Raw genomic sequence first — 69591 nt, 5'->3', positions numbered from 1 at the left:
TCTGCAAGCAATAAATGCTGGAGAGGGTGTGGAGAAAAGGGAACCCTCTTACACTGTTGGTGGGAATGCAAACTAGTACAGCCACTATGGAGAACAGTGTGGAGATTCCTTAAAAAACTGGGAATAGAACTGCCTTATGATCCAGCAATCCCACTGCTGGACATACACACTGAGGAAACCAGAATTGAAAGATGTACCCCAATGTTCATTGCAGCACTGTTTATAATAGCCAGGACATGGAAGCAACCTAGATGTCCATCATCAGATGAATGGATAAGAAAGCTGTGGTACATATACACAGTGGAGTATTACTCAGCCATTAAAAAGAATGCATTTGAGTCAGTTCTAATGAGGTGGATGAAACTGGAGCCTATTATACAGAGTGAAGTAAGCCAGAAAGAAAAACACCAATACAGTATACTAACGCATATATATGGAATTTAGAAAGATGGTAACAATAACCCTGTATACAAGACAGCAAAAGAGACACTGATGTATAGAACAGTCTTTTTGACTCTGTGGGAGAGGGAGAGGGTGGGAAGATTTGGGAGAATGGCATTGAAACATGTATACTATCATGTATGAAATGAGTCGCCAGTCCAGGTGCGATGCACGATACTGGATGCTTGGGGCTGGTGCACTGGGACAACCCAGAGGGATGGTACGGGGAGGGAGGAGGGTTCAGGATGGGGAACACATGTATACCTGTGGCGGATTCATTTTGATATATGGCAAAACCAATACAATATTGTAAAGTTTAAAAATTAAATTAAATTAAATTTTTTAAAAAAAGCACTGCAATGAGAAGCCGCAACCAGAGAGCAGTCCCTGGCTCACCGCAACTAGAGAAAAGCCCACGCAGCAGTGAAGACCCAGCACGGCCAAAATAAATAAATAAAAATGCCCCTCCCTTAAAAAAAAACCCTTCAATACACAAATGGCAATCATAACAGCATCCCCATGGCAGCCAGGAGCATGGCGAGGGGAGGGGAGGTTTTTACTCTCTCCTGCTCCCCTTGCCCACGCTCTGTGACCTGTGCGAGCATGAGGTCTTAGCGGAAGGCAGATCAAAGCCAGAAGCATGGGAATTCCCTGGCGGTCCAATGGTTAGGACTCGGCACTTCCACTGCCATGGCCCAGGTTCAATCCCTGGTCGGGGAACTAAGATCCCTCAAGCGCTGGGGCATAGCCAAAAAAAAAAGGGGGCGGGGGGTCAGCCAGAAGTAGGAGGGGTGGTTCCTGAAACTGATGTTGAGACAGACCAAGCACAGCAGGTCCCTCCAAAATGCCAGGTCCCTACGTGGCAGCCTCCAGGGAAAGCCAGATCCAGTTAGGAGGTAGCGGAAGGTGGCTGTGATGGACAGGAGATTCAACCACCATTCCTCAGCATCCCGATGGCCACATCTTTGGGGAACAGCGCTTTCCGAGGGCCTTCTGAGATTAGTTCCCTCTGTCAACCACAGACATGTGAGCTATCTGCCCGAGGAAAGCCGCTTAGGTCTTGGAACAGAGCTCTTATAAGAAGACAGGTCACACACAGGACTTCCCTGGTGGTCCAGCAATTAAAACTCCACACTCCCAGTGCAGGGGGCACAGGTTCGATCCCTGGTCAGGAAACTAGATCCTGTATGCTGCAACTAAGACCCGGAGCGACCAAATAAATAATTTAAACTTCTTTTTTTAAAAGAGTCAAGCTTACCAAAAAAAAAAAAAAAAAAAAGACTCACAAGATGGTCACACACACATGTTCCTGCTACATGACCAGCCGTGGTAACTAAAATGCAGGGCTCCAGAGCAGACATCAGGTGCACATGCTAAGTTTTAATGTTTACATGAAACATTCTGATATCTGATAATCTGCTCCATTGTACCCCTAATGCCCTAAGCCTACACAGTAACATCATTAATCAGGAGGATCCCTTAGACTGCAAGATCAAACCAGTCAATCCTAAAGGAAATCAATCCTGAATATTCATTGCAACGACTAACGCTGAAGCTGAAGCTCCAATACTTTGGCCACCTGATGCGAAGAGCTGGCTCACTGGAAAAGACCCTGATGCTCGGAGGGACTGGTGGCAGGAGGAGAAGGGGACGACAGAGGATGAGATGGTTGGATGGCATCTCCGACTCAATGGACATGTGTTTGAGAAAGCTCCGGGAGTTGGTGATGGACAGGGAGGCCTGGAGTGCTGCGGTCCATGGAGTCACAAAGACTTGGACACGACTGAGCGACTGAACAACAATAACAACAACAATGAACATTCCTTGAGCTTAGTCTCAGAGCTGGTCCGGGTTAGGACCAGGGCTCCAGGTGCCACTGGAGAACAGCAAAGACAGTGAAGCAGGCGGACTGCATGAACTCTCCGCCTGTAGCAGACACGCAGACTGTGGGAAAGCCCTGGGCTCTGCACTGCTCCGTCTGCCTCTGCAGACGCCGCTCCACCCCTGAAGGACAGAGAATCATCTGAGGGAGCCCAGCCCCAAGCCAACACTGCGAAGGGACGACTGTGTAAAGAGTAGACAAGAACAAGTGTAGGAGGACGGTGCTGAGGCCATTCGATGGGGGGAAGGCAGTCTTTTCAACGATGGTGCTGGGAAAATTTAATATCCACAGGTGAAAGAAAGTAGCAGGACCCTTACCTTACACTAGACACAAAAATTAACCCCAAAATAGATCAAAGTTCTAAGTATGAGAGTCCACACTACAAAACTCTAAAAGCTTCATGACACTGGATTTGGCAACAACTTCATGGATATGACACCAAAAGCACAGGCAACGGAAGACAAAAACAGGTAAGTGGGACTTCATCAAAACGAAAAGTTTTGTACATCAAAGGACACCATCAACAGAGTAAGAGGACCCTCCCTGGTGGTACGTGGCTAAGACTCCATGCTCCCAGTGCAAGGGTCCCCAGTTGGAGCCCTAGTCAGGAAAGTAGACCCCACACGCTGCAACTAAAAATCCTACATGCCACAGTGAGGATGGACGATCACACAGGCTGCAACCAACCCAGGGCAGCCAAATAAAGAAATAAATACAGACAACAACAATGCAAAAGTAAGAAGGCAGTCCACAAAAAGGGAGAAAATATTTGCAAATTACATATCTGATAAGAGATTAATACAAAGAACTCCTACAATTCAGTGACAAATGATCCAGCTGAAAAATAGGCAAAGGTACTGAAATACACATTTCTCTGAAGAAGGTACACAAATGAGTAAGCACACGAAAGGTTGATCAACGTCCAGTGATGAAGGAAATAAAAATCAAAAGCACAGTGAGAGACCACTTCAGTCTATTAGGATGGTTATTATCAAACGAACAGCAACAACAACAAAACAAAACAGAAAATACCAAGTGTTGACGAGAACGTAGAGAAATTGAAACACTGGTGCATTGCTGGTAAAAATGGGAAATGGTGTAGTCACTATGCAAAACAGTATTCCTCAGAAAAAGTAAACATAGAATTACTATGAAAGTGAAAGTGAAGTCGCTCAGTCGACCCCATGGACTGTAGCACCCAGGTCTCTGGCATTGCGGGCAGATGCTTTACCATCTGAGCCACCAGGGAATGACTCAGCAATTTCACTTCTGGGTATACAAACAAAAGGACTGAAAGCAGGGAATCAAACAGATATTTATACAATCCACATTCACAGCAGTATTCTTCAGAATAGCTAAAAGGTAGAAACAATCCAAAGTCCATCAATAAATGAATGAACAACATGTGGTCTATTAGGAATTCTCTGGCAGTCCAGTGGTTAGGACTCTCACTGCCAAGGGCCCAGGTTCAATCCCTGGTTGGGGAGCTAAGATCCTGCAAACTGCTCAGTGTGGGGGGAAAAAAACGTCTATCCAAACAAAGGAATATTAAGTTCAGTTCAGTTCAGTCACTCAGTCGTGTCCGACTCTTTGCGACCCCATGAATTGCAGCACGCCAGGCCTCCCTGTCCATCACCAACTCCCAGAGTTCATTCAGACTCACATCCATCAAGTTGGTGATGCCATCCAGCCATCTCCTCCTCTGTCGTCCTCTTCTCCTCCTGCCCCCAATCCCTCCCAGCATCAGAGTCCTTTCCAATGAGTCAACTCTTCACATGAGGTGGCCAAAGTACTGGAGTTTCAGCTTTAGCATCATTCCTTCCAAACAAATCCCAGGGCTGATCTCCTTCAGAATGGACTGGTTGGATCTCCTTGCAGTCCAAGGAACTCTCAAGAGTCTTCTCCAACACCACAGTTCAAAAGCATCAATTCTTCAGTGCTCAGCCTTCTTCACAGTCCAACTCTCACATCCATACATGACCACAGGAAAAACCATAGCCTTGACTAGACGGACCTTTGTTGGCAAAGTAATATCTCTGCTTTTGAATATGCTATCTAGGTTGGTCATAACTTTTCTTCCAAGGAGTAAGCGTCTTTTAATTTCATGGCTGCAATCACCATCTGCAGTGATTTTGGAGCCCCCAAAAATAAAGTCTGACACTGTTTCCACATCTATTTCCCATGCAGTGATGGGACCAGCTGCCATAATCTTCGTTTTCTGAATGTTGAGCTTTAAGCCAACTTTTTCACTCTCCTCTTTCACTTTCATCAAGAAGCTTTTTAGTTCCTCTTCACTTTCTGCCATAAGGGTGGTGTCATCTGCATAACTGAGGTTATTGATATTTCTCCCGGCAATCTTGATTCCAGCTTGTGCTGGAATATTATTTAACCCTAAAAAAGAAGGCAATTCTGATACTCACTACAACACGAGTGAATCTTGAGGACATTATGCTAAGTGGAACAAGCCAGTCACAAAAGGCTAAGTACTGTATGATCATATTACATTAGGTTCCCAAAGGAGTCAAATCCATAGAGACAGAGAGTAGAAAGGTGGTTGTTAGGGGCTAAGAAAGGTAGGGAATGGGGAGGGATTGTTAAATGTACAAAGTTTCAGTTCGAGGAGAGAAGGTTCTGGAGATGGGCAGTGGTGATGGTTGCCCAAAAATGTGAATATGAAACTGCACAGCTCAGGTAGGACTCGAACTATGGCCAAAACCCATACTGGGACTTGAACCCAAGGGCTGGGATTCAAATCCACTGTCTTTAAATAAGATCACAAACCTGATCTCGGGACTTAACAAAGTTCAGGTTCTTTATGTCTCAGTGTAGAAGGAAACCAGTGAGGCAAAGTGATAAGAAGTGATGAAAGGTACGCAGTTCAGTATTTGCAAATGAAACAACTGACAAAGGATGAATCTCCAGAACACAGAAGCGGTTCATGCAGCTCAAGATCAAAGAAACAAACAACCCAGAACTTCCCTGGTGGTAACAGTGGTTAAGAATCTGCCTTGCAATGCAGGGGATATGGGTCTGATCCCTGATCAGGAAACTAAGATCCCACATGCAGCAGAGGAACTAAGCCCACCTGCCACAGCCAGAATGTTTGTGCACCTCAATGAAAGAGCCTACATGCTGCAACCAAGACCCCACACAGCCAAATAAATATTCTTTTAAAAATTTAAAAATGGGCGGGAGAATTAAATAGACATTTCTCCAAAGAAGACATACAGATGGCCATCAAACACATGAAAAGATGCTCAACATCACTAATTGTTAGAGAAATGCAAATCAAAACCACAAGGAGGTACCCCCTCACACTGGTCAGAAAGGCCATTATCAAAAAATTAGCAAACAATAAATTCTGGAGAGGGTGTGAGAAAAGGGAATCCTCTTACACTATTGGTGGGAATGTAAATTGATGTAGCCGTTATGGAGAACAGTACAGAGGTTCCTTAAAAAAAAAAACTAAAAATAGAACTACCATATGACCCAGCAATTCTACTACTGAGCATATACCCTGAGAAAAGTGTAATTAGAAAATATCCATGCACCCCAGTGTTCATGGCAGGCTTCCTTTTGTGGCTCAGTGGTAAAGAATCTACCTGCCAATGCAGGAGGCTTGGGTTCAATCCCTGGGTCAGGAAGGTCCCTTGGAGAAGGAAATGGCAACCCACTCCAGTATTCTTGCCTGGGAAATCCCATGGGCAGTCTGGTGGGCTACAGTCCACAGGGTCGTAAAAGAATCAGACATGACTTTGTGACTAAACAACAAATGTTTGTTGCAGTGCTATTTACAACAGCCAAGACATGGAAGCAACTTAAATGTCCATCAACAGAGAAATGGATAAGGAAGATGTAATACAGATATACAATGGAATATTATGCAAACATTAAAACGGAATGAAATTGGGTCACTTGTTGAGTCTGTCATATAGAGTGAAGTCATGAAGAGAAAAACATCATATATTAACCCATATATATAGAATCTAGAAAGATGGTACCGATGAACCATCAGCTTGGCAGGGATACATGTGCAGACGTCTGGACCCAGAGACTCGTGGACACAGAGGGGGAAGTGGATGGTGGGGCAGATTGAGAGAGTAGCCTTGACATATACACAGGACCATGTGTAAGACAGCCAGCCAGTGGGAAGCTGCCGCATAGCACAGGGAGCTCAGCTCAGTGCCCCGTGATGACTTAGAGGGGTGCGGTGGGAGGCGGGGTGGGCAGGAAGTATGTAGACATACAGCGGATTCACTTTGTTGTACAGCAGAAACTAACACAACATAGTAAAGCAGTTATACCTTAATTTAAAACAGAGAGAGACACACATTTCATAGACGGAATTCAAAAGGCAGGAGTGTCCCTGGGAGAAACAGACTTTGCAGACAGGGTGTGGGCCGTCTCAGAAGGCAAGAGGCCCTGAAACAGAGGATGGTAGTTTTTATGGGCTGGCGAATTTCATAGGCTAATCAATATGTGAACCGTGAACTTCCAGATGTTCAAGCTGGTTTTAGAAAAGGCAGAGGAACCAGAGATCAAATTGCCAACATCCGCTGGATCATGGAAAAAGCAAGAGAGTTCCAGAAAAACATCTATTTCTGCTTTATTGACTATGCCAAAGCCTTTGACTGTGTGGATCACAATAAACTGTGGAAAATTCTGAAAGACATGGGAATACCAGACCACCTGACCTGCCTCTTGAGAAATTTGTATGCAGGTCAGGAAGCAACAGTTAGAACTGGACATGGAACAACAGACTGGTTCCAAATAGGAAAAGGAGTGCGTCAAGGCTGTATATTGTCACCCTGCTTATTTAACTTCTATGCAGAGCACATCATGAGAAACGCTGGGCTGGAATCAAGATTGCCGGGAGAAATATCAATCACCTCAGATATGCAGATGACACCACCCTTATGGCAGAAAGTGAAGAGGAACTAAAAAGCTTCTTGATGAAAGTGAAAGACGAGAGTGAAAAAGTTGGCTTAAAGCTCAACATTCAGAAAACAAAGATTATGGCAGCCGGTCCCATCACTGCATGGGAAATAGATGTGGAAACAGTATCAGACTTTATTTTTGGGGGCTCCAAAATTACTGCAGATGGTGATTGCAGCCATGAAATTAAAAGACGCTTACTCCTTGGAAGAAAAGTTATGACCAACCTAGATAGCATATTCAAAAGCAGAGACATTACTTTGCCAACAAAGGTCCATCTAGTCAAGGCTATGGTTTTTCCTGTGGTCATGTATGGATATGAGAGTTGGACTGTGAAGAAGGCTGAGCACTGAAGAATTGATGCTTTTGAACTGTGGTGTTGGAGAAGACTCTTGAGAGTCCCTTGGACTGCAACCAGTCCATTCTGAAGGAGATCAGCCCTGGGATTTGTTTGGAAGGAATGATGCTAAAGCTGAAACTCCAGTACTTTGGCCACCTCATGTGAAGAGTTGACTCATTGGAAAGGACTCTGATGCTGGGAGGGATTGGGGGCAGGAGAAGGGGACGACTGCCGGGGTCCAGCCCCGGCTGATCCAGGGTATTCGAAGCGGGGACGGCGTTGGCGAGGATCAGGATACAATAGCTTCAATTAGATATTAATTAGAGATGTAAAGAGTAACAGAATGAGGATAGCTCAGTAGGAAAATTCAGTGGAGAAAAGAGGCTGAGTAGCTTGGTTTACGCGGGAGACCAATAAAACTTCAAGACAAGAAGCTTGCACCACTTACATAGGCCGCAGGCATCCTTCCATTCTCCTGAAGGAGAGGAGACACTGAGGCCTCCCCGGTCGGATCTTAGAAGCCCAGGCATAATTAGTAAGCATGGTGGGTTCCTCGCTCCAGATGGAGACTCAGCCAGAGTGAGAGACAGAGCGACATGGGGAGACCAGTATTTCGAGAAACTGATCCCAATTCTTTATTTTCCATGGTCTACTTTTATACACTGAGAAGTTATGCAAAAGTCACGTGGGGTCAGCAGTCCTGACTTTTATCAAAGTCAGGTGCTTCATACAAATGTATACAGAGGTCTTAGGGGTGTTACATCATCTTCTGGCCAGGGGGCCTGCTGACAATTTATGACCCTCTCCTTGTGACAGCGGTCAGTCAACCAGGACACTTATTTCTCCAGGGGTGATTATTCTTAAAACAGACGCCACCCAAATAAAGTTACATTCCTATAGGGTGAGGGTGTAGTGGGTTTTAGTTAAGGCAAGAATTTATTTAGCCTAAGGTCTAACGTGATTAATATCAAAGGTTAATACTTATTTCTTTTATATATTCATTAATGTGTGTAAGGGCAGGGGATATGGAGACTTAGCAACAAACATTGGCTCAACAAATGAAAAACCCTTCACCAATACAATTTCTAATCAGCCCATTATACTTATACTAATAGTTTTCTAACTTTTCTAAGGAACCTGTTTTTAGAAGGTTTAAAGCATCTCGTGCCTCTCACGGTTGGGAGGCTGTGAGCAATCACATGTGGCCGGACAAGCCTGTCAGGCAGGCTAGAGAACCTTCAGAGGAGTTTGTAAGTTAAAACACTTTTGTCATGCCCAGGAGTTTTTATTAACTGGAGCTCTAAATTAACTCCTTCTCTGAAAGAGGTGGTGGGGGACAGCCCCCCGTAAAGTCAGAGGTGTAGGTGGGAGCACAAAGTAGTAAAGTAGGCAGGCTCTGGTTATGGGGGTAGATGCTTGAGAATTTCCAGGGGGACTCCTGAGGCTCGATTCCACCCTTGCGTATGTCGAGCCTCCTTCCTCATGACCTTTGCCATGGGCGGAGTGCCTCACTCTGGCCCCCAACAGACGACAGAGGAGGAGATGGCTGGATGGCATCACCAACTCAATGGACATGAGTCTGAGTGAACTCTGAGAGTTGGTGATGGACAAGGAGGCCTGGCGTGCTGCGATTCATGGGGTCGCAAAGAGTCGGACACGACTGAGCAACTGAACGGAACTGAATGAGTGGGAAAGTGCAATTCACTCATTCATGTCAGACTCTGTGGCCCCATGGACTATATAGTCCATGGAATTCTCCAGACCAGAATACTGGAGTGGGTAGCCATTCCCTTCTCCAGGGGATCTTCCCAACCCAGGGATCGAACCCAGGTCTCCCTCATTGCAGGCGAATTCTTAACCAGCTGAGCCACCAGGGAAACCCGATGAGTGGGAGGATTATTCCAAATATTTTGGAGAAGAAGTGGAGAGTTCCAGAAATGGGGCCACCACCCACGTTTTGGTCTTCTGTGGTTGCCCTCGGAACTGCCGTGGCACTTGTGGGTGTGTTGTTTGGTATATGCTAATATATTACAATGAGCGTATAATAAGGCTCAAGGTCAAGTTAAATCTTCCACCATCTAGGACCCCATCAGTTCTGACCAGTTTATGTCATTCTTTTAAAGGCTATGCCCTGCCCTTTTCCCTCCTGTTTCAAATATACATAAGGCCACTGAACTGAACACTTACAAATGGTTAAAATGGTAAATCCCATGTTACGCATATTTTACCACAACCTTTTTAAAAAGGAATATGTGTAGACAAGCTGGCTGGTTGGTTCTCTCTTTAGTGCTAGGCAACTCCTAGATCAGGGCGGAGCGGGGTGCTGGCAGGTTGTATATGTGTGTACGCATGTTATACATATGTTATACACGTGTTATAACACATATGCCTATGTGTTATACACATATAGGCGTAGGGGGAATCTTTGTCCTCAGGAGAGGTACACAGGTCGCCTGGTGTAAAGGCCACATGATACCCAGAGCATTCATCCCATCTGCTGCTGCTGCTGCTAAGTCGCTTCAGTCGTGTCCGACTCTGCGCGACCCCATAGACGGCAGCCCACCAGGCTCCCCCGTCCCTGGGATTCTCCAGGCAAGAACACTGGAGTGGGTTGCCATTTCCTCCTCCAATGCATGAAAGTGAAAAGTGAAAGTGAAGTCGCTCACTCATGTCTGACTCCGAGCAACCCCATGGATTGCAGCCCACCAGGCTCCTCCACCCATGGGATTTGCCAGGCAAGAGTACTGGAGTAGGGTGCCATTGCCTTCTCCACATCCCATTTGAGAGGAAAGTAAATAACTGATCCTAGATGCACAGGAAAAGGTCTGGAAAGATGTACCCAAACTGCTCCCCAGAGGGAACCTGTCACTTTTTATCATGAAATGAGTGTCTGAAACATCTAGATAAAACTTCTGAAAGGTTTTTTTTTGTTTTTTTTTTTAATTTTCAAAGTGGACATTAAAATGTAAGTGAAAATCACTCGGTCATGTCCGACTCTTTGCAACCCCATAGACTGTAGCCCGCCAGGCTCCTCTGTCCTTGGAATTCTCCAGGCAAGAATACTAGAGTGGGTAGCCATTCCCTTCTCTGAAGATCTTCCCGACCCAGGGATCGAACCCGAGTCTCTTGCACTATAGGTGGATTCTTTCTCATCTGAGCCACCAGGTAAGCCCTTAAAATGTAAAACTACTTTAAAAAGTTTAAGGGTGTCCCTGTTGGCTCAGTCATAAAGAATCCACCTTCCAGAGTAGGAGACACGGGTTCCATCCCTGGTCCAGGAAGATTCCATGTGCGACCTCAGAGCGACGAAGCCCGTGCACCACAACTGTTGAACCTGTGCTCGAGAACCAGGAGCCACAACTGCTCAGGCCCTGTGCTCCAACCTCTGAAGTCCATGCACCCCAGAGCCCCTGCTTTGCATCAAGGGGGGGTGCCCTGCAACGAGAGGGCCGCCCACCGCAACTAGAGAAAATCCCCCACAGCAGCAAAGACCCAGCGCAGCCATAAATAAATATAAATCCATAAAAAAGTTGAAGTCACACAAGGAAGGAGTCTTTTGGCAACTCTACAGTTGGCAAGTGATTAGTATCCAAAACATGCACACGGAGGAACCTCCCTGGTGGTCCAGTGACTAAGACCCTGCTCTCCCAATGCAGGGGGCCTGGGTTCGATCCCTGGTCAGGGAACTAGATCCCATGTGTCACAACTAAGACCCTATGCAGACAAACAACTAAAAATAAATATTAAAAAATCAACAAGGAGAAGACAACCCATGGAAGAAACAAAGGATGTAAATGGCAATTCACAGCAGAAACCAGAATAGCCAATAAACAGTGAAAAGCTGGGCAATTCCTCTATCGACCAGGGAAATGCAGGTTAAAATCACAATGAGGATGAAGAAAAATCGTCAAGTCTGCTGGTACCAAGAGACAGACACTCTCCTCCCCTGTTAGGAGGCTGTGTGCCAATGGAAGAACGATGCAGAGCAACCTGGCAGGCGCTGGTAAAGCTGAAGCAACCAACAGCGTCAGGCCAGCAAGCCCACTTCTATTTAAACACTCAGAAGCTCTCACACAGGAATAAGGAGACACATTCCAGAATGTTCGCCACATCGTGGTTTATAACAGAGAAAAACCGGAAACTACCTAAATATATTTGCACAGGGAGACACCATAGAGAAATAAAAATAAACGAACTGGGGCTAAATGCACCAATGTGGGGAAAGAATCTTAAAAAACATTCAGTTTTTATAGAAGATGACTGGGGCCGTGACACAAATCTCAACATATTTCAAAGAATTAAAATAATGCAGAAAATGTTCTGAGATTACAATGCAACTAAGGTAAAAATCAGTGGTGATGGAGGAATTCCCTGGAGGTTCAGGGGTTAAGAATCAGTTTCCACCACAGGGGCAGGGTGGGGGTGGGGTGGGTGTTCCCACTCCTGTGCGGGGAGGGGAACTGGAGAACTAAGATCACACAAGGGGTCAAAAGAAAAAAAAAATCAATATCGATGGGTATGGGAGTTGCCCTCTGTTTGTTTTTTACTTTTTGGCATTCCAGCTGAGCTATTTCAAATCCTAAAAGATGATACTGTGAAAGTGCTGCACTCAATATGCCAGCAAATTTGGAAAAATCAGCAGTGGCCCCAGGACTGGAAAAGGTCAGTTTTCATTCCAATCCCAAAGAAAGGTAATGCCAAAGAATGTTCAGACTACCGTGCAATTGTGCTCATTTCACATGCTAGCAAAATAATGCTCAAAACCCTTCAAGCTAGGCTTCAACAGTATGTGAACTGAGAACTTCCAGATGTACAAGCTGGATTTAGAAAAGGCAGAGGAACCAGAGATCAAATTGCCAACATCCACTGGATCCTAAAAAAGACAAGGGAATCCCAGAAAAACATCTCCTTCTGCTTCACGGACTACGCTAAAGACTGTGACTGTGTGGACCACAACAAACTGTGGAAAATTCTTAAAGAGCTGGGAATACCAAACCACCTGACCTGTCTCCTGAGAAACCTGTAGGCAGATCAAGAAGCAATAATTAGAACTGGACATGGAGAGACTGGTTCAGAATTGGGAAAGAGGTACGTGAAGGCTGTATATTGTCACCCTGTTTATTTAACTTCTATGCAGAGTATATCATGAGAAATGCTGGGCTGGATAAATTTCAAGCTGGAAACAAGATTGCTGGGAGAAATATCAATAACATCAGATACACAGTCTGCAAGATTAACCAGCCTGATCTACTTAAAAAAAAAAATACCTATAATATAAGTGGAACTATTATGTAACCCTGTTCTGTATTTTCCAAGTCTCCTGTAAATGTGTTACGCTTTCATAATTCAAAAAGAAAATAAAAATTAACCTGTCTGTACACTTCAAAAATGCCAATGTCACAAAAAAACAAATTCACTCTGAGAAACCATCCTAGAATGAGAGGCACACAGCGACATGTGTGCAACCCACCTGTGTAGTTCAGGTTCAAGAGGACCTCACGTGGACTTCAACATTCAGTTCTGAGCTGCAGAAGCTTCCACTAAGGAAGGCCTGCTCCCTGCTCAAAACTGAGGGTTCATGGTTGACTCTCCCCACAAGCTGGAATCAAGATTTCTGGGAGAAATATCAATAACCTCAGATATGAAGAAGAACTAAAGAGCCTCTTGATGAAAGTGAAAGAGGACAGTGAAAAAGATGGCTTAAAACTCAACATTCAGAAAACTAAGATCATAGCATCTGGTCCCATCACTTCATGGCAAATAGATGGGGAAACAATGGAAATAGTGACAGCCTTTATTTTGGGGGGCCCCAAAATCACTGCAGATGGTGACTGCAGCCATGAAATTAAAAGACGTTTGCTCCTTGGAAGAAAAGTTATGACTAACTTGGACAGCATATTAAAAAGCAGAGATATGACTTTGCCAACAAAGGTCTGCCTAGTCAAAGCCAGTTTTTCCAGTAGTCATGTATGGGTGTGAGAGTTGGACTATAAAGAAAGCTGAGCACCAAAGAATTGATGCTTTTGAACTGTGGTGTTGGAGAAGACTCTTGAGAGTCCCTTGGACTGCAAGGAGATCCAACCAGTCCATCCTAAAGGAGATCAGTCCTGGGTGTTCATTGGAAGGACTGATGTTGAAGCTGAAACTCCAATACTTTGGCCACCTGATGCAAAGAGCTGACTCCTTGGAAAAGACCCTGATGCTGGGAAAGATTGAAGGAGGGAGGAGAAGGGGATGACAGAGGGTACGATGGTTGGATGGCATCACTGACTCAATGGACATGAGTTTGAGTAAATTCTGGGAGTTGGTGACCGACAGGGAAGCCTGGCGTGCTGCAGTCCATGGGGTTGCAAAGAGTCGGATACGACTGAGTGACTGAACTGACTTCCGCCTTCCCCCACCCCCAACTGGAAAGGGAGACCCGAGACCTGTGAGAGCTTTTGGAAGCCCAGGAGTGCATACACTCCTGGACGTTGGCTCAGAGACCCTGGCTTTTCACCTGCGCAATGGAGGGTGGTATGGCTCTATCTGGCCCTGTCGCTGAGGTTCTTCCCAGCCCCATCTGAGAAGAACACGGTCAGCTGGGGTGGCCACTGGACAAATCAGCATACTTCCCAGGTGGGGCTGACTCTGCTGGCCCAGCCCTGTGCCCTGCAGGAGCTCTGTGGCTCTGGCTGCCTGGCCCTTCAAGGTCTGGAGCCATTTCAGCAGGTAGGCCAGGCGGGCTTGATGCCAGGCCAGGAGGGGCCAGAGTCCAGAGCAGGAGAAGCAGGTTCCTAGCCTGGCGTCCCGCCTGGGACCGGGGCTCAGGTTGGGCCCCCTCTGTTCCCCTGTGAACCTCAAAGCCCCCTCACACTCCACCACTGCCTGGAGGAAAGGCCCAGAGACCGCCTCAACCTCGTGCCTGTCCCCACACCCTCACAGGGGCCAGGAGCCAGGGCTGCCTCGTTGGAGGCGTCGTGGTGTCATCTGGACGCCTGTGGTGCCCCAGTCACTGAGTCGGGGAGAGACCGTCCTTTCCCAGCCTCCCAGGTGGCTCAACCGTGGCTGCTCCGGGGCAGGAGCCCTGAATCCCAGGCTGTTCCCCGCACCTTCAGCTTGCCATCCCAACCCAGAGCCCCGCAGAGGGGTGCGCTGGCCGCTTACCTGGAGTAGGAGGAGGTGCAGCTCCGCAGACGCCGAGGCGGCAGCGAAGCGGTCCCCGCGCTCCTCGCGGCCGCATCCGTGCGCCTGGGCATCTCGGGATCCCGGGATCGCGCACCTGTTACCACTCACGCCCCGCCCGCCTGCGCAGCGGGGGAAACACGCCGCCGCCGCTGCGTCTCCCGGCCCAGCACTGCCAGGCTCCTCCATCCCGCGCACCTGGACCAGGTGCCCCGCCCCGCCCCCAAGGAACGTGTGCCCAGAGAGCCGCTCTCTCCTGCAGGAGCCTCGGCTCGGGCTCTGCCCGAAGGTCAAAAGCAAGGCCGGCCCTGGGCGCCCGGGGTCGGCGGGCTGGAGGCTGCCTCCCAAACCTGCACGGAAACCGCGCGCGGCGAGAGCCCGCGTGGTTGGGCGCCCACTGCATGGTGGCTCCAAATGGATCATGTCCCCATTCCCTCTGCCCTCCAGAGACCTCAAGTGTAAGTCTCAGCCCTTCCCGCTCGGCGGCGGAGGGCTGTCCCCACCTCCTCTGAAGCTCTCTTTGCGGGCTCTTCTCACCCCCACCCCACCCCCCTTTTCTGTCTTCTCCAGCAGCTCCACTCTCTTCTCTGCCTTGGGCCACAGCGGTGATCGTCGCGTGCTCCCCCGGACCCCACAGAGGTTCTTCCGTTCCAACGCCAGCCCCACAGCACAGGGACTGGAAACCCAACCCTCCTAAAACCCGTTTCCTTGCTGAGTTTATGATTAATCTCTCTCTCCAAAACTTTGCGCTTCCCTAGTGGCTCAGACGGTAATGAATCTGCCTGCAATGCAGGAGTCTCTGGTTCGATTCAGCCTGCCCCCCGCCCCCCACCCCGTCTCTCTTACACACACACACTCACACAGTGTGGGGGTTTGTAGAGAGCAGTCTAAAAGACCATCGTTCCCTCCCCAGCAGCAGCACTCAGGCAAGGACACACAGGTCAGGGGACAGGTATCCTTTATTACTCGGTTCCCACATATAATTGTCCCAAAGCACAAGTCAGACCCCTCACCTGTACTCATTTATACTTTACAAAGGTTATCGGTGCGCAGGAAGGCTTCCATAACGACCCAGCCCCAAGGCGGCGAAGGCCTCAGAGAACACAACTTCTGCGTCGAGATGTGGTCGTTCCGGCCTCCAACCCACTCCTCCAGACCCTGAACTCAGAGGAAACGGCAGACGCTGGGTCTCCTGCTGAGCGCCAGGACCCACAGGACAGAATTCGGGGAGTCCCCGGGGGAATCATTTCTCCCTTCCCACGGCCAAGCCCCCAGATGAAGAAAATAAGGCACGGTCAACGGTGGAGAGGGTACAAAGTCAAGAAACAGCTGGAGATGGGCATCCTCAGGCCAGGTCGCAGCCAGCCTCCGCTCTTAGGAAGCCGGCTCTGGGGTGGAGAGAGGTAACGGAGGGCAGCAGGCCCACCCAGGAGCCTGGGCCTGGGAGGTGGGAGGGGTCCTGGCAAGAGGGGGCGTGGCCCCGCCCCGCAGGCTGCAGCGGGGGAGTCAGTGGGAAGGCCACGTGACTCCCTCCCCCTTTCCCAGGGTCCTCCGGCCAGCTCGGCTCCTCGGCCGGCACGGTCAGCCCTCCAGAAAGGGCTCAGCTCCGGTAGCTCTTGAGCAGGTGCCCGGCGACCACGAGCCTCTGGATCTCACTGGTGCCTTCATAAATCTCGGTGATGCGGGCGTCGCGGTAGTGCCGCTCGGCTGGCATCTCCTTCACGTAGCCCATGCCGCCCAGGATCTGCATGGCCTGAAGGGGAACGGGAGGGCTCAGGAAAGGAAGACCAACCCCCCCTCCCCAACTCGTGGGGGAAAGACAGGGCAGGACCATCCACGCATAAGGGCCAGCGGGGAGGAAGAAGCAGCCGGCACACTCCCGCTTACCCAACCCTGGGGAGCTCACCCAGGCAGTGGGGACTCTCACCTGGTGGGTGATGGCAGTTGCGGCCTCCGATGCAGCCAGCTTGGCCATTGCCGCCTCCTAACCACAGAGGACGGTGGCGTCAGAAATTCTTAGCACCTGGCCTGTTCAACACGGCGGGCCTGGGGAAGCCGCCCCTTGGAGCGATAAACCCACAGGCTCAAGGAACTGGAACCCCGCCCAGACGGCTCCCTCAGTGCCTCTGCCGCCATAGAAGCTCTGGGCTGGGCCCGGGGAGACCCCTGCCCCACTGGCACCTTGGTGAAAGGCTTTTTGTTGTCCTTCAGCATGGCAGCGCGCCAGGTCAGCAGCCGGGCACTCTCCAGGGCGAGGGCCATGTCCGCCAACTTGAACTGCAACAACCCAGACCCGCCCCACCGTTGGTGCAGGCCCGCCCTCCCCTCTCCCTGAGGGGCGGGACAGAGGAGGGCGGAGGACGGAGCCGAGGCTGAAAGCCGTCTGGGAGGCAGAGAGGAAAGGCCGAACTCGCGTCCCTCTGGCGTCCAGGCAAGGCTGCGCGTCTGTTACCTGGATGGCCTGCAGCTTGGTGAGGGGCGCCCCGAAAGCACTGCGGTTCTCCGCGTAGGTCACAGCACAGTCCAGGGCGGCCTGGGCAATGCCCAGGGCCTGGGAGGCGATGCCGATGCGGCCCGTGTCCAGGGTTTGCTGTGAGGACCCACCTGTCAGGGGCCAGCCGTTCCCCAGGGCCTCACCCTAGGGAACCCCCGCCCCCCGCTGCCAGGCTCACCATGGCGATCTTGAAGCCCAGCCCCGGCTCCCCCAGCAGGCTGTCCTTGGGGATGCGACAGTCCTCGAAGATGAGGTTGGCCGTGGACGAGGCCCGGATGCCCAGCTTGTCTTCCTTCTTCCCCAGCGTGAGGCCGGGTGTGGGCATGGGGACCAGGAAGGCACTGATGCCCTGGAGGCCGGGACACGCCCCTGACTTGCTCACCGGCCCGAGGCCACGCCCCTCAGACGAACCACCCAAGACTCCCATTCGGGTCGCCACCCCAATTTCCACCTCCCTCAGAACCTCGCTGTGACGTCCTCTGCTGGCTCCTCCCGGGACAGCGCCGCCCCGGGGCCGGAAAGAGTTGGCTGGCAAGAGCCCCAGAGCCCAAGCGGCTCGGTCAGACCACAGAGATGCAGCTGGACATACTGAACGGCTTGCCGCCCCTCCCTTGCGAGCCCCTCACCTTGTTATGCAAGGATCTGTCGGTGCTGGCGAAGACCACTACGGCCGAGGCCTCCCAGGCGTTGGTGATCCAGGCCTTGGTGCCACTCAGGACCCACGAGTCACCGTCTGCCCGCGCGGTGGTGGCCGCGGCCCCTGCGTCGCTGCCGTTCCCTGCCCCACACGCAGACTCAGAGTCCACCGCCGCCAGCTCGCCCAGGACCCAAGCTCACACTTCCCACACCAAGCACCCCCCAGCCCTGCCAAGCAACCCCCCCATTCTGCGCCCCCCACCCCCCCAGCTGGTGAGCCAGACCCAGGCGCAGGGAATCAGGGTCTGGCTCCTGAGAGAAGGGGCTGGAGGGCCACACCAGCTCCCTCTCTAGAGGTGCGGGGACATGGCACCTGGCTGTCTCCAAGCCAAAGGGACAGCGGGGTCCAAGTCCCTCCGTCCCAGCTCAGGCAAGGTGGACCCCGGGCGGGGTGGGGGTGGGTGAGCCACGGTCCCAGGTGGTACCTGGTTCACTGAGGGCAAAGCAGCCAATTTTGTCACCACTAGTGAAGGGAGCAACCCACCGCTGCTTCTGCTCCTTGGTGCCGAACTTCAGGATGGGCCCTAAGTAGAGGGACTGGGGGGACCGTGGGGGGAGGTCATCGCAGGCCCCAGCACACCCGCATGCCCACCCCCAGGCCTCTTCTCTCCAGAGGCCCCATGCAAAGGACCAGGCCTAGCGGCGGTCAGGGGCGGGGAGCCAAGGGAGGGCTGTGCCTGGATGTGGGGCCGTCTGGAGCCCCCTCCCCCTCTGCCTGTGTGTCCGAGGCCCAGGCGGGAGGCTCACATTGTTGACACTCATGATGACTCCCGTGGAGGCACAGCCCCGGCTGATCTCCTCCATGGCGATGGAGTAGGCCAGGTAATCAAGGCCGGCTCCGCTGAGCTCCTCGGGCACATTCATGGCCATAAGCCCCAGCTCGCCCATCTTCTTCACCTGGCCCCAGGAAAGGATGTCATGGCAAGGGCAGCCCCCCGGGGGAGGGGGGTGGGGGTGGGGCCACAGGGCCCACCCTCTCCAACCCCAACCCACCTGCCCCCAGGCTGGTGCCCACAGAAACTCAGGTCGTGTGACCCTAACACCCACCCCGGAACCCCCAAGGCCGGATCTGTATGACAGCCCTGTTGTCTCAGGCAGTCCTGCCCCTGTACTCTGCCCTCACTCATCTCTGTGTCTACAGCCACGACCAGTGAGCATGCAGAAGGCACAAGGCTTCAGGGGCCTCCGAGGTGAAGGAGCAGGGCAGCACAGTGCCACACAGACCTTCTTCAGCCCCTAACGCTCACCGCACAGCCTGTCCTCCCCACCACAGGGCCCTTGCACATGCTGTTCCTCAGTGATGCCCTGTATCAACTGCTGTAGTCTCGTGCCAGTGAAAGATTCGATAAAGGGGAAGAGCCTGGAATGTTTGACTTGGAATCCAGGAGTGGCTGGGGTTAATTATCAAATGCCTTTGACATGCTCAGTGCTGGAAAGTGCTTCATGTGTATTCTTGGTCCAGTCTGTCTGAAGCTTGAAGCTTTGCTGAGTCAACCTCATGTCACAGGTGAGGAAGCTGGAGCTCAGGGAGGTGGAGCGCTTTGCACAGGGTGGACCTTGTAAATGGTGGGGCTGAGATTGAAACCTACCACTGACTCCAGGACTACAACCAGCTCAGTCTGCACAAGGTGAGTGATCCATGCACGGCATTTAAAAGAGAAAGTCTTATTGACCGCTAGTTGATCTACAATGTTGTGTGAATTTTCTGCTGTATAGCAAAGTAACTCTGCTATACGGATTCTTTTTCATATTCTTTTCCATATGGTTTACCGCAGGATCCTGAATATAGTTCCATGTGCTGTACAGAGGGCCTTGCTGTTTATCCATCCTATATACAATAGTTTGCACCTGCTAATCCAAAACTCCCAATTTGTCCCTCCCTCACCCCCTTCTCCTTGGCAACTACATGTCTGTTCTCCCTGTCTGTGAGTCTGTTTCTGTCCTGTATTAATAGATAGGTTCCGTTTGTGTTGTATTTTACATAACACATGTAAGTGATATCTTGTGGTATTTGTCTTTCTCTTTGACTTACTTCACTTAGTATGATAACCTCTAGGGCCACCACACTACTGCAAATGACATTATTTCATCCTTGTTTATGGCTGAGTAATATTCCACCATATGTATGTGCCACGTGTTCTTTACCCGTTCATCTGTCCATGGACAGGTTGTCTGCATGTCTTGGCTATTGTGGATAGTACTGCTATGAACACAGGGGTCCATGTATCTCTTCAAATTATAGCTTTGTCTGGATATATGCCCAGTACTGGGACTGCTGGACCATATGGCAACTCTACTTTCAGTTTTCTGAGGAGCCTCCCACTGTTATCCACTGCACCAATTTACATTCCCACCAACAGCATAGGAAGGTTCCCTTTTCTCCACACCCTCTCCAGCATTTATTATTCGGAGACTTTTGAATGGTGGCCATTCTGACCAGTGTGAGGTGGTACCTCTGTAGTTTCCATTTGCATTTCTCTAAGAATTAGAGTGGCATTTCTTATCATTAAGTGACTGAGACGTTCTTGACTCGACAGTGATGTCTGGGAAGAGGGGCATCGGTGAATTTGCTGAACTTTCACAATGATTTGTGTCTCTCTATGAAACTGGGTGTTTGATTCCACCTTGAGTTGTTCCCATGCGAGACAATTTGCAAGACTCTACGCTTGGGGTGGGCCTGACCCACCTCAGGGTCTCCCCTGTAATACAAGGGAGGAGATGGCCCGTGCGGAGGCAGAATGTCAGCCTCACAGGGACAAGCACACCCTAACCCCCAGGTTCAAAGAGACTGAGTATGTTCAAAGAGACTCTGCCAAGGAGATTAAGCAAAGGACCCTGAGGTGAGGAGGGGCTTCCCTGGATCATCCAGGGAGGCCAGTGTCCTCACAGGGTCCTTGTAAGGGAAAGAGGAGAAACCGGAAAAGGCCAGGCAGTGATTCTCCCTGGGGCCTGCCCAAAGGCCTGTCCACACCTTCATCAGAGCCCAGAGAGCCCAGCTTTGGATCTCCGCCCTCCAGGAACGGTCAGGCGCTAAGTGTGCACTGTTCTACGCCTGGAGAAGGCAATGGCACCCCACTCCAGTACTTTTGCCTGGAAAATCCCATGGACGGAGGAGCCTGGTGGGCTACAGTCCATGGGGTCGCTAAGAGTGGGACACAACTGAGCGACTTCACTTTCACTTTTCACTTTCATGCATTGGAGAAGGAAATGGCAACCCACTCCAGTGCTCTTGCCTGGAGAATCCCAGGGACGGGGGAGCCTGGTGGGCTGCCGTCTATGGGGTCGCACAGAGTCGGACACGACTGAAGCGACTTAGCAGCAGCAGCAGCTCTACGCCACTGCCTCTGGGGCCTGGTGCTGCAGCAGCAACAGGAAGCTAGTACACAGTGACGAATGGGATTCAGGGCCACCAGGGACGTGGCATTTCGAGAGTCACTAAAAAAAAAAAGAATTCTGTGGTCACCGCACACCTGGGGGCAGCAGGGGGTGACACTGCTCAGGAAGCCGGCGGGGATCGAGGAGTGGGTGAGGGTGGGAGGGTCTGAGAGTCAATTTCTAGGTAAGTTGATAAGAAGTCAGGGGTCCCCGAGGAGGAGAGAGGGGTCTGGAGTTCTCAAGGAGGAGAAAGGGACACATTTTTTTTCCCCTATATTCCTTAGTCTTAGTCACATACGATGTTTTTTTCTTTAAGCCCAGAGCTGATAAAACAACTCAGCTTCAACTCTGTACTAAGGATTTTATATATAAAACAACAATGTATCCTGCTTGAGGATGTTTCTCTTGTCCGTGATCCTATTCTCTTGAACATGATGTTTCTCAGCCCTGTCTGACTTTGCGAACCCATGGACTGCAATATAGACTATATTATAGACTATATTCCATGGACTATCCAGTCCATGGGACTCTCCAGGCCAGAACACTGGAGTGGGTAGGCTTTCCCTTCTCCAGGGGATCTTCCCAACCCAGGGATCAAACCCAGCAGATTCTTTACCAGCTGAGCCACCAGGGAAACCCAAGAATACTGGAGTGGGTAGCCTATCCCTTCTCCAGTGGATCTTCCCAACCCAGGAATCAAACCAGGGTCTCCGGCAATGCAGGTGGATTCTTTACTAACAGAGCTATGAGGGAAGCCCAAGGATTACATGTATAACAACAATATATCCTGCTTGAGGACATGTTTCTCTTTCTTGAGAACCTTCTGACTAATCCTGTTATCTTAAAATGTATATTATGGGAGAGGCATCTAGTAAAATCTTTCTATTGTTAATTCTAATTCTGTCATCTTAAAATGTAAATTGTGGGAGTGGGTCTAGTAAGATCTTTACAACCTTGAGACATTCTTATGATTTATTGTAATAACCAATTAAAAAAGTATATAGCTCCCTTGCTAAGACTAGCATTCTCCGCCCCCTTCTGATGTCTGTGTCAGAAGCTTCCTCTGTCCCTTTTCACAAAAAGAGCTCTGAGTGGTCAAGCCTGGTCTCTGGTCCCGAAGCTAAATCTTCTTGGGAGGTCACTGAATCTGACATGGTTCACTGTAAGCTATCAGATCAAGGAGTGGGCGAAGGTGGGAAGTAGAGTGCAGTTGAGGCGCTGTCTGTCTCTGAGCACGACCTGGGGACTTAGAGCCCAGAGCCAGCCCCGGGGTGGCCTCAGAACAGAGCCCCTTTCGAGCCCACACTTAGGGCCTCTGGCAAACCTATTCCAGAGTGAGGTGGTGGTTTATTGGGGAGGCCTGTGCTGGCTTACCAGCTAGGGCTGCATTCTACCAGGAGCCAGAAATACGCAGGGTCCCCAAGATTCATGCTCAGGCCCAGACAGGAACCCCACTGGAGGGCTTTCTCTGGCCATTGAGCAAAAGAAACTGAAGTAGAAAAAAAAAAAAAAAAAGCCCCATTTGTCTCACCCTACATGCACCATCCAGCTTCTCTAGGCATTAAGACACACAGCCCCCTCTTTAGTCTCTCTCTCTCTCTGTCTCTCTCTCTGGTCCATGACCGTGGGATAAATGACACATCAGCCCATCACACCAAGAAGACTCCATTTCACCCCAGGAGACAGAAGGGGAACCGAAATTCCCAGGTGGAGTACCGGCAGGACAAGGATGACCCCGCGTTCCTGGGACGGGTGGGGCCTCTTGCGCAGATGGTGACGCTCCTGGGAGACACCCAGAGTCCGATGAGAAAGCCAGGGCCCCTGGCTCTCTGCCCCTCACCCCACCCTCTAGTGCTCTCTGTACCAGAAGAGAAAGCTGCCCGAGTCCACAATGACTGCACCCAAGTGGCGGCCTCACCAGCATGCTATTTTCCCCCCAACCTTTCTCACTCTCAAGTGTATCTGGAGATTGCTGGCAATACGCCATGGCCAGCTGCAGGAACATTCCAGGGAAAATGTGGAGACAGAAAGGCAGTGGAGAGAAGAGGGCATGATCAAGAAGAAGAAGAAGGTGAAGACAAAATAAAAAGCAGTACACACATACAAAGACCGTGTGTCCGGCTGTAGAAATCATTTCTGATCACGGCATGTTTAATGGTAACTGGCTAACAGCAGCCAGCCTCCCTAATATTTTTGCCAATATTTTTGCCAATTTTGAGCGATCTCAAGGAGAACCTCTCAGAGACACCACCCACAGTGGTTACTCTCCATGCCTGTGTCTGTGAACCAGGAGTGTGGACCTGCAACCCTGACCGGGCCAAGCCTAGTGGTCTCCAAACCCGCAAGAGAGGGACTTCCCTGGCGGTCTAGTGGTTAAGACTCCCCGTTTTCAAGGCAGGGGCTGCGGATTCAATTCCTGGTTGGGGAATTAAGGGTTCCCATGTGCTGCGTACATTCTCAGTTACTAAGTTGTATCCAACTCTTTTGCAACCCCATAGACTGTAGCCCACCAGGCTCCTCTGTGCATGGGATTTTCTTGGCAAGAAGACTGGAGTGGGTTGCCATTTCCTCCTCCAGGGGATCTTCCCAACCCAGGGATCGAACCCACGACTCCTGCATTGCAGGCGGGTTCTTTACCACTGAGTCACCTGGGAAGGCCCCACTTGCGTGGCCAAAAGTAAATAAATAAATATTTTAAATGCATGAAGTTTATTAAAAAAAAAAAAAAAAACTCCCAAAGAACATGTGAGAAAGAGAAAGACCCCTTTCCTAGCAGAGCAAGCCTTCAGCACCTGCTGCCTTCATATGTGGGACCTGTTTTAGAGGGTGCTTCATATAGAAAGCAGTGCTTTTAAGTCACTTCTAAAGCTCACATTTCTAAAAAGTCACATTTGTCCTGAGTTTGCCGATGCTCATCAGAGTCCAAACTAACTCCCTTTAGAGAATCACGCCTCCTTACTTGTTGAAGATCTGCTGCTTTATTCATGAGAAGGGGCCACGGGAAGCCACCCAGCTTCTACTCTGTGCCGGTGTGTGCCGAGTGCTGGGACAGTAAGAAATTCAGGATGACTTGACCAAAAAGTTCAAGTCCATAAATTCAGCAAACGTCTGCTGAATGCCAAGCACTTACTTGGCAAGGAGGTGTTTCGCTGGGCCAGGAGGCAGGTGTTTGAACAAGCCTGGCCTTCAGGAAGGCAACCTTAGAAAATAACTGGGACACGGGACACACACAATAGCGTGATAAGCACACCCAGAGAGCCAGGGATTATGAACACAGTGACAAATTCTTGGTGGGAGAGGTGAAAGGTGATGCTATTCAGGGGACGCCACCAGGGTGGCGTTAACAAGAGTCTGTGCATATGAATAAGAGGGAAAATGGAGTATGGTTCAAGAGGCTTCTATGTGGTAAACGATCATCTGAGATTAGGGCAAGAGGAGGAAAAGCAGATTTTGCACCCAATAAACATACTCAATTCTTCTCCCCTTGACTCTTCCTCAGAAAACCCACTTTTCCTGGGAGAAAAAATTCTTCAGGAAAAAAACATTAGAAAACACTCACTAAGTATCTCCTGCAGGTTGGACAGAATCTACATCTGGCTCCTCCGATCCTAGCTGTCTGGCTTTACTGACTGAGAAATGTAATTCCTGGCTTCTGTTTCCTCATCTGGAAACTGGAGATCAGTGAAGAAACTGCCTGAGTGTTTTGTTGATGATTTAAGGGTAAGTACATGAAAATCACCAATTTAATGGACATGAATTTGAGCAAACTCCAGGAGGTAGTGGAGGACACAGGAGCCTGGCGGGCTACAGTCTGTGGGGTCGCAAAGAGTCAGACACGACTGAGCAACTGGACAGCAACCTGGAATATGGTAACCCCCAAATAAGAGTTACTCCTGTTATTATTACTACCGTCATTTTAAAACACGACTGGTATTATTTTAAATTTTGCAACCTGTCCTATTACCCCTGTGTCTACCGTTTTGACCCTTCTGCTTGTTTAAGTCCTGGATTTCCTTCTGTAACTATAGCTGAGCACCACCCATAGTAACAGAGACAGTGAGAAAAACAATGAGCCAATACGCTTCGATCCTCAGCAAAGGGACTCCCTGGGCAACCGCTGCATCCCATCAGTGACCAAAATGAGAGCGTCCAATTCATGCGAGGCAGTGGCAAGATCAGAGATCAGAAGATTTACCGCTCTCTCTCCCCAAGCCCTAGAACCTCAGGCAAATCTTACAACTGTTCCTTTATCCTCTGCTGTTCAGTCACTAAGCCTGCAGCACGCCAGACTTCCCTGTCCTTCACCATTTCCTAGGGCTTGCTCAAACTCATGTCCATTCAGTCGGTGATGCTATCCAAACATATCCTCTGTTGTCCCCTTCTCATCCTGCCCTCAATCTTTCCCAGCATCAGGGTCTTTTCCAATGAGTCAGCTCTTCGCATTGGGTGGCCAAAGCATTGGAGTTTCAGCTTCAGTGAATATTCAGGGTTGATTTCCTTTAGGATTGACTGGTTTGATCTCGCAGTCCAAGGCACTCTCAAGAGTCTTCTCCAGCACAACACTTCAAAAGCATCAATTCTTTGGCAATCAGCCTTCTTTATGGTCTAACCCTCACATCTATACATGACTACTGGAAAAACCATAGCTTATATAAGGACTATACAGACCTTTGTAGGCAAAGTGATATCTCTGCTTCTTAATACGCTGTCTAGGCTTATCATAGCTTTTCTTCCAAGGAGCAAGCATCTTTTAATTTCATGGGTGCAGTCACCATCCACAGTGATTTTGGAGCCCAGGAAAAGAAAGTTTGTCACTGTTTCCATTGTTTCCCCATCTGTTTGCCATGACATGATGGGACTGGATGTCATGATCTTAGTTTTCTGAATGTTGAATTTTAAGCCAACTTTTTCACTCTTCTCTTTCACCTTCATCAAGCGGCTCTTTAGTTCCTCTTCGCCTTCTGCCATAAGGGGGTATCATCTGCATATCTGAGGTTACTGATATTTCTCCCAGTAATCTTGAATCCAGCTTATGATTCATCCAGCCCAGCGTTTCTCATGATGTACTCTGCATATAAGTTAAATAAGCAGGGTAACAATATACAGCCTTGATGTACTCCTTTTCCTATTTGGAACCAGTCTGTTGTTCCATGTCCAGTTCTAACTGTTGCTTCTTGACCTCTTTACAGATTTCTCAGGAGGCAAGTCAGGTGGTCTGGATTTCCCATCTCTTGAAGAATTTTCCACAGTTTGTTGTGATCCACACAAAGGCTTTAGCATGGTCAATGAAGCAGAAGTAGATGTTTTTCTGGAACTCTTGTGCTTTTTCAATGATCCAGCGGATGTTGGCAATTTGATCTCTGCCTTTTCTAAATCCAGCTTGCATATTTGGAAGTTCTCAGTTCATGTACTGTTGAAGCCTAGCTTGAAGGGTTTTGAGCATTATCTTGCTCACAAGTGAAATGAGTGCAATTGTGTGGTAGTTTGGACATTCTTTGGCATTGCCCCTCTTTGGGATTGGAATGAAAACTGACCTTTTCCAGTCCTGTGGCCACTGCTGAGTTTTGCAAATTTGCTGGCATATCGAATGTAGCACTTTCACAGCATCATCTTTTAGGATCTGAAATGGCTCAGCTAGAATTCTGTCACCTCCACTAGCGTTGCTGGTAGTAATGCTTCCTAAGGCCCATCTGACTTTGCACTCCAGGACTTCTGGTTCTGGGTGAGTGACCATACCATAGTGGCTATCCAGGTCATTAAGACCTTTTTTGTACAGTTCTTTTTCAGGCATGACCTAAATCAAATCCCTTATGATTATACAGTGGAACTGAGAAACAGATTTAAGGGACTAGATCTGATAGACAGAGTGCCTGATGAACTATGGACAGAGGTTCATGACATTGTACAGGAGACAGGGATCAAGACCATCCCCATGGAAAAGAAATGCAAAAAAGCAAAATGGCTGTCTGAGGAGGCCTTACAAATTGCTGTGAAAAGAAGAGAAGCGAAAAGCAAAGGAGAAAAGGAAAGACATAAGCATCTGAATGCAGAGTTCCAAAGAATAGCAAGGAGAGATAAGAAAGCCTTCCTCAGTGATCAATGCAAAGAAATAGAGGAAAACAACAGAATGGGAAAGACTAGAAATCTCTTCAAGAAAATTAGCGATACCAAGGGAACATTTCATGCAAAGATGGGCTTGATCAAGGACAGAAATGGTATGGACCTAACAGAAGCAGAAGATATTAAGAAGAGGTGGCAAGAATACACAGAAGAACTGTACAAAAAAGATCTTCACGAGCCAGATAATCACAATGGTGTGATCACTCACCTAGAGCCAGATATCCTGGAATGTGAAGTCAAGTGGGCCTTAGAAAGCATCACTACCAACAAAGCTAGTGGAGGTGATAGAATTCCAATTGAGCTATTTCAAATCCTGTTTGAAAGATGATGCTGTGAAAGTGTTGCACTCAATATGCCAACAAATTTGGAAAACTCAGCGGTGGCCACAGGACTGGAAAAGGTCAGTTTTCATTCCAATCCCAAAGAAAGGCAATGCCAAAGAATGCTCAAACTACCACATAATTGCACTCATCTCACACGCTATTAATGCTCAAAATTCTCCAAGCCAGGCTTCAGCAATACATGAACCGTGAACTTTCAGATGTTCAAGCTGGTTTTAGAAAAGGCAGAGAAACCAGAGATCAAATTGCCAACACCCACTGGATCAACGAAAAAGCAAGAGAGTTCCAGAAAAACATCTATTTCTGCTTTATTGACTATGCCAAAGCCTTTCACTGTGTGGATCACAATAAACTGTGGAAAATTCTTCAAGAGATGGGAATACCAGACCACCTGACCTGCCTCTTGAGAAACCTATATGCAAGTCAGGAAGCAACAGTTAGAACTGGACATGGAACAACAGACTGGTTCCAAATAGGAAAAGGAGTACATCAAGGCTGTATGTTGTCACCCTGCTTATTTAACTTATATGCAGAGTATGTCATGAGAAATGCTGGGCTAGAAGAAGCACAAGCTGGAATCAAGACTGCCGGGAGAAATACCAATAACCTCAGATATGCAGATGACACCACCCTTATGGCAGAAAGAGAAGAGGAACTAAAAAGCCTCTTGATGAAAGTGAAAGAAGAGAGTGAAAAAGTTGGCTTAAAGCTCAACATTCATGGCAGAAGATCATGGCATCTGTTTCCATCACTTCATGGGAAATAGATGGGGAAACAGTGGAAACAGTATCAGACTTTATTTTTTGGGGCTCCAAAATTATTGCAGATGGTGATTGCAGCCATGAAATTAAAAGACGCTTACTCCTTGGAAGAAAAGTTATGACCAACCTAGATAGTATATTGAAAAGCAGAGATATTACTTTGCCAACAAAGGTCCGTCTAGTCAAGGCTATAGTTTTTCTAGTGGTCATGTATGGATGTGAGAGTTGGACTGTGAAGAAAGCTGAGCGCTGAAGAATTGATGCTTTTGAACTGCGGTGTTGGAGAAGACTCTTGAGAGTCCCTTGGACTGCAAGAAGATCCAACCAGTGCATCCTAAAGGAGATCAGCCCTGGGTGTTCATTGGAAGCACTGATGCTGAAGCTGAAACTCCAATGCTTTGGCCACCTCATGCGAAGAGCTGACTCCTTGGACAAGACTCTGATGCTGGGAGGGATTGGGGGCAGGAGGAGAAGGGGACGACAGAGGATGAGATGGCTGGATGGCATCACTGACTCAATGGATATGAGTTTGGGTAGACTCTGGGAGTTGGTGATAGACAGGGAGGCCTGGCGTGCTGCGATTCATGGGGTCGCAAAGAGTCGGTCACGACTGAGTGACTGAACTGAACTGAACACTTGGGAGTATGAATTCTAGCCCCACAAGCTGGTAAGCCTTGGAAAATCACGTCCCCTCTCTGTGCTTCAACTTTCTCAACTGTAATAAAAATAATAATAGTATTAATAGCTTCTGTTTTTCACATGCACCATGGACTTAACATACACAATCCCCTACAATCCTTACAACCATTCCAGGAAGCCAAATGGAGATTAGACCTGCAGCTGGGGATGCCTTTAGTACTAAATGCGATGAAGACAACTTCAAGGCTTACCACATAAAAGTTGCCCAACTCATTTTGGTGCTCAGAATGCCACCCACCTACTACTTTGAGCTCTTTAGATGTTATATCCACAGTCCAGGCACAGTGCCTGTGAACACAGTGCACTGTGAGCACACAGCATGCACTAAGATGGGAAAACTGGCCCCAAGGCTGAAGAAGCATGTTAACAGCAACCACAGGTTCTGAATTCCCCAGACGGGCAGCCAGGGTGTGAAGGCCTGACAGAACCGCTTTATCACAAGTCATCTCAACAGCATCTACTAAGTGCAATCGTGTGCCAGACAGCTGGTTAAGTCCCACGGGAGGGTACAGCAGAAGCACTTGTCCTCACAGGAATGATACAGTGACACAGGGTGGACAGGACCGACTGGGATCTCAGCGGCTGGCAGAAGACAGATGTGGGTTGGAACCTTAGCTCTGTAACTCATTAGCTTCATGACCTTGTGCTCATTATTTAAGCCTCTCATCAATCTGAGTTTCATCAACTACACAACAGGATACGTAATAATGGCACCTTCATCTCATTGGACAGTTTTAAGAGACAGATAAGCCAGGCACTTCCCCAGTGGTCCAATGGTTAAGACTCCGAGCTGCCACCGAAGGGGGCATGAGTTCGATCACCAGTCAGGGAACTAAGATTCTGCATGACACATGGTGCAGCCAAAAAAAAGAAAAGAAAAGAAACAGGTGTGCTAACCCATCAGCACTTAGGTGAGTACCAAGCACATGTCAGCGTTTTATGTGTTAACTATTATTATCAACACAATGCCTGGTATACAGTAAGCATAGCAATCATCCACCATGACTACTGTTATTCCAGAAGTTATTATCCTGGCTACAGGCCTCATGCTGGACAGTGGAAACCTCCAGGGCATTTTCTGGCCCCCAGGACCACACACCCTGAGGGTTCCCTGACTGCAGTGTCACTGTCACCGGTTGTCACTGTCACCAGTTATCCTGGAGCAGAGGGCAGATTCCATCACTGGGTGCTGAGGTTGGAATTCTCACCTGAGCTGCTGGGAAGCGATGCTCCTTGTCCACCTGGGCTGCGATGGGAAAGAGCTCCTTCTCGGCAAAGTCGCGGCACGTCTGCCGCAGCATCTGGTGAGTCTCGGGCAGTTCAACAGACTGGTAGACGGTATGTAGGCGACGCCAGCCCCAAGGCCAGGGGGCTGCCAGAGAGAAAAGGAGTCAGTGGAAGAGGAATGCAAGAGGTCTCATGTAGTAATTAAAATAATAACAGTGATCCACTTACTGGGTGGGCTTCCCTGGTGACTCAGATGGTAAAGAAACTGCCTGCAACACAGGCGACCCAGGTTCAATCCCTGGGTTGGGAAGATCCCCTGGAGAAGGGAATGACTATCCACTCCAGTATTCTTGCCTAGAGAATTCCATGGACAGAGGAGCCTGGCAGGCTACAATCCATGGGGGTCACAGAGTTGGACACGACTGAATGATGAACACTTTTCCACTTTTTCACTTATGAGTGGTTCTCCACACAAATGACTCGTGTCCCCCAGGGGGACATCTGGCAATGTCCAGAGACATTTTTGGTTGTCTCAACCGAAGGGTGGTAGGGAGTGGGTAGAGGCCAGGAAAACTGCTAAACATTGTACAGGACAGAACCCATGATAAAGAACTAGGGGCCCAAAATGTCATTAACACTGCTGTTGAGAATAGAACGGAATGTTCACCATGCTTGCTGAACACTGTACAACAGTCCTCCTCAGTGGCCAGTATAAGACCAGTGACGTGAGAGCACAATTCTGTGACCTCAGGCCAGGATCTTAACTTCACTGGTTTCTCTAAATGTGGAGGACAACAGTACTCTGCTCCTGGGCTAGAACCATGAAAACTAACTGTAGCACTTAGCACTTAACCCTAACCTTGCTGAGAGCAGCGACAGCTCTCAAAGAGGGCTCCCTTTGTTATTATTCAGGGTGAGTGGGTCTTGACCAGGCAAAGGAAGCCCTGGCCACAGGTGCCACTGCTGCCACAGGGTAGAGAAATTAGAAGATGGGAAAGAGGATACCAGTGAGCTCCTGTCATCTGCCAGGCACCTGTATTTTAATCTTTGTTTAACAACTCTATGATTTCTGGGAGACCTGGGTTTGAACCCTGGGTCGGGAAAATCCTCTGGAGAAGGAAATGGCAACCCACTCCAGTACTCTTGCCTGGAAAATCCCATGGACGGAGGAGCTTGGTTAAGCTACAGTGTGTGGGGTCGCAAAGAGTCGGACACGTCTGAGCGACTTCACCTTACCTTCACCTTACCTAACAACTCTGAGAACAGCAGTATACTGTGGTCGTTTCACACAAGGGCCCAAGGTCACAGATGTACAGTTTGGGTTCAACCCCAGACCTGGCACCCTAGGAATGGCGTACCTTGAACCTCCTCCGAAGGTGCAATAAGTTTCGGGGTGAGAGTGGTGGGGTGGTGCAGCGTGAGAAGCGGGCCGGAGCAGGGGCCGCGGCCACGCAGGCGCAAGGAGCAGCCTAACTGGGGCAAAGGCCGCCCGGCCGCCCGCCCTGCTGCAGGGGTGAACCCGCTGCCCGGACCCATGCCCACCCGGACCCACGCCCGCCCCGCCCGCCGCCCCACCGTGCGGGGTCAGAACGCACTCACCTCCGCGGACAAGGCCACAGGCCCGGGCGAGCAGCATGGCAGCCATGGAGGACAGACACGGCGGGCCAGTACTGGGCTTCTTCCCGGCGACCTCCGGGCCGCAGCACGGGTTCCGGGCCGTGCGGGGAGGGACCTGCGCCTGTCAGGAGCCCCGCCCCTCGGGCCTCGGGGGCGGGCCCGGGGCCGGCCGCGGGTGCCCTGCCTCAGCCCGCCACCCCCACCGCGGAGATAATCCAACTCTTTAGGCAAAGTCTCCCAAGCTGGTTCTGTTCCGCCTGCTAAGTCGTATCCCGCTCTGCGACCCCATGAACTGAAGCCCGCTAGGCTTCCTTGTCTTTCACTATCTCCCGGAGTTTGCTCAAATTCATGTCCATTGAGTCGGTGGTGCTGTCCAACCATCTCATCCTCTGTCGTCCCCTTCTCTTCCTGCCTTCAATCGCCTTCAGGCTTTCCCGGCATCTGGGTCTTTTCCAATGAGTCGGCTCTTCTCATCAGGTGGCCAAAGTATTTGGAGCTTCAGCTTCGGTCCTTCCGATGAATATTCAGGGTTGATTTCCTGGTTCTAGGCTGACCTTAAAACTTCAGGGGGCGAGCCTGCTGTTGCTGCTAAGTCACTTAAAATCCAGTTCCGTGATCTAAAAAACTCCACTTGGCGTTCCCCGGCCCCAAACCCACCGCGCCCTCGCTGTCACTGCTGAAGCCTCACAGTGCAGCTTTTCTCCAGGATCTCTAGCTGCTTCCTGCCTCAGGACCTTTACAGTCACCATTCCCTCCGCTGGAAGACTCCTTCCCATCAACACCTCCCTGAGGAGGCTGGTGCTTCCCTTCACAAGCTCTCCATCCCATTGTTTTATTTCTGGCAGGTAGCATCTGAAATCTTATCAAGTCCCTTACTAGCCTGAGTGCCCAGTGGGGCAAGGGTCTTACGCTGCTGCTCATTATCTTGGCATAAGGAGTTGGGGTGCCAGGAGGTTGTGAAGGTGGGGTGACACTGCTGCTTCCCTGTCCCTCTGTGGTCCCGCGTCTCACTCCCAATTGTGGAGCAGAGAACCCCACCTATCCCTCCAATGGGAGCCTTGAATGCTGTGTCCTAATGTCCTGCATTTTGTCCTTAGTCAGGACCCCTCCACCCTGCGCCCCAAAATTACAGCGATTTCTCTTGCCTGACAAGCATCTTCCATGGGCCCAGGTGTGAGTCAGACTTCCACAGGCTCCAGGCACTGCCCACATGCACCCAGGAACCCAGTCCCTCCAGCTGCCTTTCTTCACCCATTAACTCAGCCAGGCGTCTGTCTCCAGCACAGACTGAAACCAGAACTTGATCTGATTTCTGAAGATCAATTAAAAGATGTGGCAGTCTTTCAAATGTTTTTTTCGTGAAGTCACTAAGTCATGTCCAATTCTTTGCAACCCCATGGACTGTGCCCACGAGGCTCCTCTGTCCTCTACTATCTTCCAGAGTTTGCTCAAATTCATGTCCACTGAGTTGATGCTTCTATATTTGCATTTAGAAGAAATGCATTCAAAAGCAAGCCTCTAAACCGACAGTACATTTACTGTCGTTGGCAAATGCTCCTCTGAGGCTTTCATACCTTTTACTACCGCACGTGGGCACCAGCCCTGGGTAGAAGAAAAGGGGGAAGAGAAGGGGAAAATCAATGAGTGTTTGTAGGCAGAGGCCAACAGACCTTCAGGTGCCACAAACTGTCTAAACCAGAGTTATTTTTAACTTGCATCGTTTGTGACCTTAAACATGAATGTAAGTGTTATATTAAAAATATGCATGTTTTCCCAAAAAGACAGGAATCAGAAGTTGGTTCCAAGGGGTTGCGTGGAGGGAGGGAACTGGCTGCAGACAGCAGGAACTTGAGGAAATTTTCCAAGGTGATGGAAACGTCCTTTATCATGACTGTGATCAGGTATCCATTTATCAAACTCATCAAACCATACTCTTAAATGGGTTGAATTGACTCTTAGATGAGGTATGGTTAAAACACACCTCAATGAACCTAACTTTAAAATACATATGCATTTAAAATTCTCAAACCATTTCATTAAATTGCAAAGCAAAGACACATGAAACCTAACACACAATACTGTGTCCTATCACTCTAGAAACCAGGGCTACCCTTTAAACCGAAAGGTTTACAGAAAGGCCACGTAAAGAAACTCAGAGCCCACCCCCACTCCATACCTACTCCCCCTGCAAAGCAAGAGGCCCAGTCAGGAGACACGAGAGGGCACACATACTGTGAAAATCTTTCTTTTATTACTGTCTCTTGTGGCAAAATAACATTTTATACAAATAAGTCACCTAGTTTACTTTGGACACAAAGACAATAGAAACTGGAACGAGGATCTTAGGTGAAGGAAGGGGAAAGGGAGGAAGGACAGATTTGGTCATTGACGTTTCTTATATTCTGTGAAAAATAGACTTACAGGGGAAAAAAATAGACTTTCACAAGTTCAACGACTTTACGTGATCCTTTGTATACAACAAGGGGTAAATCCACCTCCATCAGATCCTTCTTGTGCCTAAGACGTTCCGTGACATGGAATGTGAGAAACAGGATCGACGCTTAGGTTCCTTCACCAGTAGACTGGCATCCTCTGCATCAGGGGTCCTCACCCACAGACACTGAGTCTGTGCTATAATTCTGAGAATGGTCCCCATTCCCCAATCTGAAATCATGGTGACAAAGGCCACCAGGAAGAAAGTGACTTTACAGCAAAAAACTAAGAGGACACTGGGAGTACTCAACTGAGAGGATCAGGGTGGCAAGACACACCAGAGCAAGACACCCAACTGGCACACTGGACACAGCCTATTAAGGCTGTTCCAGAAGTGAGTTCCACTTCGACTAAAAAAACAAGTTGAAGATCCCCCCAGCTACTGCCGCATCAAGACTCTTCAGTCTAAGGAGCGCTCCAAGACCCCCAAATCACTGCCCGTATTTGAGAATCGGGTGGTCCATACTTTGAGTGCCTTCAGAAGTCCTGCAAAGCCCTGAATACTTGCGTTCCCTGCGAGACAGCTACGAGCTGATACATGAGGAGAGGATGACCTACTTTATCCCAGAACGACTTTTACTTATTTCCTGTTTACTCTTTAAAACACAGAATAAAATAAACCATGGTCTTCTCTGCAGAAGCTAAAAGGGCATCTCAGCCCAAAGGCGCCACAGGAAAAGAAAGGTGCTCTCCCAGGAGCCTCCAGGGCAGAAGGACAGGAGCGAGACAGGAGGAGGAGGGGTGCAGGCGGCAGCCCTCTGGCCACAGCTGGGTGAGCTGGTCTGCTGGGATGTGTTCCCTTCAGGAGCTGCCTCGCCAGTGCCAGGTCTGAACAGAGGGAGGGCGTGTCTCCCCGGCAGGCAGTTTCTGGCTGGCTGCCCCAGTGCCCACAGGTAACTGCTGCCCATAGTCCAAATTTCTCAACGCCACAGCCTCCTGATTCAGCTTCTGATGAGTTCAGCTACTTTCAGAGAAAGTATAATTTCCAATTCTCTCCCCAGTTCGGGTACAGAAGGATGAATTTCAAGCTTATCCTAGTCAACACCCCAGAGGCTCCTCAAGGTTTCCTGAGTAGCTGGACACAAGAATCTGGAGTCCCAGGTACAGACGCCAGACCTTCAAGTGCAGAAGGGGACCAACCCCTATCCTGCCTCACAGTGGTCTCCAGTGAAACTAAGGCAAGCTCCTGGGAAAAGGGCGCAGCACTCTTCAAGCCAGAACACCCGCTTCCCCCTGCCCTCCTCCCAGCAACCACTAACACTGCAGCTGAGGGACAGCCTACGAGCCCACAAGACGGGATCTGTCTGGGACACACTCTCCTGAGCAGGGCTCTGGACAGCTCCAAACCATTTCCTAGATAATAATTAAACATCAAATAGTGGAAACTCTCCCGAGTGGGCTTGTCGCAGAGAGAAGAGCCCAGTGAACACAGATCTGTTGAAGGTGCCCCAGCGAGAGAGAAGGTGAAGAGGCAGCGCCGCGTCTGTCCGCCAGGGACGGGAAGGAGCCACACCTAAGGCACCTGGATTTGCAGCCGACTCCAGTTCTGGGGCTCATCAGGTCTGGGGTGAGCAGCCTGCCCTGCAGGGAGCCCAGTTTCTTCTTGCCTCGGGAGCTGGGTGCAGGGCTGGCACCCACGATGAAACCAGGGTGCTCTCAGTGAGCAAGTTGCTGGCCTCTGGCACAGCCCAGACTCTGGCCTGGCACAAAGCACTGGACCAAAGTTCAAGGCCACTCATGCTCTACAAACCAAACAGGGTGCAACACGGGGCAGCGAAAGGCCAGGTCCACCTGCGGCACAGCGCGGGCCCTCCTCTCCTGGCCCCGCCCGGCCTTTCTCCCCAACACCGGGGAGGCGGCGCTCCTGTCAGAGGTACCACGTGCCTGGGCCCTTCCTACTGCGACCTTCCTATGAACGCTGAGCCCTGGCCACGGCAAAAATCTCATCATAAGGACAGGAGTTAGGCCTGAGCACCTGAATCCACCCACACAGACAGCAGTTAGGGAACTAAGGCGGGGCGAGTCCGTCCAATGAGGGCCTGAGGGAAGTGCAGAGAGACACGTTTTGGAGAACACATGTCTCTGCCAGGCCACCTCAGCCCATTTCCCCCTTTTCCCAACACCGAGACCATTCCGACTAGCGGTCCACAGGACCAGAATCCGCCTTACTCAGGTGGGACCGGCCAGGATGGTTCCAGAGCAGCTTCAGTACAAAAGCAGAGAGGACAAGATCCAGAGGAGCCGTGGGAGTCTGATCGGCACTCGGGAGTCTAGCCACACATCACGTACGCTGGGAGCACCCCTGACATTTTGTAAAACCTCCCCACAAGCCTAGAAATAAAAAACCAGAACACAACGAGGCCTGTGCTGGCCTCGAGCGACACTACAGTTCCCAGAGAGAAAATGGACACATTCGATTTCAGGAGACCCTCAAAAGGCAGGAGCTAGGAAAAGCAGGGCAAGCTCATCTTCCGTCTGGAAGGAGAACGGGAAGGCACGGCCAGGCTGAAACCTCGGGGGTGCGCCAGGAGCAGCAGCCAAGATCCCGGAAGTCAGACAGGTAAGGGCTCCCTAGGTTCGGCAGCCTTGCCCATCCCCGTGCCTCAACTCCTGGCCCCATCCTCTGCTCCACTCCGTTCAAGGTCCTCTCCAGCAGGTTAAGGACAATGCTCAGGCTGAGGTCTGAGCGTGCTGATGGCGGCCCTGCAGGTGAGGGCGGAGTCTCAGCTTCACAGAGGGCCCCTGAAGCTACAGAAGAGCCTTCTCTCCCTAGTACAGCTGTGCCTGCAGAGACCCAGGCTCATCAGGACATCCTGAAGGAGCCGGGAAAATAAACTTTCTTTCTATCTGGATTCCAGGAGTCTTATTTTAAGTTTGACTACCTCTGCAACCTAAGGGGCAGGGGGAAAAGGGAGGAAAAAATACAGGGGGAAAGAGACACAGCACTGCTTGGCACCTCTCTTGGAGCACAGGAAACTACCACCCCGGCCTCGGCTTCCGGGGGCCACGTTCCAGATATGTGTCAACAGACAGCAGCTTCAACCACCTCCGTGCGCCAGGACCTCGGGCCACAGCAAAGCACCTCCCCGTCTGCTCTGGCCGCTGCTACTGGCCCCCATTATAGGCATAGTCGGCCTTGTTGTGCATTATCAGCTTGTTGTCGACGAAGTAAAAGCTGTCAGAACGGGTCTCATAGGGATTTTCAATCATCAGACGAACTACAAGTTAGAAGGGAAAAAATGCAAACAGTTATGTGTGAGTCTGCCCTATGGACCAGGTGGGAAAAAACTCAGCATCCCCTCTAAATCCCCAGGTAACTCAGTGGTAAAGAACCCGCCAGCCAATGCAGGAGACAGAAGAGACGCAGGTCCGATCCCTGGGTCAGGAAGATCCCTTGGAGGAGGAAATGGCAACCCACTCCAGTGTTCTTGCCTAGGAAATCCCAAGGACAGAGGAGCCTGGTGGGGCTACAGTCCATGGGGCTGCAAAGAGTCAGGCATGACTGAGCACCCACACACAAAAGTGCATAAACCAGCCCTTCCTGAAATGTGAGTGTGTGCTATCAGAATAATGAGGTCAGAACAGAGGGAGCCAGGCCTGGAGAGCTGGGGAGACCTGGGACCACAGAGGCCCCCAAACGGTGCGTGCCATCCACTTCCACAGCAGGAGGCCACAAGCGCTGGGCCTGGCCCTCCGTGGCCATCATCAGCCTGGTGCTCAGTCAGAACCCTAGGGAGAGGAGCTCGCCCGTCTGCCAACATGCATCAAAGCAGCTGACTGATTGGTGCTTCTGGCCCCCACGTCCAGACATTCTGGTCCAAATTTAGAAAGTGGTGCCTCACTGGGCCCACCCACAGGCACCCCTACAACAAAGGAATCCTAGGTGTGCAGGGGGGCAAGGTGTCTTCTCCAGAGATGGCGCGTGGTTGTTAACTCGCCAACGATCCTGCAAAGGCAAGCCTGCCCTGGGACCCAGACTTGAATTTTCTGTGTGTTGAGGCAGCTGCCCCAGGTCTTTAACTATAAATGGAGGGTCAAGGGACCTGCGAGCCACCACCCCTGGTTGATTCTGAGTCAGTGATCATGCGCTATTCTGAATCCTCTGGAGGAAACGCTGTCGCTGACCACAGTTCTCAAAAGGTGCGTTGACTGCTTCAAGTTCTCTGAACTCACCAACGTTATTTAGCTCACATCCAGAGGACTGACCCCCATCCCCTTTTAGCTTATCTGGTTTCAAGGAGAGAAAGTTAGATGGCTGGCCTTTGATAAAAAACTTGAAATGCTGTACTTAATCTCTTGCAAGTATCAACAATTCCAGCCCAGCTTGGGGAGCAGGCTTTATAAAAACAGGATCATGATGATAGCAGATATAGTTGACACCCTGCCCACTTCTCATCAATCCTCACTTTACCTGTGAATAGGACTGCTGCACAAGCACAGAGCACTTGTCAGAAAACAACACTCTCAAGGATCTGGGACTCTGAGAAAACTGGTCAGTGTATGCAGACCCTTGCCCACAATTCAACTAAACTCCACCACTACTCACAGATCCCATTGTATCTTCATTGCTCTAGAACAACTTACCCTCACGACTCACAGGCGATGCTAATGTCAAAGAGCCAGATGGAAACCACAGGACTACACATCCTGTTCGTCCTGTCATCGAGTCCATCTCCTCCCTGGCCTGGCCTTCCCTGCTTGGTGCCTCCCCCAGGTCTCCCTCCCCATATCTCTTCCTAAGACCTTGTTTCCATTCTGTCACTCCTGCTCCCACACCTCGACCAGCTCACTATTTCCTGCCTGATCTATTCTGACAGTTTATCTCATGACCCTTCTACTGGCAGAGAATGAGAAAGAGGTGGTCCTCAGATTGAGAATCCCACTCAGCTTAGTTTCACCAGAGCTCTGATTAAGGAGGAAGCAAAGGGCCAGTGCAGTGCTGAGCAGGAACTGGGGTTCAGAACAGTGAAACCGTGACTGGCTGTGTATGGAATGGGCACCCCGGGGAGGGCCGGGGTCTCCTCTCATCTCCCTCCATTACACCCTTCCCTGCACAGGCTTCTTAAAGGATGGCCTGTATCAACAACTTCAGAGTCCCGCTGCCAGCAGAGCCAGAGTGTGAAACACGAGACAGGAGCGAAAGGAAATGAGAAGCCTGAGGTCAAGTGACTGGAAACCCATCACATCCCTGGTTCTCTGCCAACGAGATCGCCAGACCAGATGGATTTCACTTCAAGGTCCACTCCTGCTAAGCTGAAAGATCCAAAACGTTGCACAAGTCAGGGGATACCTACTGACATCCTCAGAAAGTTGGGGAAACTCATAGATGTGCTCGCAAGTGTTCCTGCTGCTGGGGATGCAGAAGCCGAAATCAAAGTCAAAATTTTTCAGCAGCCGTTCCCGGAAGTAGTGCCGCTCGATCATGCGGAAGTTTGACACAGGTTTGTCTCCCACGGTGAACTCCACCCTGCGAAACACAATCTCCGTAAGCTCGGCTTTGTTGCCTCCTCCCTCCGCTAGAGCCAACCCCAATCCAACACAGGACATTCTTCTCTGTGAACCAGAAGAAGGTGCTCCCCTCAGGAGATGCCGGGACTCACGTGGCGCCCACGGTGCGCAGGCGGAGAAACGCCGGTGTGAACTGGTAGCGGACGAAGCGGCCTGCGCTGACGTCCACATCTCCGCCTGCCTCCCCTTCCTCGTCCTCTTCCTCCTCCTGGTCTGAAAGGGCACACGGAACGCCAGCTCAGCAAAAAGCACGACCAGTCCGGGGTACCGACACCCGCAGCAGGACGGCCGTGCTCACTGAGCACCTGCTGAAGATTCCTGGCTCCATCCTGCACACCTCACAGGGTCCTAACAACCCTGGAGGTGTTGTCTGCATTTTATCTCCACTTTACAGACCCAGAGAGGTGAGCTTATGGGTCCAAACTCCCCCCAGTCTTCAATCAAAACCCCAGGGTTGAATCCCTGGTCAGGGAACTAGATCCCACATGCCACAACTAAGACTCAGAGCAGCCAAAGAAGTAAATTGAATAAATATAAATATTAAAAAAAAATTAAAATGAAAATAACGCTGCCGAGAATTCCCTGGTGGTCCCAGTGGTTAGGACTCTGTGGTTCCACTGCAGGGGGCATGGGTTGGATCCCTGGTCAGGGAACTAAGATCCTGCAAAGCCATAGCAAAATATAAATAATGCTGCTACATACAATATCCTGTAATAAACCATAATGGGAAAGAAAATGAAAAAATATATAACTATACACCAGAAAGTAACACAACACTGTAAATCAACTATAAATTTAAAAAACTTTTAATGTTGTTGAAAAAATGGAGCCAACAGACTTACTCAATACAAAACTGCCATGAACTTTCAATTTATAAAAAAACACACTATCTCAATTTATAAAAAAACACACTATCTGTGAAGTTCAATAAAGCGAAGTGAGCCTACAGTAAATTAAGGGAGCAAGGATGTAGATCCAGGCCCATCAGACTCGAAGCCTATTCTTAAACACGAGGCTATTTGCCTTTTATATAACCTGAGGCCTTGGGCCATGTCCTAACGCTGAAGCCTGAACACCAGGTGGGTACCAGGCCCCTGAAGTGGTCTGTGCTTTACAGACCAGGTCGGCTGTTGACCAAGTTAATGTGCTTGCTGCTAAGCAAAATAAAGAGGCTGCAAAAGTTGAAACTATCGAGAAGGCACCTCCAAAGAATGCAGAAATTTCTGGCACAGCAAAGACAAATCCCTAGAAATAATTCTGCTATTTAAATGAAAGACAGTGACCTTCAGCCTTGGGGAACTGCACCTCCTTGGATTACTACCTATTCCAGGCCATACCAGGCCCAACACTCTGACCATCTGAGAAAGAGTGAAGCATGAAGCAGATGGGCCATGAACCAACACGCAGGACCCAAGAAAGAAGACGGTCCACACCAGTAATGATGGGCTCTGGTCTAGCCCATTCCTGAACCCAAAAGGAACTGGCAGACATTCTAATGTGAACCAGGAGTTAGCGCCCTCTCTAGCAGCCACCCAGTGTCCAGCAAGAGCATTTTTTTCCAGGTCTAGGCTGACCAATACAATAAGAGAAGTCTTTTTTAGCATCAAATATCCCAAGAGCAGTGGACAGCCAGACTGAGTGGGAGTTCAAAGGTAGACTCCAGAGGCCCGGCTCCAACTATGGGATTCAGAAAGAAACAGAGCAGATCTTCTTGGGGATTCGAGCTCATCAGAAAAGTGCTGCAGGAGGGCTCTGGTTCGGCGTGCACCTTAGTCAATCAAGGTCCTTAAAGGCTGGACGGGCTGAAAATCAAGGTATTTTTACAGTGTCTGGTGCTGACCTTCCTGTGACAGTTCAGTTTTGTACTGAAATGACCATTCTCAGTCCTGTCTCATCCAAATCCATATACCCGAAGTAGCCCTGGTGTTCCCTGGGTCCTGGGAACATCTTAACACAAGGACAGGAAGCTTAGAGATGCGAATGGCACAGACCCAGGAAACTAGGTGGCCCCGACCCTCCCAATACAAGATAAGTACCTACCAGCTCGAGCCTTAGTGCCCTGGTCAGTCCAGGATTATGGTAGCAATCTCACGTTGGGTCAATCAGCAAGGAATCTCAAGTGGGGTCAAGAGACGGATGCCTTAGTCTGGCTGAGACTTTTTCATGAAACCCTTTGACTTACTTGGTTACTAACAGCTGTCTTACCAAACTTACAGGCTCCTTCTGAATAGCAAATAGATGTGAAAAGCTTGGCAAAAAGAGGCATTAGCACAGACTGGCTGCAACTCTGGACTATCTGGGCTGGAGTTCTAAAAACAAACTCCAGGGGGCGCTCAATCTCCAGTGACATGCTCCCCAGACCTACAAGTGGTCCCCTAGTCAGAAATGAAGTGCCCTGGAACCACATCACAAGCACGAGCAGTATTCATTCAAGGCTAACTGAAGGGGTCCCAAGCAAATGAGTTCACAGGCCTGGGCCTTCTGGTCATCCAGAAAATGCTGGAGATTAAAATCCAAACCGGGACTAACTAGGAAATCTGAGACACTATTCAATGGAAAGGGCGTGAGAAGAGAAAGAAACTGCCTCATGATGTGGACTGGAAGCCTCCCTATCACCCTTCCAGAGAATCCCCACGACTCAAGGCTCGGGCAGGCTTTCCTCATTATACTTTCATTTCAAGGATTCCTTCCTAAGTGGAGGTGACGCGATCAGATCAAAGAGCATGGGACCTTAGGAAAGTCACTTGGAAATTCTGGGCCTGTTTCCTTATCTGGAAGATAAGGATAATAACTCCTCACAGAGGTGTGAGGATTCCATGAGATGATGTAAACAGAAAACCATGGAACTGATAACCAGTGCAGAGTAAATACTCAGCAAGCACAGCTTCAAACCTGTAGGCCAGGCTTTAGGAGGCGGCTCAGAGGCAGGCCTTGCGGCGTCCATGATACAGGATGCAATGGCACACAAAAACTCAAGCCTCAAAGACTCTGTGCTCCGACAGTCAACTGACTACTGTTGATGCGATACTGAGACCTACCTGAAACACAAGGTTTGGCAATTTCAAAAAGCACTGTCCCTGTCTCCAAATCCCGAATTTTGAAGCGGGTAAAATCAATACTGTAGATGTTGTCTTCAGGTTTACATAAATAATCTGAAAATGAAAGAGAGAGAGAGAGACCAATGCTGTTAAATAATCCTCCGAAACTTCCATTTCCTTCTCAAGTTGTGAAGCAAACTCGGGTTGTTTTTTTTCTTACATAAAATATACCCCAAAACTTCCTCTTATGTTATAGCCAAAAGTTGCATGCAGAGAATTATGGGATCCAAGAAAGGAGAAAAGTGCATGGACTTGGTTTAGATGGAAGATTACCGTAACACTTAGAAACAGGAATGGTAGAAGGGAATTTCTCTGGAAACACTTCAAAAATGACCTAAAAACCTTTCATCAGAAGTCAAAACACAACAGAACTTTTTTAGAAATCCATTTAAAAACATGCTGACCCAAAAGTCAGACACGACTGAGCGAGCACACACGCATGCACGCAGTGGTGAATGTGGTGCATGCCTGCTGACCGTATCACAAAGCAGAGATCAGCCAACTTTCTCTGTAAAGGGTCAGAAAATGAGTAACTTAGTTTTTGAGGCCACACACTCACTATCAGAACTACTCAACTCCGTCACTGTAGCACAAATGCAGTCACACAACTATTTACAGACAAAAAAATACAAATTTTATATAACTGTGTGTCCCAAGAGATTTTTTTCCCCAACCATTTGAAAAGGTAAAAATCATTCTTGGATTGTGGGCTGCACAAAACCAGGCGGTGGGCCCTACCCACCCAGGTGGCAGGACAGATTTGCTGGAGAGGGCATGAGGCCAAAGGGAGATGGAGCCGCCAATAGCTTCATCTGTTAATCAAGACAGTGCTGACCAAAGATGATTTCATTTCTTTCTTTCCACCATGACTCCTGAGAGCATCATCTCCACAGTTCACTTTGGTACTGTATCTTATACTGCCTGCTGTGTTCGCTGTTTCATGTTTTACAAGCTGACTCTCCAATAAGATGGCAAAATTGAGAGCTACTGATTATTCCATAACTTCCCAAGGCACTGATATTGGTTCTGCACCTTTACAGGGGCCTCAATCAATACCCTGCTGAACGGAAGAGACTTTAAGAAAAGTAACAAACTCCAGAGGTCACCAAGCTGACTTATGACTTTCTCCAAGAAGCTGCGGAGGTGTTCTGAAACAACGGCACCAAGCTCAAGTTCCTACACAGGGCCTGAGTGCCCTCTGAGCATGCCACTTAGCGTCAGGCACTAGCGGCTAGATTCATCCTTGCTATCAAGAGAAAGCAGGAGGTGAGAAAAGGTGAGGTGGCGAGCATTTCCACACTTTCAGAACCCCTGGTGATAACTGGGTTGGAATAGAAGCAGCTTTTTCACAATGTTTCTATGAAACAGAAGAGCAAGACCTTCTAAAGCCACACTCAGGATAGTCCCAAGGCAAACAGTGATTGAAAACGGACACGTGACAATACTCAGAATCAAATTAAAACTGTCTTAGAAGATGGGAATTCTATTTCACACAGGTTGAACCAAGGCCTCAAACTGCCATCCTCAAATCACTGGGATGGCCTCCAGCTTCCTGAGGGCCACCTGAGCTGTGGACCAAAGCAAGTCAACAGATAAAAGGAGAGCAGCCTTAATCCATCAAGCTGGTGCTGGGGCTTCAAAGTTATAAGTCCAGAGGATGGAGCAGGTGGGTGGGCTGGGCAAGCAGGATCTAACCTATGGACTGGAAACTCAGGGGGAAACAGCGGCAACAGAAAGGGCATCAAGTAAGAGGATGACCTGGAAGAGAACAGGAAGAGGGAGGAGAGCCAGGACAGGTGGCGGGCTATGTATTTCTTCTATCAATAAAAGGTGTAAAACCGTTGCATCCTATGCAAGAAATGCATCTCTGATACTCTGACATATTCATCAATCACTAGATCAAGTGTCAAAGGCAGGATTCACATTTAGGTTTTATACGTGGAACTGAAACTTTATTAATATATACATTACATACATATAAATGAGGCAGAAACTCCGCGGCAATGTACTTAAAGAAAAGAAAAGCCCACCTGCACACAAAAAGGGCAACGCTTGGGACCCAAAAGAGGCAGGGGGCCGAGGCAGGGAGCCACAGCAGGCTGGAGCCAGGAGGGGCTGTCCGGGGGGCCGGAGTGGAGGGAAACGCGGAGAAAGCAGGTAGGGTCTGGGCTGGCAGAGGGCAGCAGAAGCTGGCTCAGGTCGAGGGGGCCAAGCTGAGCAGGAACTTCTCTGATAGCAGCGAGCTGGGGGCTAAGGGAGTCGGGGAGAGGCAGCGGCCCACTTGCCAGGGTCAGGAGGAGCTAGTTAAGAAGCCAAGAGAGGGGGTCCCCACCCAAAGAGATCCAGCTGAGGAGGAGTACGGTCGGCCGGGCCTGAGGGCCCAACCGGGACGGGCCACAGGGAAGCCTGACGTGGCCGGAGTCAGGGGAGGGCAGTCGAGCTCAAGGGGACCCATCCCCTTGAGGTGTAGGTGAGGGAGGGGAGCGCCGACTCGGTCGGGCGGAGCAGTGGGCAGCGAGGCCTGGCCAGTCGGGGACGCCTGGGTGGACCCCCTGGGCCCGCCGAGCCGCGAGCGGCCGGCTCCGCGGAAGGCGACACGGGGTCCGGGGGCCCGGCGGCCCGACGCCGAGGGGAGGACGCGGCCGGCCCCGTACTCACTCTCGGTGACCTGGCTGAGGCGCAGGACGTGCTCGGGCCGGATGGTGTCCAGAGCCAGCAGCTCCTGCTCCGTGACCGCTGCCCCGATGCCGTCGTCTGCCGCGTGGTGGGGCGCCTGCCGCCGCCCCTTGAGCCTGTTCAGGACGCCGCCGCCAGCCTTCTTCTTCTCTTCCTTGCCAGTTACCAGCCCCGCGGGCCCAACGGCCGACCCCAAGGCCGCAGCCTTCGAATTCGACCCGCTCATCGCTCCGCCGCCAAGATGGCCGCCGCCTCCGCAGCGCCGTAACTATGGAGAGAGGGGGCGGGGCCGGGCTGGGACCTGAAGGCGGGGCCGAGGTGGGCGGGGCCTGCGAGCCGCGTCGCTGGCGCCCCCCGCCCCTACCCTCCCCCTCAAGCCCCGACTCCAGCACTGGTCCAGCCAGGTGGGCCGCCACGTTAGTACCCCGGACTCTCCACTTGGCCCCCGAAGTCACCCCAAACATCTAGCATATATTTCGTACGGTCAAATGACTTTCTAGCACATAAAATGCAAACAAGGCATCTTGAGAAAATGTGGTTTCATCTGCAGTCTAGAAGGTAAGTTAAGACTGTGTTTGCTGTGCAAAAGCAGCTGTCCGATTAGATTTCCATTCTTAAACCCTACTGCGTCAGGCTTTGGGCTAAACATTGAACTGGGCTGCAAGGAATATAAGAATATGAAAGGGGGCAGGGATTGAGTCTGCTGTATTCACCACTGTATTTGGGCAGCCTATAAAGAAAGCTGAACACCAAAGAATTGATGCTTTTGAACTGTGGTGTTGGAGAAGACTCTTGAGAGTCCCTTGGACTGCAAGGAGATTCAGCCAGTCCATCCTAAAGGAAATCAGTCCTGAATATACATTGGAAAGACTGATGTTGAAGCTGAAACTCCAATACTTTGGCCACTTGATGCGAAGAACTAACTCATTTGAAAAGACCCTGATGCTGGGAAAGATTGAAGGCAGGAGAAGAAGGGGATGACAGAGGATGAGATTTGTTGGATGCCATCACCAACTCAATGGACATGAGTTTGAGTAAACTCCAGGAGTTGGTGATGGACAGGGAGGCCTGGTGGCTGAGGTCCATGGTGTTGCAAAGAGTCAGACACGACTGAGCGACTGAACTGAACTGAGCTAATGCCTGTTGTTCAGTGGCTAAGTCATGTCTCTCGGAGACTCCATGGACTGCAGCACTCCAGGCTTTCCTGTCCTTCACTGCCTCCTGGAGTTAGCTCAAACTCATATCCATTGAGTTGGTGATGCTATCCAACCATCTCATCCTCTGTTGCACCCTTCCCCTGCCCTCAATCTTTCCCAGCCTCAGGGTCTTTTCCAGTGAGTCGACTGTTCGCAACAGGTGGCCAAAGTATTCGAGCTTCAGTCTTTCCAACAAATATTCAGGGTTGATTTCCTTTAGGATTGGCTGGTTTCATCTCCTTGCTAAGGGATTCTCAAGAGTCTTCTCCAGCAGCACAATTTGAAAGCACCAGGTGCTCAATAATGACTGACTGACAGTGAATGAATGAGTGAAGGAAGGCTTGCACAGCAGGGTGCTATGGAAGAGCTCCCACTTTGTTGGGGAAGACTGTGAGGTACATAATTCACTACATGGCCCTTCCTCTTGACCAGCCTAGTGTAAATGAACTAGAAGAAAAACCAGAGTGCTAACTGTAGCAGCAGAGGTGCTACCAGAGTACACAGGAGAGGTCTGGGGGGTGGGAGAGAGGCTTCAGGGGTAACGTCTGCACTGAAAATTGGAAATTCACCGTTATGTCAACTGGAGGTGAGTGGGAGGGGGGAAGACGCTGCCCTCTTACACCCCAGGTGGCTCCTTTGCTCGAGTCAGGATCCACTTTCTTCTGTGTTGGAAGGCCCCCGGCCTGAGTGCTGCAAAATGTGTCTGCAAGGCTGATGTCACCTGTTAGGCTCAGGCCAAAGTGAAACTCTACCCATCTCTCTACAGTTAGCCTCAAAAGACTGGATTTATGCAGGACTTGCTGAGTCCTCTAACCTGATATGAGGGGTTTGGGAGCAGCTGATAAGCCTCATCTAGTTTCTGGATAAAATCCAAACCTGACTCCACCTCAGTTGCCCAGCAGGGTGAAACAGTATGTGGTCAAGTTCCTATCAAAATACTGTCCTGTCTTGGAGAGATTACCCACCCCCACCTCTTCCCCCCACCCCGGGTGGGACTTCTCAAACAGTTCAGGGAATTTTAAGATGTGTACAGAGAATTAAGCTCTTTCCCTTTGCAAACAATTCTTTTCAAACTACTCAGCAGTAAGTAGCTACTGAAGAATTTCCTAAAATGTTAATATGCTACTTGATTGTGAATCACTAAGATGGTGATGGGCGGGGCGGGGGTGAGCATACAGCCACTTCCCACAATCACTTGCTCCATGAATCTTTGTTCTCAGAGCACCAGAACTCGAGTTACCTGGATCCCGGCTTTTCTCTTTTTAGGGATGATGACAAGCGTGTTGACCACTTTATTTGCAATTCCACATCCAGGAATTTAGCCGATATGTGTTCACAAAGATGAGGGACCATTCTAACACTGAAAAGTTACAGTAAGTTACAGTTGCATCTATTCATGTCATACAGCTATTAAAAAGACTGAGATCGGTCTCCACGTACTAGTATGGAGAGACCTCAAAGATAGATTAAGTTTGTGGGGGGAGGTGGACAAGGCATATAATCCCATTCACTTAAAATTTAAAAGTACATGAATATTTGTATGTGACTGCAATGGAAGGGGTTTGGATATAATGTATTAAGTGACGTTCCCATTGGGAAGCAGAGTATTAGAAGGGACTGAAGGGGGATATATTCTCTTTCAACACTCTTGAGCTGCTTCTATGCTATTTTATCACAACAAGCACATGATCACGGGCTGCTTGTTTACTTTGAAATAAATAAATAACTTTGGATCTGTGTCTGGAAGGTAGATTCTAAGTCAAAGTAGCCTTATTATCTCTTAAAAACTTGAAAACTACCTCAGACTGGATCACTTTTTTCTGTTCAAAAAGAAATTTAAATAAATACTGCCATATATGGGAGCTGAGGCCTGTACTCTTTCTGATCACTATCTGTAAACTGTGGTTAAAAAGATTATGTCTTTAGGAGAACGGTAAGCACCCCAAAAAGAAAGAAAAAATATCTGTAATTATTCCTTTTTAAAAAGGAGTTGGAAAAATCAGGGCTGTAAACTCCAATCAGCCTCTCCTCACCGAATCTTCCTAAGGTATGTCAAAAGGCTCTTAAATAAAAAGTGTTTTTTGAAAAGTACGTCTTCTCATTCCATTTGGTGGAAAAAGGAAAATAGAGATTTACTGCATTAAACAACAGCCCCCTTGTCTGCCTGGGCCAGAACATGGGAAGACAGGAGTGGAGAGGCTGACCTCCCTTTCTTCCCGACTCAGTCCTCTTCAGGTCCCTCTCCTTCAGTGCGTTAGTTTCTTCCCTGTGAGAGCTGTGCCAGTGGCTGTTTTCCAGGACAGTCTCAGAGTTGCCAGGCAGTCGGCCTCAAATCAGGCCAGGCAGGTGGGGCCCAGAGCTGGTGCAGCCAAGGTAAGCGGGACATCATAGGGCTTTTTTCTGCTGAGACAGGGAAGTTCAGTCCTCCTTCCTGCTGCCTCCCTGAGGTAGCATCCATTGAATCCTCGGGTCATGGCTGGGACTGCAGGCGGGCCTTGTGGTCTGGGAAACTGAGAGCTAGTAATTTCCCTAGTACCCAAGTCACTTCTCTCCCTGGCTGAGGGCTCTTTAAGTATTCATTTATTACTTTTATCCCACTTGCTTCCAAAAAAGATTTCATGGTATATTCCAAAGTCATACAGCATAAGACTGGTGGGCAGACATTTGTGTAGTTTTCTTGAGGGCAGAAATTTCAGCATTTTAAGTGCATATATGGATTTTGGTTTGTACCACATGGCACACAGGATCTTAGTTTCCCAACCAGGGATCGAACCTGCAGTCCCTGCAGTGGAACTAAGGAGTCTTAACCATATACTGTTTGCATATACTGTTTTCAGTAATTCCTTAATGGAATTCAAAGGCACATTTGCCCATGTGCAAAATAAACACATACGTAAATATGTGTATGCATGCATGTTCAGTCGCTTCAGTCGTGTCTGACTTTTTGTGACTCCATGGACTGTATATGTACATATATAAATACTTATAAAATGGAAGATATAAACCAAACATAAACATGTGTATTATCCTCTAGGGATTAAAGAGGTAGGGCTAAGACCGATGAATATTTTTTACATCCTGTACCCCATATAAAATTTTTAAATGTACCTTTGCACTTTGTAGAACTAAGCCTTAAAAGGTTACTTTTCTTTTTCAGAGAAAGAATAATATAATAAACCTCTGTGTAACCAACACCCAGCTTCCTCAGTTATCTACCCTCAAAAGGTTCCTTCTTAAAACTAGTACATCATGTTTTATGTCCCTTGATATGTTCCAGCGTATCCTGGTTTACAGTCTATGGGAACTTGAATACTGTATAAAATCTCAATTATGTGGAACTGGTTCACAGTGCTTTTCAAGTCCACTATATCCTTCTACTTCTCTGCATATTCATTCTATTAATTTTTGAGAGTTTGATACTGAAACAACAACTAAAAATCTTAAGTTTATCTACTTAAAAAGATAATTGTAATATGTAGAATGATATGTAACCTTGTTCTGTATTTTCCAAGTTTCCTGTGAATATTTTATCATACTTTCATAATTTAAAAAATTTAAAAAAATTTTAATAATAAACTCCATCTCAAAAAAAAAAAAAGTCATACATCGATGTTAAAAGAACACAGGGTAGGTCGCGTATGCCCTCTGACCCTTTGTTTTCTTATTTACACGTCAGGCCAGTGACTGGTCTTTCCTGGGGTTGAGAGGAGATGAAAACAGCAATGAAAAGCACTGTGCTGGCGTCAGGGAGAGTGTCTCATGAACAGTCGCTATGGCAATACATTTAAGTGCCCACTTTCTCCACGACCCCTCTGCTGAAGGCAGGCACCCTGGGCAGGGAAAAGCCATGGAGCTGGATGGGCGAGTGCAGTGCAGTGACTAAAAGAACAGTCACGTCAGCACAGAAAGGAGATGTGTCAGGGACCAAGGTTTAAGGAAGCAACAGGTGGGAGGTCAAGTAGAAGCCATGAGAAAACCCACAAGAGGGGCTTCCCTGGTGATCCAGTGGTTAAGACTCAGCACTTCCAAGGCAGGGGGCTCAGGTTCAAACCCTGGTCAGGGAACTAAGATCCCACATGCCACATGGCTAAAAAGTAAAACCCAGGAGAAGGAGTCTTAAGGCCCAAGCCAAAAAACAAGTGGGTTTGTTTTTCACTAATTAAGTGGTTAACAACAAACAAAACTAAGACTCTTGGGCCAAATAACTGTGGTGAGGTGCCTACCATTTCCGGTTGCTAGAGAGCAGAGGCCGTCTGCTCCGTGCTTCGCCTCTGTTCCGCCTTGACCTCTCGCCATTGCTATGGCAACAGGCATTCCAGTAAATGTTGGAAAAACTCTTTTCTTTCTTCCTCTATGGGGGTGGTGGAGGGGCGTGGGGTACTAAGTATGGAGAAAGGTCCGACACATCGGCTCCAGCCAACCGGGAGCCTGATTTCCTCAGCGAGATTAAGATCTGGACCCAAGAGTGGTTTAACCCAACCCCCGGCACTTGGCCCAAGACCTTCTGTCAGACAATTTCCCTCCCTGTGAGTCCCTAGAGTAGGGCTTCTTCAGGTCTCTTCCCCATTTGGCAGCTCACGCGAAGCTACTTGAAATAGTAACAGCCAAGTCTAAATTAGTCAAGAACTCTAGTTATGGGTGGGCTCAAGCTAAGAATGAGGCTCTGTGGGCCTCCTGGCTTATTTGAGCCCTGAGAACAGACTCCATCAACAGTGGTTTCATTCTTGGAGCTGAGCGCTGAATTCTGCCCTTCAAGGGATAACTGAGGGGAGGCAGGCCACACTCTCCCTCCCTCTCCCCATACCAGCAGCCTTGGTTCCTGCTTGGAGAATCACAGAACATGGCGTCAGGGGTGGGGGCGGGGGGGGGAGGTGTGTGGGAGAGTCATGGTCAAGAGCAAGAGAGTCCTGATTTAAAACCTCAGCCCTGCCTTTTGCTGGCTTTGTGACCTTCAGCAAGTCACTTCACCTCTTAAAGGTGAATACCAACTCGTTTGTTAAAGATTAAACAGATTAATGTCTGTGGAAGTGCTGGGCCTTCCTGCCAGGCCCATCTCAAAGGCTCAGTCAAAGGTATCTGTAATGATTATTGCTATAGCCTTAGCAAGATCATGGGCTTTCCAGCCAGACAGACTGGGTTTGAATCCTGGCTTGACCATTTACTGGCTAGTCTGGGGTAAATTTCTGAAGTTTTCTGAGCTTCGTGTTTCTGAGCTTATCAACACTGACAGCACACTATAAGAGGAGAAAGCAGAGAAAACCATCTCATGGCCGAGTCTGTCCACAGGTTATTGTGGAAGCTGAGGGGAAAACCGGAGGGGAAGCAGCAACGGGCTCAGTGTGTCTTGGAAATGAGAGTCCCGGCCTGGTGTTCCAGTGAAAGTGGAAACAAAACAAAATAATTGTTTATTTTTCCTTGAGAGAGCTGCTGCCAGTTGAAAAGGCCCAGCGGCATTTCACAAAACTTCGTTCCCTTAGCCAAACATCCTGGTGAAAAGAAAGCTCCCTGACACATCATGGGAGAACCCTTTGCAGCCAAGAGAACCCCTGGGTCTCCACCTCACTTCTTTGCGATCAAGTTCAAACTCAATCCCAACACTGAGTGTCACTGCAAATTGTTTATTAAAACACAAAGCAATGGACAGTGAAAAACATTCTGATTTTTTTTTTTTTTCCACTTTTTGGTGGGAGTTGGGTGGGGGCATGGGAGGGGTAGGGCAGATGGAGAGAGCCCGGAAGGAAAGACAGCTCTGTGCGCCCCGGCAGCTTTCCCGGGCCAGCCAGGTTCAAAGCTCCTCAGTCACACCCCGCTGTGTTGCTATAAATGCATGTTGTGGCTACAGACAGAGCAGGTTTGGCCTCCGCAGGGAGAGGATGGGCTTCTAGAATAGGAGCTACAAGGGCTACCATGAACTGGACACTGTGGCTCCAGCACTTGGTACAGAATCGACCGACCAAGAGGGGCAGGCTGGTGTCCTAACAAGCCCAGCTTAGGCCGATGACAGTTGAAGAGGCTGCCCTGAGCTCTGAAGGGACAGCTGGTCCAAGCATGGGAGAGCTTGGGGGAAGGAAAATCCTCGGAGGGGACTGATCCAGGGTCCAATTTCTTTTCATTCCCCGGATCACGACGCAGCAGGGAAGAGAGGAGTCAAGGGTGTCTCATTCCCCGGTCTGTCCTCCCACCTGGCCCTGCAAACTCCCCTCTCCCACCTGACAACTCAGCCCTCCTTTCCTGACAGTTGTCCTTTGAAAGGACGGAAAGCGCACTTCAGATTGTTGTTGATTTTCCTTGTACTGAAATAAAGGCCCGAAGCTCAAAATAGAGGTGAGAATGGAGTCCTGCTTTTCCTGGTGCTGCGTGCCCCCATCTCACAAGACTGCCTGGATGCAAGAGGTGCCAAGGGCCTCTCTGCCAACTCCAACAGGCACTACTGTTTCCCTGGCTGCCAGCACCATCCTGGCTCCTTGTTTTTATACTCCTGGGGCGGGGGGGGGGTGGGGGGTGGGGGGTTGGGGGGGGGTGCGGGGCAGGAGCAGGGAACCCGTCCCAAGAGATCCATCTTGCTCTTTCCCTGCCAACCCAGCCAGGCCCCAAATTGCCAGCCCTCATCCAAATGGTCTGGCAGCTGAAAGCCAGCTAGCCAAAGGCTGCTAGGCAAGGACACACCAGATCGGCAGTGAGCCACCCACGTAACAGAGAAGAAACCACCCTCGCCGGGCAGTGGACCCATTGGTGCCAACCTAGTCTTGTAACAAAACGGGGAAATCTAGCCCTCTTGCCCCAGGAGAGGTCTAAATACAGAAGGAGCCCTAGCTCGGGCTGAAAGGGAGAAACGACTCCGATCTCTCTGAAGCTTGAACGATAAGGCTTCTTTGCAATTTTCTTAGAGCTCTTTCATCCCTAATCGTCTCTTCCCACAGAAGAGGAGCAGATTCCTTTTCTGGTTTCTGAACGGATCCCAGGTGTCTCTGGTTCTACTTCTGCACCATCCCTTAGGCTCCTTCCCCAGGGTCACAGCAGGAGGCCCTAAGCTTACCCTCCCTCCCCACCTTGTTTTTGTGACACAGGAGTATCTCTTATTAGTCTCTCATTCTGGAAAGCTCACCTGCTCTTCTAAGTCTTTTTGGAGAGGCGTGGAGGATAGCATTATATGTTGCCACTTGATGCCATTAAGGCTCCCCGAGGCAAGAAGACACTTGGACTAGGTCAGAGCCAGCCAGCAAAGGGGAAGGGAGAGAAGGGACGGGGAGGCAGCCCCACGGCAGGAACAGTGAGACCCCCTGCCCAGACCTGAATCTTGTGGGAACACCCATCCTGGCTCAGAGCAGGAGAGGAAAAGGCACTGTGCTGACCGGCTGGGTCTTTCCCCAACCCCCAGGGAGGGTGGAGAACCTACTGATTCTCCCCCTGGGCTTCCCAAGGTGAGCCCGTTTCTAGGAAAAGGAGCGTAAGAGCTAGGAAAGGGAAAATACTGCTGCTGCTTTCCGAAGTTCAACTCAGATCCTAGAAGCCACGGCCAGGCTTTCCCAGGAGAGCGCAGAAGCAGGATGCGAAGGGCGAGAAATTCCTTAAAACAGAAGCTTCTCCAAAAAGAAAAGAAGTCACAACGCGATTCTAAAACTGGATTAAACAGTCCCCAGGCACAGAAAGGGGGCGGGTAACGTAACTCAAACTTTACCCCATCTCTTCAAAGCCTAAGTGACTTCTAATATGATCCTCCAATTTTGGGCCAGTATCTCTTAGGCAAACGGTGGGAACGGGAAAACAAGATCACACTCTCCAAGCGACAGGTGGGCCCACAGGCCCTGTGGTCCTCCTGCGAGTCTAACACCACTGAAACAAAGAGGACCATCTTTCAAGTCGCCAAAACGCAAGGTAAACATTGAGCAGCTTCTTCTCGATCATACAGGTTTTTTTCTGTTTTGTTTTTTCCCCCCAGAACAACATATTTGGTTTAGGGTACCTGGGTCCCACAGACTGTTTCCTGGCATGATGTTCCCATCAGGGTTGAGTGAAGCCCCCTAAAAGTCTGATTGGAGGCCAGCTGGTCTCTGACCCCAATCAGGGCGACAATGCAGACTCAGCCCACCTCCCACGGACATTTGTGCCTGGTCCAACTGGAAACTGGACCTGAGCCACACTTCTGGCACCAGGAGTTTCATCTCAGTTAGCGTTTGCTCTTGGCTTTGGCCAGCTGGGCTGAGGAGGATCTCAGAAGCTCGGACAGAGTGTGGATCCCGTAGAGAAGAGTCGAGGTCTTTCCTTTCCCACCCCTAACAGGCCTGACTTCTCACCTCCCCAACCCCAGCCAGCAACTCCCCTACCGCGCAGACTCTCAGCCCTAGCACCAGCTCAAGACACAGACACAGGGACAAACAGTGCAAAGAGCAAAGGATAAACAACAGAGTAATTCTTGACACGCACAATACAAAAAATAAAAATAAACAGTACCCCGTTCCCACCCCTTTAACCTAAACTTCATGTACCTATAACATCTTGAAGGAGCAAAAAAAAAACAAACAAACCAAAAAGCTTTCAAGTTCAGCATCCCAAGCCAACCGTGACCAGCCCTGGGCGGCTTTGAGAGCTGGGTGGGCTTGGCTACAGGGTACTTGACCCCCGCCCCTGCCATACTTCTTCCTGTTTCCTCACTTCCCCTTTAGCTTTTATGAGCCACAGAAAGCTGTTCCTTCCTTTCAGACACGACCAAAAAGGAAAGCGCCCATCCCTGTCCCTGAGCTCAGGGAAAGGGTGGGCTGGGAAACAGAGGCAGAAGCGAGGCTGCTTGGCTTACAGTACCGTGAGGAAATGGCCCCAGGAGTCAGGGTTTCCTTCTGAGACTCTGAGTCACTGGAGGGAAGGGTTGAGGTGAGGAGGCGGGGAGCCCTCCTTCCTCAGAGAGACCCAGCAAACGAATGGACAAGGCAAGATGGCGGCCGCAAGCCCTCCCGCATCCTGTTTACCCCGTGGCGTGGGCAGTGGCCTCAGGAGAGCAGCGATGGGACGGGAATCCAAGCCACCGTCAGAAGCCTGAGTGACCGTCGGGACGCCCACTGCCCCAGGCAGGCGGTCCCCAGGACAGAGGCTTCAGGACGTCCCTGCGAAATGCAGGAGGCTTTGTGATGCACTCCAAGTGCGCCTCTAGTCATAGCTTCAGGCCGCAGCCACCCGGCAGCCTGACTCTTGCCCGAGGACGGACGTCTAAGTCACAACTGAAATGAAGGGCTTTGACTCTCTCGAAGGACTAAAAGGCGGACCTGGAGTAACTTCGGTCAGAACCCAAAACCCAGGATGGGAGCCCAGGGGCTACTTCCTTTGTCCCAAAACTACCAGTTCAAATATGCCGAGCTCTTGGAAACCAGAAACAAAAAAAACCCTCAAAATTCAACAGGTTCTAAAGATGGGCCTGGCCTGAGAGTCTGTGCTGTTCCAGCCCCAGCAGCGGCTCATCCTGTGGCTCTCCATCCACAAAACTCCTTGTAGCTTGCCTGGGTCCCAGCTCAGTGCTCCGCTAATGGGGAAAAGGCTGACTGGGATCAGAAAGGTGGGCAACAGGGGAGCCTCACTTCCCTCAGAAAATTTTCGCAGGGAATTCAAGACAGACATATCCGGGGCTGCCAGGCCTAGGGCTGCCTGTTAACCTTCCTGCCCCATCACACCAAGAACTTGGCAGTGACCTGGACAGGGGAAATGAAAGGTCATAAGGGCGCACTCTTAAGGTCAGTGAGAGGCGTCACTGGGCCAGATACAATTATTCTAGCTCCTTGGGGCAGCTCTAGCCTTAAGCCAAAACTGGCTGAACCATGACGTAGGACGAGGAGGGAATCAATGAACGTCGGATACTAGATACTCTCAACAGTGGTCAGTCACTTAGTAGGGCTCAGGTCTCTGAGGTTGCTCTTAAGTTATGTTAACGTAAGCCTTTTCCAATCCAAAGACCAGAAGAGACTTTTAAGGTCAAGTGTTCTGTGTCTGCAGGCTGGAAAGCCTCTGTGTCCCCTGGCAGCAAGCCCCTACAAAGGGGCCAGTAAAAGAGCTGCTCGGTCAGGTCCTCCTGGCTGCTGGCTCAGAGATCCAGGGAGGGAGGTACCAGTAAGGTGAGGTGGTGGAGGAGAAGACATTCAAGCAGAGGGAACTCCAGATCCCCAATGTCTCCTTCCCTTCTTGGCAATAACTTAGCAGGATGGTTGAGAGAGAGCGAGAAGAGATTTCCAAATGAGCCAGGTTCAGAAAAATAAGAGAGAGAGAGGAAATCAAATCCCCAACAGGCACTGAAATCAAAATGATCTGCTGTGGTAAGAAGTCATAGGCAACTCGAGGACCTGATAGAAACGAATCGCCTTGGATACCAGACAGTCCTCTAACTGGCGCGTGTCAAGGAGAAAAGCGATGACAAAGCTCAAACACTTAAGGTGGAACCGTCACTGGGCTAAAACCAGACAGGCTTCCATGTAAGGAAGTATTAACTTTTCCTCTTTTGAATCCCCCTTCCATTTTTGTCTTATCATACAAATTATACACCTTCACACACACACACAGACCACACACCCACTTGGAATCCCAGGACATCTGAAAACTTCTCTGGACGTCACTTCAGAACATACCCAACTCCCAGCGCTGGTCTTCTGGAGTAAGAAGATCGTATTTGCCTGCTGTTAATTTCTAACCTAAGAAAAGGAACCAGGTCAGCTCTGAGTTCAGAGTTCCTTCCACTGGACGAAGACCCTTGGCCAGGTGGGATCGAGTTTACCCTACGTACCCGAGAGAGGAAAGAGACAGCTGGGGGCTGCCCCAGGGAGAGGATGAGGACTAGAGCAGGTCTGGGACCAGGTGGTGGATGAGGGCTGCTCTCTAGTCACTCTGCCTCTTTTCATCTCCTTTAATTGTGTGTGTGTGTGTGTGTGTGTGTGTGTGTTTTCTCACGTTTTTGTTAATCACTATAAAAAATACAGAAACCCAAACCAACACGTTCGGTTTCTTTCCCACACCCCTCCACCTGTTCAGGATGGTGATCGGTTCTCACAACCGGCAGAGGCAGAAGAGGGTTGGAATGAAGACTCCGAAGGCCACCAGGATGGGAAACATGAGGCTGCTGTTGTCCGAGGCGTAGGGGTTGGGCGTGCGGGGGCCCGACTGCACTCGGTTCTTATTGGTCTGTCTCTTGAGATTAGACCCTTCATCGTATTCTTCTTCCTCCTCCTCTTCTTCTTTCTTTTCCAGTCCTGGATGAGGCTGCAGCTTTGGCACATCTGACATGAGAACAAGAACACCTTTTAAGTAAGACTCACGGCATTTAAATGAGGCCCTTAAGGGAAGTAAATGAGCCACAAGAGACCCTATGACCTAAAGCAGGATCCACAGGAAGGAGCAGCCACAGTTCCCAGCCTGGAGAACAGCAGATGGCTGCAAACATGGGTCTTCCTGAGATTTAACTAAAACGGAGTAGAAGTCTTGCACCCTGAGAGACTCCCTGTCTCCCTTCCCTGTCCTACTTCTTTAGAGCCTGGGGAGAACCAGACTGGATGAGGACAGTGACCCAATATCCCAAGCTTAACCTTTTCAAATCTCTCCTTCTCCCTCCTCCAACCCCACATTCCCTTCTGATGCACACAGCAACCGAGGAAAAGCTGATCCACGGAGTTCTGGGTTCTCCGCACACCCTCCCCCTCTGTTCACTGTCCCCTCCCAAGGGATTCTGTTTACCCATCAGTCTGGGAGTAAGACATCCTCTGGGATGTGCCTCCAGATGAGGTGGGGAAAGGCATGGAGGTGCGATGGGGGAGCAAAGTCACCGAGACAGATGCCTTCCCTGCAAAAACCGGCCTGGGAAAGCTGGCAGCCAGGACTTCAACCCCAAGAAAGAGATGGACTTTTGGGCTGGATCCCAGAACAAGGAGACATTAAGTGAACTTCTGCTAAGTGCAGCCCAGCAACAGTGTGCTCTTAGAGCACACCACTCAGGGCCCTTCCTCTGCCTTTTTCCTCTTTCTATCTACCTGCCCCGCACCTCATTCACAGAAGTCAAAGAAACAGAATAAGAGTAAGGTTTAGGCAATTCCAAATGACTACAAGGGTCAGGGCACACCCAGTCCTGATTTACAGAGCAGTTAAAAGGATTTTTGTCTAAAACCAACTCACTGATTAAATGGTGACAGGAAGATCTGAACACAGACCCTGCTGCAAAGCTTAGGGCTAGCACCGTGCTTGCTACACTTCAGCCTGGGCCACCTGACTCTGGGTTCCTCATATTAAGGCTTTAAGTGTTAGGGGTTTCAGAACAGTGATCAGCTAAATCACCCCTAGCGGTTCCCTCAATCATATCCTTCAGCTCACGTCAAAAAGCAGATCAGAGGAGCTGCCCAGGTGGCTCAGTGTAGAGAATCTACCTGCCGATGCAGGAGACATGGGTTTGATTCCTGGTCCAGGAAGATCCCACGTGCTGGGGACAACTAAGCCCCTGAGCCACAGCTACTGAGCCTGCGCCCTAGAGCCCAGGAGCTACAGCTACTGAGCCTGCGCCCTAGAGCCCAGGAGCCACAGCTACTGAGCCTGCGCCCTAGAGCCCAGGAGCCACAGCTACTGAGCCTGTGCCCTAGAGCCCAGGAGCCACAGCTACTGAGTCCACCTGGGGAGCAACTGCTGAAGCCTGAGTACCTAAGACCGTGCTCCATAAAAGAGAAGCCACCACAATGAGGAGCCTGCATACCACAACTAGAGAGGAGCCTCCGCTTGCCCCAACTAGAGAAAAGCCCTCACCGCAATGAAGAGCCGGCATAGCCAAAAATAAATAATTAAAAAAAAAAAAAAGCAGACCAGAAACACAACTTACCATCCACTGTCCCAGCCATGATGTAGAGTGCACAGACTTTGGGGTTGTCATAGTATCCCTAAAATAAGGGAAACAGCAGTTACCGCCACACAGCAGCAAATAGCTTCCCACTGCCCCTGGCACCCATCCTTTTGAGCTCGTCCTCGGCTGCAAGGGGGCAGAGGAGGAGCGTTACCTTGACAAATTCGATGTAGAGTTTGCCTGTGAAGGTGGACACCTCGCCCTGGACGCTCAGCTTCCCCTTCCGGATGCTCATCGGGATGATCTCATCATGGGCAGTACTGTGCCCTACACGATCAAAGATATCCAGGTCCTTCACCACCACGTGGCCGTTCAACCGCACATCAAACACCTGCCAAGATGAGACAAGCAGACAGTGTCAAAACCACCTGCTTCAGACTTTAAGGCTCTGTGCTTCTAACGTACGGGTTGCAGGTTCGACCCCTGGTAGGGCACGTTCTCCATGCCACTCGACACAGCCAAAACAAACAAAAAACCATCTGCTTCACACTCCTTCAGCAGCTGGACATTAGCCACCTGCCTGGGCTTCAAGTTCAAAAGTAATTTAAGGAATGACAGGCAGGGCTGGATAGACTTCAGGGTGGCTAGAGACCTTTACCTGAGCCAAACCAAAGGCACATTCCTTCACTGTCAAGGTTGCTAACTGGGAACAAAGAGTGCAAACAAAAAACTCAAGGCAGAAAGAAGGAAAGTCAGAAGAAGGGACAGGAAAATATCACAGCGAAAAACAAGAAGGTGCAGACAACCAAGAAGGGAGAGGTTATAACCAGGAGGACCTTAAGAAGATTAGTTAATTGCTAAGATCTAGGATTCTGGCATTGCCTTCTGTCAGTTCAGTTCAGTCACTCACTCGTGTCTGACTCTTTGCAACCCCATGGACTGCAGCACGCCAGGCTTCCCTGTCTATCACCAACTCCCGGAGTTTGTTCAAATTCATGTCCATCGCATCGGTGATGCCATCCAACCATCTCATCCTCTGTCGTCCCCTTTTCCTCCCTCAATCTTTCCTAGCATCAGGTTCTTTCTGTCACAGGTACCTTCTGTCAACCACGAGGCAAATGCAGCCTCGTGGTTACGGGACACAGCTGGGCAAGAGGAATAATGCAGCTTTGGGAGTTCCCTGGTGGCCTAGTCATTAGGATTCTGGGCTTTCACTGGGGTTCAGTCCTTGGTCAGGGAACTGAGATCCCACAAGCCACATGGCGTGACCTTAAAAAGAAAACCCAGCTTTTCCTCAAACATCAATTATTCCTCTCTCCTAAGCACCTACATTCTCTGGGAGCTTTCTCCCAGAGTGGCAGGGTCCCACTGGTCAAGTGGGGGCCTGAGCCGCCTCACCTTCTGCTGGGACTGTGCGAAGTAGACCTCAGCAAACTTCAGCACTAGCACGTAGTCCCCCTCCTCCTTGATGGGCACTTCGTAGCCAAAGGTCTCCTCGTTGTACCGCTCTGTCTGATATAGGATCTGGTCCTCCGGGTTGGAACGCAGGATTGGTAGCTTCATGCCATAGTCAGAGGCTGGTGACAAAAGATACAAGAGAAACCACATCAGAGGCCAAACACAAAAGCAGACTGGAGACCCCAGAATGGCCAGGGGCATTTCCCCGGGCAAAGCTAATAACCCTCCCCCATTGCACCTGGCTCCAAAGAGACCAGCCACAAAGGCAGGAGTCAGGGAGCTGTTACCAAGGAAGAGTAAAATGAAAGAAACCAACACAGAAATCACCCCAACAAGCTCCCATCACCCTCACAGCAAAACTTTCAAACATTCATGAAACTGACTTTTCCCCAGCCATATTCAGAGTGATGGGAATGGAACAAGTCTAACTCATTATTACAACAAAGCACTGCCCTACAGCTGTTGGGCTTCAGAGAAACCTCGTAAAAGCAGGAGGATGGCCAGGAACACTGCAAGATGATTAAGTTCAAAGAATTTTTTTTCCTCATTTGGAAGAGCTCAGTCTAAGTAAAAAAAAAAAACAGGATATCTGTTAGGAAAGTCATTCTTCATTGTCTTTACTGCAAATAAGAAACCAGCTTTCGTTGCTTTTTACAACGTTTTCATTCAAAAAGTTCCAGGGCTGGTCAAAAGCAACAAGGTCGTTAGAAAGAGGATGTGATGCTCTCTAATTTCCTCTGGGTCTAACACCTTACTTCCCACAGACTCACGAACTCAACCTCACCCGTGGTCTCAAACATGCCCCCAGACAAACTGAAAGAAGAAACAAGATTCCCGCTGTATCCCCAGGACATAACGTCGTCCTGGGCACGTTCATCAGCGCGCTCAGTGTGATCCACTGAACAAACAAATGGCAACAAAGGAGGTGCCCGCAGCGTAGTCAAGTCACATGCTCCTCTCCACAGGAGAGCCATCCTAGCAGGGAAGGAAAATGGTCCACGGTCCCGTTGCACCTCTGGCCTCAGATTCCCAGCTCCAGAAGGAGCCACCTTCCCCATTTGGGACAGATGAGGAATGTGTGCATGCGCGTGCTCAGTCACTCAGTCGTGTCTGACTCTTTGCAACCCCACGGACTCTAGCCCACCAGGCTCCTCTGTCCAGCTAACAATACTGGAGTGGGTTGCCATTTCCTCCTCCAGAGGATCTTCCCAACCCAGGGACTGAAACTGCTTCTCCACTGGTGGGCTGATTCTTTACCACTGAGCCACCTTTCCCATTTTAAACAGATGAGGAAGAAGGCAGAGTAAAAAGTTGTTTTTTGTGGGTGGGTATCAGAAGAGCCAAAATCCTCTACTGCCCTCAGCTATGACTCTGTGTATGTTTTTCTTTCTCCCACACAACAAACTAACCCGGGTCCTTCCTCAAATATGCTTCCACACTCAGGGCCAAGAGGTGAACACTATGCCTTCCAGAGCTCTATCCATCTACCTTCCAAACCACAGACTCGGCAGTGATTTTGGTACACGGGCCTAGTCTCTCCTCCACCTGGGAGGAGGAGTCTTGGAGCTAAGATGTCAAGACCACCTTCCAGTTTCACACGGTGGCTCTGAAGACATCTGGCACCTGGATCCCCAGGGTGATGTTTGAGAGCGGTCACTCTGGCAGCTTTATCTTCCGAGAATCCAAGAGACAGGATCTTTTATCTCCACAGGAGGTAAGAGAGTAACTAGAAGATCCAGTGGCTGAGGTCAAGCCTTCCAGAAAAATAAACAGAACTGTTAACAGTTCCTGTAAGTGAATAGCAGCCAGATCAGATGGACTGATGAGACAATGAACAGGAAACTCATTGCACTTTTGTCTCCAGACATTTTTTCTTCCTATTTCTCCTTGAAAAATCAAAGGGGCTGGGGTGCTGAGTAGCTCTACAAAGGATGTGCTGCCAACTGCCCCAGATACAACCCCCAGGCTCAGACCACAAACCTATAAAGATATAAAGATTGCCGATCCTCTTCCAAATGAGTTCTAAGAATCTCCCTCTTTCACAAAGACCGTGATCCTTACAAATTTGGAATGGTCACTCGATTTGCTTTTCGGAGACACAGAAAATGTTATGCATGTGTGGAGAATCTATTTTCCCCCCTTCTGGCATGGAAAAAGTGAGAAACTGACGGTAACATAATCTGTGGCAGTCTCAGTCTCACAGCTAAGAAAACTCAGCAAAAAACTACTCAACAACCTTGGAATTACCTTTAAAAGCTTTTCCAAGTGGCTTGCCCACGAAATTCCCCACATGCAAAGCTGAATTTGCCCAAGTCTCAAGAGAGACAATAGCAACTTCCCCTCCGAGCCTTTATGCCTTCATGGCTACCTCAACAGTGAAGTGAACACGGGGAACATACAATGGCAGCTGGAATTAGAATTTCGAGTTAGCCCGACAGAGGTCAGACGGTTAACCAAAGATGGAACGGGGCCAGAGGGTCCACACTCTGTCCACAGCTTCTTAGCTCTAGACAATAGAGTCACCAGGCTACTTGAAAAACTCAGTCCAGGTTTGAGGGGAAGATGGGCCTGGATTTGAATCCTGGCTCTGCTACCTACTATGTGATGTAGAACATGTTGTTGTCTCTAGGCGTTTTTTCATCTGGAAAACAGGGTACCATCTACCTAACTTCTCTGCTAGTGAACTGCTCCTAGGAGGGCCTGCAAATGAAATTGGCCTCTTATGTAGCAGTATATTAAAGTGCTAGTCATTCAATCATGTCTGACTCTTTGTGACCCCAGACTGTAGCCCGCCAGGTTCCTCTGTCCATGGGATTCTCCAGGCAAGAATACTGGAGTGGGTTGCATTCCCTTCTCCAGGGGATCTTCCCAACCCAGGGATCAAACCCAAGTCTTTGCACTGCAGGCAGATTCTTAACCGTCTGAGCCACCAAGAAAGCAGTATAAGAAGAGAATTTTAAACAAATCCCTTGGCCTTAAGCAAATCAGAAGTACCAGTGTCTCTCTCACATTATCTTTCAAGCTCTTATTTCCCCAAAGCCAGATCCTTCCCCAGCCAAAAGGGAAGAGTCTTCTTTGTTGTTCTTTAATTGCTCAGTCCTGTCTGAATCTTTTGCAACCTCATGGACTGTAGCCCACTGGGTTCCTCTGTCCATGGAATTTCCCAGGCAAGAATACTGGAGTGGGTTGCCATTTCCTTCTCCAGGGGATCTTCCCGATCCAGTAATCAAACCTGCATCTCCTGCATTAACAGGCGGATTCCTTACCACTGCCACCAGGGAAGCCCCTGCAGGGTCTTCCTTAGGTCCTAGAGAATTAGTAATCTGATGGGCTCAGACCCCTGGCCAGCTTTTTCCCCTCCAGAGCCACATTCTGCTCCACTTGTAATTCCTTGTAAAAGATCTTCAAGCAAAGAAAAAGACAGACACTTAAACCTACTCTGGACAGAATTTTCAGACTCATGTCACTGATTCCTAAAGCATGACAAGTTTTATGAAGGAAAACAAGGTTCAGAGAGGGAACGCAAATTCATCAAGGCCATACAAATAACTAGCGGGCATCTTTCTATGAAGAAGAAATAGCTTTTTTCCTAAAACCGAGCCAATCTCTATGCCTTCAGGCCAAATAACCAAGTCTTTTCCATCAGAGTCCAGAAGAACCCACAGAGAGCAAGTTACGAAGAACCTGGGATGCAGAGCACGCCAGAATCCCACACAGAAAGCTTCTGAATCACTCTCCATAGTGGTACCTCTGTCTGCTGAAGCACACAGGTGAAAAAAGCCTTTCCCAGGCTGTCAGCATCTTCCATGAGCCCTAGCTATCCTCAAGGCAGAAATGAAATTCAATACACAATGTGAAGTGCCTTTGAAAGCAAAACCCACTAGGTGCCTTGGGCCACTCACAGTTTCCGAGAATGCCAAACTACAAAGACACTATAGAGAGACAGCAAGTTCAAAAGCAGGCCAAACTCTTATCTGGATTAACTTGGCAACAAACATCTGAATTCATTAAACACAAAAATGGACTTTCCTTGGGTGCTGAAAACATCACGGGCGTATGGAAAATAAAGACGTTCAGCTCCAAAGGAAATTAGTGTAAATAGCAGCAGGGTTCGGGGGGTGGGGAGCAAGGGTCTCCAAATACTTGGCACACCCTTATCCAAACAGAAGGAGCAGCTGCACTTCCCTTCATGGTACTGACTCCCCTGCACAGAAAGAATCTAAAGAGCTGCTTTCCGAGAGAGAAAGACTAATCACTTCTCAGCCCGACCTACAGCCAGCAAAATGCTGCTCTCAGGAGCCCTCCAAGTGCAACGTCGCAACTGGCTGGGTCAAGCTACATCAACCTAAAGGCTGACAACCAGCCTCCACCCTCATTCAACCCTTAACACTGCTGCAATTCATACCCAAGTGGACTACCAGTGTGGAGCAGGGAACCTCCATTTAGAGTGCCAGGGTTCCAGCCAGGATTCCAGAACAAGTGAGCTTTCGTAATACGGTAAGTTGCACAATTTTACCTGCTACAATAAATTCTTCCAAAGGCACTGCAACTATGATCCAGTAACCTAAGGACAGACAGCCTGACTGACTGCTGATCAGACTCAAAAAAAAAAAAAACCAAACCCACTGGTACCAGCAAATGAAAACCAGGATTTCTGAATAAGGCAAGTAAAGTAGCTGGGGACTAAACCTGTGTGCTCTCAGCTCCCTCCTCCCCACTAGGGACCAAAGAGAATAAGGTCACCTATGAAAAGCCTGGAATTTGTTAATTGAAAAGGAACCATCTGTACATGGCCTCACCACAGCTATCTCTAGAGGCGAAGTCCACAAACGGTCTCTAATTTCCTCAAGGGCTTCTTCCGCCCTGCCCACACCCATGAAGAAAGAGGAAGGGTCCAGGCTGAAGATAACAACCACCTCCTGCTATTAAGTCTGCCTTTGGCTGCTGTGATGGCTGCTGAAGACCAGGGCCCTGACTCAGCTGAACCCAGGCTACTGAGACCTACATGCCAGGGCTAAATAAATTCCAGAGCTAAACTGAAGACAAACGTGGAGCTTTGGAAAACTGCTCTGTGCCCCAACACCCCCACGTCTATGGAAGCAATAAACACCCCCCAATACAACAAATTCCAAGCAGGCCAGGGCAATTAATTTGGTTGAAAGAACCAAGTTAAACCTTTCAGGAAAAGCAAGAGCCAAATCTGGGCATCGTGGAAAAAAGAGTGAGAAAGTCTGTTTCCTACTTTTCTGGAGATGGCCTGTTGCCAAGCTGGCAGCCTCTGAACCCAGCCGACAGCATAAACCTCCTTCCAACACATGAAACGGGGAACTTCCTTCTTAAACCTGTTTTCCAATCCTAAGAACAGAAGAAACAAAGTCTAGATTTTCCCAAAGAGTGGTCTGCAGATGACCTACATCAGAAGCCCCAGGGGTGCAGAAACCTGGGTTTAATCTACAGGTCTAGAATTTGTATTTTTAACTAGCTCCCCCAGCAATTCTCACACTGAGAACTGTGCAGCTCTTGCAAAACTACTGTTGCTCAATCAGTTAAGCCAAAAGCAATTTTCCCATAACCTGGAATCACACCTCTCAGGACCACTGAGGGGTAGGCTCTCCGCACAGGCAGGCAGAATATTCAGACCTTACGCTGCTGACACACCACCAGCCCCGTGTGCAGTAGGGTTGGCGACATAACCACCCTCTGGGAAGGGCCTTAAAGCTTCTACTTTTAAGCACACATATGCCCCGCTCCAAAAGGGGGGGGGGGGCGGGGGAGGAGGCTACCATCAAACTTTCCTGGCCCATCCTCTTCGAAGATTCCTTTCCATTCTGGCTAAGAATCAAGACCCGCTCCTGCAGAGAGGGTAAAGAGAGCGGCCGATTTCTGGGTCGGCAGAAATCTACCAGAAACTGACCACCAGGCTAGGAACAGCGAAAACCGAAAAACCCGTGAGGCCTAGAGGTGGCAATAGGCCGCCCCCGACTTTACTTTCCCAGCGCGGTTGGAGGTGAGGGGTTAAGAAAATACAAGATGCGAGGTCCAAATATAACTTCTCGCCAACTCTCTGCCTCGATGGCTCTTGGCTGCTTCGAGCCAGTGCCAGTCTCTAGGCTCTGATCGGGCCCCCGAGGAAACTGTAGAGAGAAACTTCGCTCCAGAGACGTGGCCCCGGGGTCGAGGAAGGGGTTCGGGGCCCGCAGCCCTCGGCGCGCTGCGCCCGGCACGGCAGGCCCGGGATCCCGCGGCTCGGCCGAGGGGCTCTCACCTCTGCCCACCCGGCCTTCCAAAGGGTCCTTGCGGAAGTGGATCCCGTGCACGTCCACATGCGCCTCCCCGCCCGCGTTGACGGCCCAAATCACGCTCTCGGGCAGCCCGGCCCCCGCCAAGCGGACCACGCCGAGAGCCGGCAGCAGCAGAAGCAGCAGTCGCAGGAGCGCCACGGCGGCTCCCTCAACCGCCCGAGCGCCTAGCATGGCGGCCTTCACAGCGGGGGCAGCCTCCGCCGAGTGTTGTCCTCAGCCGGCCGCCAGGCCGCCCCAGACTCAGAAAAACAGCGCCACGGGCCGCTGTGCCTCAGCCGCCGGGGACATGTCGCTCTCAGGCCTCCTTCTCAGCCACGGGTGCCGCCTCCCACCTTAGGAACAACCTACCCCACCGCCCAGCCCCCGGCCACGACCCCGTAACCAATCAGCTCCCGGCCCTCATTAATTACCCACCACCCCGCCGGGAGGCGCCCGCCCATTGGCTGCCAGGAGCAGGAGAGGGCGTGGCTACTCTCAGGCGTCGGCCCAACCATCAGGCATGAAAGGGAGCGCGCGCAGAGGCTGGGAGTTCGGTTGAAGCGGCGGTTCAATGCGGAAGTGGCGGGGTGCAGCGCCGAGGCGGCCCCGGAATCCCGTATCTGAATAGGAAAGGTGGCCTAGGGGGGAAGGTTTAGGATAGGGCGCACTGACACGTCGCCAGCACTTCCGGTGCTCCAGATTTGGGGGGCCGAATAGGCTCTCGAGGGGGGCGTTACCGACTTTCCCGATCCCCGCTTTCTTTCTCAGGGAGAGGCATGAACATAAGATCTAGTAGGAGAAGCAGTGATCACGCTTCCGACCTGATACCCAGCCTTTGTCCCCACGCCAGGCAGAGAACCCATCCTCCCCTAGAGAGGCCACATGAACAGGTTTTCAGGGCAAGGGTCCCACGAGGACAAGATCCCGCCCCCACCCCTTAGCGGGCTCTGGGCTGGTGGTAGCGTCCAGATGGCCGTCCAATCAGGAGGCTCCAACGCAGCGGAAACGCGTGGCCTGGCGGGGAGGGGCTCCAGGCTACCGTATCTCCATGGCGACAGCCTCAGGCTAGCCCCAGCTTGGAGGGGCGGGACTGGGGCTTCCCCGGCCCCGGCAGAAGGACTTGAGAGCGGTACCCAGTCTGGAGGTCCAGACTGTCCCACACAGAGGTGACGCTAGCTTCCTCCTTTTCTTTGGCAGTTCACACCACGCTCTCCTGCCTTGGCGATCCCTGCGCTGTGGTCGCTGCCCGAACTCCCACCTGTCAGAGAAACGGGCCCAGAGAGGGACCGAGCATTGCTCAAATGGTCAAACCACAAGTTTAGGGCGGAGCCAAGGCAAAACCTCCTTTATCCATTTGTTCCACAAATATTTATCGAGACCCTACTCCTAGGGTTGTCAGATTTAGGTAAAATACAGGAAGCACAGTTAAATTTGAATTTCAAATAAATGAACATACACTAAAAATAATTTATTGCTTGTCTAAAACTGAAATTTAACTGGGCTTTTTGGGTTTTTTTCTGACAATGCTGCCTACTACCTGCCAGGCAATGAGTTTTTGGCAGCAGTGAACAAAACTACACTCAGGATCTCACATGAGAATCACAGTCCTTACTCAATTATTTAGTTAGACCAGTGATGAGTACTCTAAAGGAACAAAGTGAGGTACCAAAGTGAAGTATAGTTGGGGAAATTTTTCTTTTTTGACCCGGCGGGTGGAATGCCTGCCGGGAAACACGGCAGGTTCTTAGTTCCCTGACCAGGGATGGAACCTGTGGCCCCTGCAATGGGAGAACAGAGTCTTAAACACTGGACTGCCAGAGAAGTGCTCGGTAGAAAATTTAAATTCACCTGAATTGCTTCCCCAGCCCCTAAGAGCAGATTCCCACAGAGATAATTTTTGAAGTATCCTCTTCTTAGTCCTATTTTTCCCCCCTTCTTTTGCAAGAATATGAACTTGTTTCCTTCTGGGGACCTGTTTCACCTCCCAAGGCCTCTGGGG

General features: G+C 49.8%; 3 protein-coding genes and 1 non-coding gene across 6 annotated transcripts; 1 reads left to right on the top strand and 3 right to left on the bottom strand.

The window, feature by feature from the left end:
• Nucleotides 1-1089: 1089 nt before the first annotated feature.
• Nucleotides 1090-1161, top strand: TRNAG-UCC (transfer RNA glycine (anticodon UCC)). The gene has a single exon. It is a non-coding gene; the product is annotated as a tRNA-Gly (tRNA).
• Nucleotides 1162-15703: 14542 nt separating this feature from the next.
• On the bottom strand, nucleotides 15704-32233 carry ACADS (acyl-CoA dehydrogenase short chain). Of its 2 annotated transcripts, XM_019977747.2 has the most exons (10): nucleotides 32075-32233; nucleotides 30457-30620; nucleotides 18700-18849; nucleotides 18378-18489; nucleotides 17883-18034; nucleotides 17435-17605; nucleotides 17215-17352; nucleotides 16944-17039; nucleotides 16690-16746; nucleotides 15704-16515 (listed from the first exon to the last, which is right to left on the bottom strand). In XM_019977747.2, the coding sequence occupies exons 1-10, from the start codon at nucleotides 32118-32120 to the stop codon at nucleotides 16363-16365; spliced, it is 1239 nt and encodes a 412-aa protein (XP_019833306.2). In that variant the 5' UTR covers nucleotides 32121-32233; the 3' UTR covers nucleotides 15704-16362. The 2 variants fall into 2 exon arrangements, with proteins under 2 accessions (XP_019833306.2, XP_019833307.2); XM_019977748.2 differs by lacking the exon at nucleotides 16944-17039.
• A 2088-nt stretch (nucleotides 32234-34321) lies between these two features.
• UNC119B (unc-119 lipid binding chaperone B) lies at nucleotides 34322-46142 on the bottom strand. Its single transcript, XM_019977694.2, has 5 exons — nucleotides 45850-46142; nucleotides 43132-43245; nucleotides 40186-40306; nucleotides 39880-40052; nucleotides 34322-37803 (listed from the first exon to the last, which is right to left on the bottom strand). The coding sequence occupies exons 1-5, from the start codon at nucleotides 46091-46093 to the stop codon at nucleotides 37691-37693; spliced, it is 765 nt and encodes a 254-aa protein (XP_019833253.1). The 5' UTR covers nucleotides 46094-46142; the 3' UTR covers nucleotides 34322-37690.
• Nucleotides 46143-52665: 6523 nt separating this feature from the next.
• On the bottom strand, nucleotides 52666-67957 carry MLEC (malectin). Of its 2 annotated transcripts, XM_019977366.2 has the most exons (5): nucleotides 67577-67950; nucleotides 61252-61430; nucleotides 60068-60244; nucleotides 59893-59950; nucleotides 52666-58312 (listed from the first exon to the last, which is right to left on the bottom strand). In XM_019977366.2, exons 1-5 carry the CDS (start codon nucleotides 67782-67784, stop codon nucleotides 58083-58085), a joined length of 852 nt encoding a protein of 283 aa, XP_019832925.1. In that variant the 5' UTR covers nucleotides 67785-67950; the 3' UTR covers nucleotides 52666-58082. The 2 variants fall into 2 exon arrangements, with proteins under 2 accessions (XP_019832925.1, XP_070625792.1); XM_070769691.1 differs by lacking the exons at nucleotides 59893-59950; nucleotides 60068-60244 and having other exon boundaries at nucleotides 67577-67957.
• Between the last annotated feature and the right edge of the window lie 1634 nt (nucleotides 67958-69591).

This window comes from Bos indicus, chromosome 17, assembly GCF_029378745.1.
Source record: "Bos indicus isolate NIAB-ARS_2022 breed Sahiwal x Tharparkar chromosome 17, NIAB-ARS_B.indTharparkar_mat_pri_1.0, whole genome shotgun sequence".
Lineage (NCBI taxonomy): Eukaryota > Metazoa > Chordata > Mammalia > Artiodactyla > Bovidae > Bos > Bos indicus.
This window is presented reverse-complemented; position numbering and strand designations above follow the sequence as displayed.

Bases quoted from the DNA above. Each gene is read 5' to 3' on its own strand.
- ACADS (XM_019977747.2), bottom strand. From the start codon at position 32,120: ATGGCTGCCATGCTGCTCGCCCGGGCCTGTGGCCTTGTCCGCGGAG. The intron at 17,606-17,882 runs GTGAGGGGCTCG...CCCGGCCTCCAG, and splicing joins ACAGATCCTTGCATAACAAG to GGCATCAGTGCCTTCCTGGT. The intron at 17,353-17,434 runs GTGAGCCTGGCA...GGGTCCTCACAG, and splicing joins TGGGCTTCAAGATCGCCATG to CAAACCCTGGACACGGGCCG.
- UNC119B (XM_019977694.2), bottom strand. From the start codon at position 46,093: ATGAGCGGGTCGAATTCGAAGGCTGCGGCCTTGGGGTCGGCCGTTGGG. The intron at 40,307-43,131 runs GTAGGTCTCAGT...GTGCCCTTTCAG, and splicing joins TGCCAAACCTTGTGTTTCAG to ACCAGGAGGAGGAAGAGGAC. The intron at 37,804-39,879 runs GTAGGTATCCCC...TCTAACTTGTAG, and splicing joins CCAACTTTCTGAGGATGTCA to TTCGTCTGATGATTGAAAAT.
- MLEC (XM_019977366.2), bottom strand. From the start codon at position 67,784: ATGCTAGGCGCTCGGGCGGTTGAGGGAGCCGCCGTGGCGCTCCTGCGA. The intron at 60,245-61,251 runs GTGAGGCGGCTC...TCATCTTGGCAG, and splicing joins TCGCACAGTCCCAGCAGAAG to GTGTTTGATGTGCGGTTGAA. The intron at 59,951-60,067 runs GTAACGCTCCTC...CCCTTATTTTAG, and splicing joins TCTACATCGAATTTGTCAAG to GGATACTATGACAACCCCAA.